Below are 72,089 nucleotides of genomic sequence, written 5' to 3' on the forward strand. Positions count from 1 at the left end.
AGTTAAGAATACGGTTAAAAATGGGAGTACATAGTGAGTTATTACTCATAAGAGATCCACTGATTTATGAGCAAAACATGTTAACTACTTTAACTTCTGACTGTAGTTAAGATGGGCTTTGAACTGACAGCATCAGCAGAAAATGTCATCATGAATATATTAATATAGACAGTAATATTGTATTCACTGTCTTTCAATATATACATACAACACATCCTGAGCTTAAGTAAAACATGTATCATGTATCTGGTGGTTTTGGAGTAATTATTGAAGGAAATATGCTCCTGCATGAATTATAATGTGCCCATAGAAAAGATAAAAACCTCTAAAGAAGCTTTGATCAAGTATGCATTGCCTCTTAGTATTGATCCTCTGATCACTTTGTAAAATGCATCATCAGTGTAGAAATGAATGTAATAAAATGAATGTCCTTGCCGCCATTTAACAGTGGAAATTTATAAGCCACTATTTAAACATTAAACAATTTGTGTTTTTTTTTTCTTTTTTTTTATTGTTGTTATTATCCATTATTGAGCTTACAAATGAGCCTTTACAGAAATAGAAATGTATACATTAATGATAATACATTTTATCAACTGAATGGGAGTTTTCTATTATAAAAAGGGTATTTTGGTTTGTTTGTCACTATTACTGTCAATGTGTATAATTAGTGGTAGATAGAAAACATGACAGTCTTTGGACAGAAAATGATTTTGGTATCATCCTTGTATTTCTTCCACGGGAATAAATAGGTAAATGTAGACAAACTTAGCTTCTTTTAACATGAGGGAGAAATAAGAATGATTTTTCTTTTAAGTCACAATAATGGAGCTGTTTCAACCCAACTCTTAAAAATGTACCTGACTGATACACTGTTTATTATATTGGACACTGCGGGTGGGCCTCAGTGGTAACAGTGTAGGTTCCTCCACTATAGTTTGATTTTAAAATGGTTAAAATTAAATTATCTGATTGATGAAGATTTTCTTTTAATGATTCTGTATATGAGGAAGCTGATTTGAAGATTTCACGCAACTTCAACATTTTGTTTTTGGTGTATTTCTTAAAAATGCTACCGTTAGATAATATAATAATAGGTGGTACGTTTGGCATGCATACTTTCAACTAGCCTATCACAACTTGTTTTATATCTCAATGTAATAATATCGACAGTATAAACCCTCATGTCATTATAGGATTGATGTTTCTAGAGTCACTGTGATACAAGTTTTACTGGTTTAACTTTGTTTTTAGAAGAAGAAGAAAAAAGCCTGGTCTGTGATATGTCTCTTTGTGTGGTGCGATATAAAAGCACTGCAGTACGTTTGTTTTCCTTTAATAAAGATCATTTAGGGCTGGTCTTTTTTTTTTTTTATTTGATAATGCTTCTCTATATACGACTGGGCAGAGTAATTAAGATAAAAGTAATATCTTTATAACATTTAGTCACACAGTCTGAGTCCTTCCCTTTGTCTTTAAAGGCACCATGGGCTATAATTGGAGACCAGTGCACATCGTCTCTCGGATGAGAGGGTAAATGAGGGATCCCTAGACTCCAGGATTACCCTATTATTGAGAAGACGTTCCACTAAGCCTCCACCACTGACACATATTCCTGTTCTATGGCCTATTCACTTTGAAATATGTCTTGTCAGGGAGGCTTACAGAAATCTACATAATCCTTTTTCATCACAATTAAAGATACCACTGAACAATAAAATTGCTTGCTCCCTGGTTTGTTTCATGTTGCTTTGAGTAGAAAAAAAGAAAAAAGAAAAGAAAATATTACAAAAAGCGGGTGAGGGAATTGCAGCTGGGTGCAGCAGTGGCTGGAAAAAAGGCTATAATGGACGGCAAAGGACAAGTTTACAGGCTGAAAATGTGTTGTGGCGTGAGCATTATGAATAATGCTTGAATGTTTGATGAAAAAACAGCGTAATAATCAAACCATCAGAAACGGATGAAAAATAAAATGAGGAATCTATTCAGTGAAGTCCAGCAGGCACACTCCTGGCTTACTTTCTTTTGAGAAAAACCCATTAAAATGTCATACTATTTAAATAAATGATCTGCCTTCCTGAAATAAACAAATCTAAACTAAATAGAGAGGGATTGAACAAAAAAAAAGATGTCATCAGCAGTGGTATTTGATCTTGATAAATTCCAAAGAATGTCAACATGACAACTATAATCCTTCATTTTATGTCCACATTGAATAAAAGAGGTATAATCTTTGGGGTGTGACAGATGACTCACATTTAGTCAGGTATTCACTTGGAGCCATTTGGATTCATGTCCGTCCAATTTATTACAAATTACAGTAATCAAGCCGATGTTGAGAAAACACAGTGAATTCATCATGTTCTGTCAAAGGTCTGCTCGCGTGCAGGAGATGAAGCACAACCTCTCTGAAACGGTCTGAAAGCTGGACACTTTGAGTCATGTATGGAAATGCTTTGAAATCTGCAAAGCGACGAGGCCTCAATTCACATCGGCTGTGGTAATCACAATAAATGATAGGAGGATACTCTTTGTACTTGTTTACAACTGATCATATCATGTCATATAGAACTGCTAAAAGCACATGAACAAATCCAGATACTTTATCACTATTGTCCTTTAAAACGGATCTATATTTAAAATCACGCAGGAAACTGAGTGTCGTTACACTTTCGTTTGTTTTATAGATTGTTTGTGTGGCATTTAGTTGAAGAGCAATAACATCTGGAATGTGACTAACGGGTGGTCAGATTGGGCCAGTGGTGGCCTCGTGGCTCGAGGAAGACTTGAGATCGGAAGCTCATAATGTCGCCAATTAAATACATCCTTATGTACAACAGAATAAATCAACAAACTGCAGAGCCTTTATAGTGAAAATGTTCATGTAGTAATAATAATAATATTGTAAATTAGTCACAGTTGCAGTGTTTTTAACCAATAAGACATTATATAACTGTATTTTTTCATGATCTGTACATTGTTTCATTCAGATTGTTGCAGTTTTATGCCGGCTAGATGTAAATACATTATAGAAAGAATAAATAAATGAATAAATATGGAACTCAGAGACTAAATGGTGGTTATGGGGTAAGTTTGCCTGTTTTTAAGAGCGTTTTAGTCCATTTGTAGAGACTTTTAAAGTGTGTCCTTACTTCCCGTGGGCAGCAGTGAAAACAGGTGATATCCAGGTTAGGTGGGATCTTTGAAAATACATCAGGCCTTTATTTGTAGTCGCTTAGTGTCTCTGAGGGGATGTAGTGGCCCGTTTATGGTGTGCTCTGGTATCCTTGCCTGCTGCAGGTCTGTCCTGCTCTCTTTTGGACGCCAGGATGGCCACAGTGCAGCCGGGGGTCCGGAGGCCCTCTGTGGCTCGCAGGGTTAAGTTCATCTGATCGTGAGCCTGCAGTTTACTGTAAATCTCCCTCTCTGCCAATGACAGAGACCATCTTCAACAGAGGGAGGTTGTGTCTGGATTGAGGAGAGAAAATCCATGTGCAGGTCTGGTTTTGACACACACCATGACAAGTCACAACACAAACAAGTAACAACTCAATGCTTTAAACTCACAGATGACGCTGCACTTTGAATCTGCAACAATGGAAAATAATATGATTTTTAATAGTTTAATCATGTGTAACCAAATGACCAGCAAATGGGAGTGTATATGCTTTTGTTGCATTACCATAAAGGTGATCTCTACTGAGATGTCATTTCAAAATGTTGCCTCACATGCAACTCCAGTTTCTTCATCCATTCACATGCCAAAACTCACTGAAATCTATAGAACACAATGTGTTTCACCTGGGGTTAAATAGTGTGATTTCTATCTCAACATTTTTATCCCCAAACTCTCGACCCACTTTTAGATCAGCCCATCAAGTGAGACGCACCAGTTTAGAATATTAACAGGATCCCAGTGTTTTAGAAGCATACAGCTGGTATATGAGGCTGTTTTCCAAATGAAATCCCCCATTGTTCAGTTCCTACTATATGTCTTTATGCTAAACTGAAAACCAAAACAATTTAAGCTTCAGGCGTCACCATGGGCGTGCAAATTGGTGCAAAATTAACTAACCTCACGAAAGCAGTGAACAAAAAAAACAACAACGAAAAAACACACCTGCACATGGTGAGAAAAGTCCATCTCACACTGGGAACAGAGATCAAACCACACGCATGTTTTTGGACTGTGGGAGGAAACCTGAGTACTCAGAGAAAACATGTCAGCACAGGAAGAACATGAAGACTTGAAACGCTGATATTAATATTCTATACGCAGTACATCGTATTAATGAGAATCACGAGAATGTGTCACAAAGGTATGAGTTAGCATCGACAAATAAATTAACCAGTTTGAAAGATTTTCCACATATTTTGTGCCTATAAACACATTCTTCAATAAGTGGAGAGCCTACTACTACGCTTTATACGGTTCTGATGAACATAATAAAGTAAATACTACAACTCCATCAGGTGAGGTGAAGTATTAAGGCGAACTACAAAAAATATGTAAATAAAATACACAAGTAAAAAGTAAACAGCAGAAAATGTTTCATCTCTCAAAGATAGTGTGAAAAATATGCTTGCAGCCACAATGTGGAACATGGCATGAAAATGACAGCGATGTGACTGTTGAGAGGTAATAAAACCATGGCTGGGTGAGGTTTTCAATCCAATCCCAAAACACCAAACTCCTGGAACCTCCTCACGTCCTCGCCGAGGCAGTGCAGAGACCGGCTGTAAATACCACGTAATGACCATCTTCAAACATTTTACTGCAGCCTCAGTCGTCTTATGATTTGGCAGTAACCTTCAAACACACTGGATGTACAAAGAGATTACAGCTGTATTTCAGGTGCATGCAGGTTATTGCTTGCTACGGAGCTCTGTATTGGCGAGGAAGATTAATGGCTATTAGACTTTGAGGGGAACTTTTGAAAATCAATTCAATCGGGCTGATTCTTAAACAGAATGGTCTGAATTATTATTATTCTTGATATCATTATCTTTCTTCTTGCTGTAATGCCTCATATGTAGCTGCCATGTGTCTTCATGTTGGGCCATTATAATGTACAACGCCTGATCCCAAAAGGTTGGAACATTGGGTTTTGTGTAAATGAAACAGAATGTAATGCTTTGCAAAACTCATGAACACTAAATTCATTCCATAGAAAATGTTAACTCATTTCAAATATGAGGGCAGTGAAATGCTGGGAGAGGACCATGTTCACCATCACGTGCAGCTCCCGCTCTTCTTTTAACTCTAAATCTCTGAACAGGGAGAAAACCAGCTGCAGTTTTATGAGAAGAACGTTTTCCTCTTCTTGGTCTGATAGACGCCAGATCGTTTGTTTCTGCAAACATTTTCTATTCGAGGACTGCAGGAAGAACAGTTCAGCACCCGCATTCTTCTTCTTCTTCTTCTTCTTCTTCTTCTTCTTCTTCTTCTTCTTTTGAGTTTAATGGCAGTTTGCATTCCCGCCATCTGCTGGTTTTATCTATCTACATTGTTTCCTGCCACTCTCTTAGACTCTGATGACTGTTTCCCTTCAGCAGCTTTTTCATCCCTGATGACTGTTTCTCTTCTTCTTCTTCATTTGGGTTCAACGGCAATTAGCCTCCGTGAAGTTGCACGACCGGCATCTGGTGGTTCCAGCTAGTCTATACCATTCCCACCGTTCAAAGAAAGAAAGAAAGAAAGAAAGAAAGAAAGAAAGAAAGAAAGAAAGAAAGAATGAAGGAAAGAAAGAAAGAAAGAAAGAAAGAAAGAAAGAAACAGTTTGTTTCTATGGGCCCGTTTACACAACAAGTGAAACAGAAAACTTTGATTGCATATCGGGTGTCTGTTTAAATGACAATAGTGTTTGGAACCACTGGGAAAAACAACTTTTTGAAAACACTTTGAATCCATCTATGTGTACGTTGCTACTGTGCATGCGCATCACGGCGATGCTAAACAGTTCCTCTGCACATGCTCAGTAGTTGGACAATAACAACCATGTTTCCTCCAGAGTGTCATGACTCCCAGTCCATTATCTCTGGGACTTGGTAGTTTTATAGTTGACAGTAATAACAGCACAACTTGGTCGTCTGTCCATACAAATGTATGGACTCCCATTGTTAATGTTTAAAACAAATTGTTCTCTGCGTGTGTCATTTTATTAAAAAAATGTAATAAAAAAGCATAAAAAAACAGAACCCTCTAGTAGCGCTACATCAAAGGTAAATCGTGTTCAAATCGTTAGCGTGTAAACATAAAACCTTTCTGAAACAAAAATGCAAAAAACATTTATTTTCGCTTGAAGCGCCAGGAAGGGTGTTGCTCTGAAACCTCAGTGTACTTGAGGTCGACAGTTTTGTGGACAACTCGTACACAAAACTGCAAACCTGGACAACACGCCCACGACTATTATTTTTCAGCATTACTGATTTGAAGGATTGGATTTCTAAGTACAGCCGCTGTTCACAGAGAGGTATTTAACTGTTAACACACATAATGAGCGGACATCCTGCTGAACGTGGACAACAGACTGATGAGTTCAGGTGCATCACGGAAGCGCGCCCTCTGATACATTAACGAGCTGCAGGGCTCATACAGTAGTGACGTCACTTAATAAACATGATTAAAATATGACTGATACAACCATTAGCGAGCTGGAACGTGCACGTTTTGGGTGGGGGGGTGTCATGTGTGCAAAGATAATTCTTCGCAAGAATAAAAAGCCATATGATATCATACTAAATATATATGGACATATACTATTCTTTCTATACTATTCCCTCATACAGTACAGTATGTAAACATATATGAAATATCAATTAGAAATAATATGTAAAACTACTTTGGACAGGATTTATTTTCTCAAAGGAATTCTTAAATCTCATCTGGGGACGAGTTGTCCTACAATCGTACTTTTGCGCATTGATGCTGAGGCACTAATGCAACACCACACCATCAGAGACGCAGGCTTTGAACTGGCAACCTGGATGGTCTCTTTACCCTTCAGTCAGATTCATACATGGTTTTCAAACAGAATTTCACATTTTGATCCATCTGACCACAGAACAGTTTTCCATTTGACCTCAGACCATTTTAAATTGGGTCGTGTTCACATATGGCTTCTTCTTTGCGTGAGACAGCTTTAATGGAGTTAAACAGTCTTTTTTTTTTAAGTGTTTTTGAGCCCAAGTAGTTTTATACTGTATATGTGTAGAATCATTGCGAGGCATATTGCAAAGCCCAAAGATCACCGACATCCATCCAGCTTTGACCTTCATCCTTGTCCCTTGTTCACAGACATTTCTCCTGATTCTGTAAATCCTTAGAGGACATCATACACTGTCCATGGTTTGATTTACACATTTCTTTTGTTTCAGAAATACCCCCACAACCTTTAGTTTGACTGAGGTTTGACCACATGATAGAGGCTGTGCCTTGATGAAATCATTCATGTTACTGGCCTGTTGCAAATGAACTGTTTCTGCACTTTAATAAACAAAGTGCTGATTACTTTCACAACTTTTTAGTGATAAAATTCTGTTAGAGAAATTTAGTTTTGTCTCATAAATAATCATGTGTAATTTGTGTGTCTGTGTTCAAGGATGACCTGTGTCAGCACTTGGAACCTCTGGGCCACTTTCTGTAACCTTCAATGTCCACGGTGCAGGAAGCACATGGAGCTTTCTCAAAACACGCAGCCTTTAAGAAGGCGCCGTCTGACTTCATAGTTAGATAAACTCACGGACAATCATGCAATGATGATACTGTGACTTTGTCTCTTCTTATAAGAATAATGTAATTAAATTGTCTTAAACATTTTAAATTGCTCTCAGGCTGATTCCTGTGCATTTGGTCTCCCTCAGTTTTTTTTTTACTTGTAAATTCTCCGGACTTATTCCAACTTTTTAAAGATGTTTTGCAGCAATCAATGTCTAATGTTCAACATCACAATTACTGTTTATGTTCTATTAAGAATATACAATTAGGTTTATGACATTTTCAAATCTCTGTATTCTGCTTTATCTTATATATTAACACAGTATCCCAACATTTTGAAAACAATGTGAAAAGCAACAATATGGGCCATTTGCACAACCTGCAAAAAGAAAAAAGAAATCCCACTATAGGCAGTGAGCATTACAATGCCCCAATTTGTTTTTGGCTAATTTTCAACAAAAAAGAAAAGACATAAAAGAAGGAATGTCCACCACGGTTGATAGTGACTCCTAGCATATTATGCTTTTGTTTGCATTCTACTTGCGAGATTTCATTACAGGTTTGAATGGGCATGTCTGGTTGCTGGATTGTATTGCACTCTATTGAAAGTGCAGTCCGTGTAGGAGCTGGTGTGTCTTCTCCACGTGTGTGACAGCGGTGAGTGTGTGTAGAAGTCCTTGCTCTTAGACTCTGCAGACACTGACGGCAAAACATGACATTTAACACCGGCACTCTCCTGTTTTCCCGTGATCTCCGATGAAAATTTCTAAAACCCTGGCAGTGTCAACCTCGTTTATTCACAACCGGCCCGCACCGCTGCCTTCTATTCCACCAGTTTGTAACCTCTGCAAAGAACTGGTAGCAGTAAAGTTAACAAGTAAGACACAGTCCGCAGTATCCTGGAGGATTATTTGAAGTACAGTGCAGCGAGGAGGGCACGGGGAGAAGGGCAAACATAATCTTGCTCAGAATGCCCAAAAGCCTGAGTTTTACATCTGTTGCTTCTTTCATCTCTTGTATCCGTGTTCTCCAAGTTCTTACCTGCAGTACGAGGTCGGCTGGTGTCATGACAGGAGCACCAGATGCAAGCGGCCTTCTCTGTTACCACTCTATGCTCCTTCACCTTCCACGTGGCTCAGTATGGCGCCCTGCACAGTCCCATTATACCTTTGCTCTTTGGTTTGTTGGTGAGTCTTTGTCATGTCAGACTCCAACATAAAGGAATATTTGGCACATCATCACAGATTCAGTGCTGATATTTGTTGTGAGTTATTCTCTCTGTGGGCGTCACTGCCTTATCAGATGATGTTTTTTGGTTTGTTTTTCTTTAGCCTTGAGCCTTAAAAAGAAATTACAAAAATATAACAAGCTTGCTCAAACTAATGTTATGTTGTTTGGCGACATCCTCCCACTTTTGGTTTCATGTCAACCTGCGACACTGACAAATCAGTGCCAGAGGGAATATTACACCTCCATCCTATGACGTGACTCATCAGCTGTGATAGATGAACTCTGAGATACTCTTCTGCAAAATACGCGGGTGGAAAAATACCAACAGTGCTCAGGTTTTCAAGGGTTGCATAGAGCCGGTTTAACGCTGCATCGTTCAGTAACAGCTTTAAATAGAATCAGCCCAGCCGAATGACAGAAGTTGATTTCAATCAACCCCTTAGGCCCCGTTTATATGTCTGTTTATATGACAGTTGTGGGCGGAGCCACAGAAAACACAACTTTTGAAAACGGCTCCTGAGGAAGAACTTTTCAAAAACACTTGGTGGATACATCAGGGCCAGAGCAAAGCCGCATTTGCCTCAGGGTGAGTTTGTGGAAACATAATAAAGCTTTCAGACATCGTGCGAGAACAAAAAGTAAAACTGGGTTTTACCAATATTAGTCTGATCAAACCTGCCGTGGGATCGATGAGATTTCAGGTGTTTTTTTGCAGGATTTCCCAATAAAGCAAAGAGTTAAAGCAAGTTAAGGTGGGATTGTAGATGCTAAGAAAACCAATTAAAACAGGACTCAAAATGTGGACACTTTTCTGTACCAGGTGAAATTGTTAAAATGTTATAATGCTAAAACTAAACATTAAACTAAACTAAATATGCCTTAAACTAAAGATATATATTTAAAAGTTAGTATGTTGAAAACAGTGGTGGGCCGTGCATTTCAGACCCAGGCCTTCACTAGTACTGGTCTGAGTTAATCCACCCCTCAATAACTTTTTTATGGATACTAAAACCATGTTACCATGCATAAAAAAGAGGTTGCTTTTCCCGAAAGTTCTGGGGGTCGAGCAGGGAGACAAAAGTCAGCTTTTTGTGGTCTTGAAAATAATATAATAGTGAATAATATAATCCTGAATCCTGCCATGGAGTTTGTAGTGAGCGCTAGTAAAGTGTAGTGCTGCGGTGCGTTCAATGACCTCTTGGAAAAGTCTGTCTTGAAAATTGTTTTGACAATAAATCTGCAACCAAATGTCTTTATCTTCTCCTTTAGTCATTGTAGGTTGACAAAACCCTATTAAACAAATACGACTATGATTTTGTTCGTGCAGCTGCTGCAGATGCAGCCAGCTCGCTCTGGAGAGTGAACTCTCTGACCGTCCAATCAGAGGGCTCGCTCTGGAGAGTGAACTCTCTGACCATCCAATCAGAGGGCTCGCTCTGGAGAGTGAACTCTCTGACCGTCCAATCAGAGGGCTCGCTCTGGAGAGTGAACTCTCTGACCATCCAATCAGAGGGCTCGCTCTGGAGAGTGAACTCTCTGACCGTCCAATCAGAGGGCTTGACTACACTGACGTCATGCTTGACGTTCTAGAAGACCCAGTCTTGTCAATATCAAAATCTGATTGGTTGAAGCCGACACTAGTTTTACACTGCAGACGCCTGCAGGTTGAATCTGAAGGCCTCAGGCAGATCAACATCAGTCTGAGATTCAGATCTTTTCTTAGGCCTGCAGAAAAGACCTTGAAGGCCCTGAAGGTCTACCACTGATTGAAAATCTACTGAAGTTGTCTTTATTTCAAAGTTAATATGCTGTAATTTCAATGGTTCAGTCCATTTTGTATGTATCTGGACACTGATTATTGTTTGGCCCACTCAATGTTACCATATGCATACCAGTATAGAACACAGAATGTGTCTGTTGATTCAATCTAGTTATTCATAATTAATCTACAAATCCTAGGAAGGTGTAGACATGTTTTTCTTCCATGGAGGAGAATATCTGCTCTCCACATTAATGTAAAATGTGACTACTGCGCATACAGTATATAAGCAGTTACTTTACATGACAAAGCCCTCATCACTTACTCCTCAATCCAACCTCCCTGGTATGAAATCTCCAAACTGAACAAAGTTTGAAGTTGAGGTATTCCTGCCTGCAATCTGCAGCCCTCAGGTCTTACAAATTGCAGTTCTTGTTTTGTTGTCGACAGTGTAATCCTCGAAAGTAAAGCTAATTATCTTCAGAAGCATGTCTTCCAAATACCAATTTGTAACTGTCTGTGCAGCTGGGTGGTGTCTAGAAGGGATACAGCAGATTTCAGGGGGGTAATCTCCCTCTGCACTGTATTCTCAATGGCTGCTGGTGGCTTTGGTTCAGAGATGATGTGAAACTGAAGAGAGAGAGAGAGAGAGAGAGAGAGAGAGAGAGAGAGAGAGAAACATGCGAGACAGTATTTTATTTATCTGCCAGGCAAAGAGAGATTGTCAGAACAGGTGTCAAAGTGTCAGAGCTGCTGTCAAGCCCAAAGTGAGTCATGATTCGCAGGCATTGAAATTAAAGTCGAGTTGCAAGTCTGATTACATTTGACGCATTGAGTATGAAGTCCTCTAATTTCTGACTGGGTGCTATGTGTAACATTTCCACAGCAGTAAATCATTATCACACTGGTGTTGACAGAAGGCAGAACGATGTCAGGGATCACCACTAGAGCCCTCTCACAACCTCTACACTGACTGCAGAACACACGCTTACCCAGTCCTGTGGATTTATGTGTTTGCCTGTGCAAAAAAAAAAAAAAAAAATACCAGAGTTTTACACTTAAATTAGCACAATGAAGAACTGAATAAAACAGATCCGTTCCCCTCAGCATCAACTCCCCAGCTCTGCTTCATTTATTGCGTTCACAGTGTTCATTTGTGCTGGTGGGCTGAATATTATTTCGAATCATATGAAACTGTATGTAAAATGTAAGCTTATTAGGTTTGTTTAAATTAATTTACATCACATATCATTACAATATTATGATCTTATCATTAGCTGGACCAGGCTAGCTCATTGAAGAAAAAAGATTATATTGGACGTCTAGTTATAATTGTCCCTATACGGTCATTGTGAAACCTTTGCACCAGCAGTGATTGAGGCTGATGTCAAATTGCAAGTATTTGAGCTGCTATGATGGAGATATAAGTCCTATGTATTCATCTATACGATGTTTTTTTTTCTGAGGACAAATTAACTCTTGGTTTGTCCATATGTTTTTGTCTCCTTGGACAAAATGCCGCTGAACCCTAAGTGTTGGTGTGGTGGTGTGTGAGCACCAGTGATGTTTGAATGTGTGTGTGAACGTGTCTCATTTAAACTGGGTAGAAAGTGAAGAGGCATTAAAGTGCAATCACCATTTGACACACTATGTAACACTTTTTCAATATGATATGAATATTTAACTTGAGAGATACAACAAAGATCCAGATCCTCTGAAGTGTGAAAACTGATTGACTGCTGCAGCGAGAAAAGCTCTTACTGGTGCTAAAGCAGGGACAAACTCAACGCATGATGGAAAGCAAACTATAAACCTTACTGGACGCCTTCAAGAAATCACAGGGGATCATGAAGGAGTAAGAAATGTGTTTGCTGTTGTGTTGCTACTTGTTTCTGATATAGTCGTAGTGATTTTGGCATTTTTGACAAAACAGTTACAGAATGAAGTCCTCGGTCACACTAACTCTTGATTGTTGATGATTTCAAATTATGCTTGATTCGTGCCTCAATAACATGCCGCTGCTTGTTTTGCATATGTGTTTTTCCCCAAAACGTCTCTATTTTAAAATTAAAACTACGACTGGTATAAAAACGTGCACTCAATACATGTTTGAACAACCAGATATTTAATTGATTTTATGGCCAACATTGCTACCGCATCTGTGCTGCCCACAATATTGTGATATACATGACATGATTTTTATCATATCAGCCAAATCACACAATCGGGTGTTGACTCTTCTTGTGTGTAAACAGTCCAACAAGCCGAACACCTCGATAATCATTGTCTGTTCGACACACAAACCTCTGAGCTAATCAAACCCAACCAATGTGACTTCTGACCTTGATAAAGGGACGCAGGACCCCTAAGGTCTCATAAGCTTTGTGTTGACGGGTCAGGGAGAGAGTTAGCTTAGCATATAATTAATGTTTAACCCTCTGGGGCCTGAAGCATTTTGTGCCGTTTTTCACTACAATTGATTTTTCCTTTATATCTCAGATATAAAATTCTTAAACCTTGCCTTTTTTGGTGTCATTTTGTTCAGGACAACCTCATAAATGCATTTCTGAAGTATTTTCATCACTTTGGCATACTGTATTAAAACAGTGGATCTAAAAACACCATAAAATTACAAATTCGGGTGGTAAAAACATAGATTTATTGACTATAAAATTCACAGACATGGTTAACGAATCATTTTGTTTACTTGTAAAGTAAATCTAAACTATAATTAACTAAAATGTATCAAAACAGGACTGAAAAAACAATTATATACAGATATTTACAGTGAAATAGAAGCACTGCCTCAGGCGTTTTTGTAAAACTATTTGCAAAAGGTCACACATATAATGTCAGGTGAAGACAAATTATTTGTGCCACTCAAAAAAACAGACTCTGTCCAACACAACACAGAGGGACACATCACACATGGCATTTCCATGAAGTGTTTTTACTTTTCTTGTGTTCCTGCAGGCAATTTTTACATTTTAGCCTTTGGCTGTTGTGGTGGAGCTGGAATGATGGGGACAGGGGTGGGGGACACGTCTCCTGGTCTGGGGGACACCTGTCTCCTCTCTAACAAAAATAAGCTGAGGTGTTCAATATTGCCATCAGAATCACTCTCAAACTCAATGTCAGACTCGATGCTCTTCTACTTCAAAAAAAAAAAAAAAGTCGGAGCGCCTGATTGACGTTCATAAGGCGCGTCATTGTTTTGATAGAAAAAAAAAAAGAGTTCACTTGAAACTAAAAAACACTCTAATCTCACTCACTACACACTCACTACACACTAACTACACACTAACTACACACTCACTACATGGTCAAATCATGATAATAGTCGCTTTTTCTCTGATATAAATCTCACCTCACTCTCGCTGTCTCCGTCTCTCTGTTTACTTTTTCACGGGTGAACTAAACAAAATGACACCTCCCACTATGGAAACTTTTGATTGGACATGGGCTCTTCTTCTCAACCAATGAGTGAAAGGTATACTGGCACATTACAAGTGTTGTTTTTTTTTGCTGCTCCGTTACTTTCACTTTCACTCCTGACCGCTCTTCTGCACCTGACGCGCACTAAAATGTCGCGGAAAAACACGGACACAGTTTTCCTCATATCTCCGCTTTTACTTGGGCTATCAACATCATTTAAAAACGAGCTTGTAGTTTTATATCTGCACTTTCGACACGGATTGAAACACTGGACCAGATGACGCTGTGCTGTGACGCTACTGCCTTTTCAAACGGTCATGTGATTTTGACGCTGCAGAGCGTCAATCGGCCCCAGAGGGTTAATAACCCCTGGTTGTTTGTCAACACTTTTTCCCACTGTCTTTTTTCCATGCCTTATAATCTTCAGAGTGCCTGCAGGCACAGCATTCTCTGATAACATCTTAAGCCTCTTGTTCCAATACCCTGGCCTGGCAGTAACAACACTGGCCAGTCACTCATTTACAAGCAAAGATAAATGCACAGTCCTTAATCTGTCTCCAGCTCGGGCTCCGGCAGCACAACACAGGCCAGGCCCACGCCTTTAACTCCTCCTCAGGCTTAGCTGCTCCATCAGCCCGAGCTGCTGCCACGGAGGCCGCCTTCACTCTTCACCTCTATCACCTGCCACACAGGTACCGGCTGATAAGCTCCAACACGGCTCTCCCAGTAATTAGGATGAATTTAAAGAGACACGAGAACAGCTTTTGTGCAAACCCATTATTTTATCAACACAGAAGCCTGTCTGTGAAGCGTGCAACACTTTCCGTGTGCTAGAAAAACCATCTGAAGAGAGATCGGAACGATTTTGTCACACCCAAAAGGAAGCTTGAACTATTATTTGCTCATTATGATCAGGAAATGAGTTGACATCTGGTCACTTGGTAAGAAATTACTAAAATTGGGGCCGTTCTATTTTCAGTGACGCCATCGTGGCTTTGGACTTAACTTCAAAATTTTGAAACATGTGAGCATCCGCTCACATTTTTTCTTTCTATCTTTAAATTCCAAAAGCACGAACCAAAAGTCACTAAGAAACGATTCAGTTTGTATTGAAACCTGTTTCTGTTTAGCCTCAGTCTCTCTTTTGTGAATCCAATACCAGCCCACGTTAGGTGCTAAGGGTAAGAGACCTATCAAACTGATATTTTGCCACGGGTATTCTAAAAGATGTTTTCTCTTCATTTGAAGGCTGACAGCAGTGACAGACGAGAAACATGGGGGAGACTGCAAACGTGATGACACGAGGCACGAGTCTGAACAAACGGGGGAAAGGCATGGCAAATATCTTAAACCCACCAGTCCACACACAGATAAGGTACAAAATAATGTGCGAGGAACATGTGAATGAGGTCTTTTCTTACATGCAACATGCAGTTTGTCCCGAAGAGAACAAAGCTATTTGAGTTCTTTTTAGTACCTCCTACAACCAAGCCTTTCACTGTTGAGTTTTCATTATCCAGAACATGATTTTATGCACCAAAAAAGAAGCATCATTACTTGCAGTTTTTAAGACATAAACTAGTGAAAGGGTGATGGAGGATGATTGGCGAAGTAGCGATGGTTGTGTTATTGTTTCTACATAGCATCTACCACGATTTGGTCCAACAAACAAGCTCAGTAGTTTTGGTGCTTATGTCTCACCAATGTGTGACTGCATGACTGTGATGATGTGTTTAATATAGGCACCGTCAACATGCTGCTCTCTTGTAAATGTTAGTTGATAAGTCTCTCAGCAGAGGGTAAATAACAAAACCCATCTGAAAAATGGGATTGACAGGAGAATTGAACATGCTTATGTGCCACCATATTCTGCTGTAAAACAATAACAATAAAGTGAAACTATAAAAGGTTATAGTAATAGAAGTTTCACTCTCAATCAAAAAAACAGGAAATATGTGAAACTTAATCAAATTAGCTAACTGTGTTATCATTTCACAGTAAGTAACTGCTCTAAAAATATTATATTAACGTCAAATAAGTTTGACATTGTTATATAAAACTAATTTGTTCACGTGTTTACATGATAATATAGTTGTTTTCAGCTTTAAGTATATTTTAAAAACTTCAATTTTCAAAACAATCACTGCTCACCACTGTAATGATTTGCCCTCTGTCTAATGGGTCAAACGACTGACATCCTTCAAAATTCTAAATTGTTAAAAAAAAAAATGCTTCCTGGCTCAGAAATTCTCAGGTTACAAAAGTACTTTTTGGCATTAATCATACTTCGCTCTCAGCGGTATGAACGTTGGGCTAATATGCTTATCTGAAATTGTGCCTCCTTCGTTTTGTTGTATCAAACAGGTTTGCGCCTCTTGTTGGCTGCCTGTGTTTGGTTTCTCTGAGGATTTTTAATATTTCTGTTGCACTCACTCCTGAGCCCAGGCAATTTAAACCGCCAGGCGAGCACAACAAAACCACTGTCAGTGCCATATAATTATTGGGGGGCGAAGAAAGAAATAATTAAATGTGAGTCAGTTACACAAGCTCATTAAAGCTTATGCTATCCACTCTATTTTCCTTTTGGTTTGAATGAGACAAAAGGAGAACAATATCCCATTAAAGGCTGTTTCCACATCCTATTCATTTGAATTGGTAGTGAAGTGTCGGTGTTTTTCTGTGGATTAAAGTCTGATAGCACTCACAGGAAGAATGATTCCACCCCGTTTGAAGACTTGTGAATACACACAAGGCAAGACAGACAGCGAGAGGCGGCGGAGAACAGACAGAAAGAGAGAGGGACGGAGAGAAGAGATGAGTGGGAAACATAATGGAAGAGCGCTTCTAATGCACTGTCTGCAGAGGGTGAATTAGGAGGCAAATTGTGTGATTATTGTGTGATGTGCTGGTGGTAGTGGCGGCGATGGTGGGATCTTGCCAGCCCCAGGATGCAGATAGAAACCACCAGGGGTACAGGAGGGGAGCAGGCAATTGTGATTTATGGGTAGCAGCAGGCTGATAAGGCGGCTCCCTTCATTTAATGCCTTATCGGCCGCGTTAAAGAAAGGCCACAATTTGCAGCATTCTTAAAAGCCCCAGATGTGACTAATCTCTGCAACCTTCCAGACAATCTGTCTCAGGAAGAAAAAAAAAAACTATAGATCACTCACTTGTCTTGTCCTGATCTCAGCCGCTTCTCTTTTTAGTGTCGCCACAGGAAAACAGAGGAAGAAAATGTGGCTTAAAGAGGGACAAAGTAGTGACAATAGAACACTGAAATAACAAGGCCAAAGACATTTAAAATGAACGACAAAGAATGTGACGGATGAACAACAATTATCAATGCTAAAAGAAATGAAGTTCATCATTTTCCTGACATCAAACAAGTTCCAGGTACGTTACTCAAAATAAAATAGTTTCTTCCCATGATGATCTGTTTCAAGTGGATTAATTTCACAGTAGGTTTATTATTGTTGAATAAAAGACATTTATTCACTTGTAGTTTGCTCGTATTGTTCCTGGTGAAACATTAGAGAGACCAAGTGAAGCAAAGTACTTCGTGAGCAGTAAATGTTTAAAGAATTAAAAAAAGACCCTTGGGTCGACTTAATGTGACAAAGAATGGGTATTTTACTCATAAATGAAGAAAGAAAGACTTTGAATTTCCACGAGGATCTTGCCGCTGTGTTTAGAGGGAAAAATAAACCTAACTTTTGTTCGGATTTTTCAAAATATTGATTACATTTTTTGTGTTTTTGTGCAGAAACTTGATAATTAATCAACGTCCTTCTTAACTGCTGCCACTTAAAATGATCTCATCATTTGGTCTAATAATAATTAATATTATTCATTGATTGCATACTTTTATAGGCATTCTTTAAATGTCTGTAACAGAGACATTTCAGCTGATGATGCTTTATTAGTTACTTCCAGTTTTTTGTTGTGATTTATCAGCTAAATGGAGCAACAGGGATCTCCATATGTGCAATAGATTAAAGTTGGTGAATGGATTGTTTGTCACATGGTGTCAGCTCGGTCCAGCCCCCATAACTCGAATCAGGATGAATGAATAGAAACTGAGTGAAAGAGAAAGAAAGTAAATCACAAGTAGTCACAAATATGTTTGTTTGTTTAAGGTAAACCAAGATGTTGTCTAAAAAAAGTGACGGTTTGTGAACAAAGCGAACATTGTGTTCCATTGAAAGTCCTGTAAGATCATCCCTGTAGACTCCAAGGGTCAGAAATTCTCATCTCTTTTAGGTATAATGAAATGTCATTTGGACACAGAGGTCTCGTGAGGTCATTTTGGCAGTGAGAGGAAACAGGCTCTTTCTGTTTCCGCATGATAACGTGGTTTTCAATATCGCATGTCCTCCACTACAACACCATGGCAACTTCCATCCAATGAAGAGCAAGTTTGAGAAATAGATACTCGCCTGCCGGTGTTGAAAGTGAACTTCACCATTTCTGCAAAGGAGAACTCAAGTCGACTGCACATTTTATCAGTCAGTCAAATGAAGCGTCTCATAACTGTAATGTGCTCTGTACATGTGTATATTTTCTTCAGAAGCAACTAACATTATTAGCCATTAGTGCATTAAACCACCGTCCAGCAGGGCCACAGCAAGTAACATATCTATCCAGACTTGTTTACTAATCAACCACCTGCCTTAAATCATACAGGTTCTGCTGTTTTGAAGGTATCAGGCATCAAAAGGTGAGCAGCAAATCTTCACGTGTCAGTTTTTCTTGCACATCCCCCTTCATCCACCCACCTTCTGTACACGCTTCATCTAAGTTTGGTCTGTGGACAGCTTGAGCCTATTCCAGATATAATTAAACACAAAGGCAGAGTGGCTCCTGGGCAGTTAGTTGATTTTTACAAAGAGATGCACACACTCATGTGCTGGGAACTACGGACAACTTCACATCACTAATTAAGTTAAGGGAGACAGACAAATCTACAAACCAGGAGTGAAGCCAGGTCTTCTCCGTGCTAACCGCTACACCAACATGCTGCATTAGCGATTTGGGGGTCAATTACATAAACACATGATGTGTGGAGACTGTGGTTCATCCAGCCAGCAAAACCTCTCCCATTTCTCGAAAAAGGTTCTGATGGCTCATGCTGATGGATTTATGCTCAGTGCTGTTAGTAGTGAGGTGGTATCACTGACACCAATACGATGTAGAGTCTTTGTACAAAAGCCTCATTTGTGAGAGTAGCCCTGAACTTATGAGCTTACTTTTTGGAATAAGTGATAATCCTATTTCTTTTTGTGTCTGTGTGTCTTTTTTGAAGTTAGTAAAATGCTATAGAGTATCAGTGAATAATAAAGTATAATCAATATTTCTGAATCTACAAAATGTCATGCAATGCATTTTTGCAGGAATTGTGTGAAGAGTTATTGAGTCAATATCACAAACAAAACCCCAATATGATTAAAAGTACAAATGTATTTGGCATCAGTCTTAAAGTGACAAGGTTTATTTAATGGTGTAAATTTTCTTTCCATATTTTAAAGAAAATATTCTTTCAAATAAAAGAGGCAGCAGCAATAGTGTCTGAGAGTTATTGAGAAGTTTAAAGCACAAATTGTAACATGACTGTATCACAGTCAGCCTTCATCCGACGTGATGATCCAGTGTGTGTGAAGCATTCATACAGCTGCATCAGCATCACTCATCACACCTGGAAAACCATCAGGAAAGACAAAGAAGCTGAATAATACAATCATTGTTAACTCTCATGAAAAACTGCCATTGATCTAAAATTATAATGTATCTATGTGTAATATATTAATGTTTTATTATTAGGTATCAGAAGTATTGATATTTTAATATTAATTGCCAGCAGTGGCCAGCAACTCAAATCCTTCAATTCAAGGCCGAGAGCATTTTTTAGGATGGAAAGACGGCTGCGCTCTGACGCAGTCTTGCAGTAGCTACAATATGGCCCTGAGCAAAGTTTTTAAATCGCTATGCTTGAAATTATTCTTATTCTTTATCTGAGGTGTAACAAGTCCTTCATTTTGACAGGTGCTCCACATCAGTGTTAGTTTGTCAAAGCAACTGCTAAGACGTTACATCACAACAAAATTGTGAAAGACTTTAAAAGAAAGAACGATATGGTGAAAGTAAATTAGTGTGAATTGTAATTCGATCAGTTGAGACCCCATAAGTGAAACATGTTTCCGCCTTGTACAGACGGTTAGGGTCTCTGTCTGATGTGACATGATGGCTAAAGGCTCCAACAGCCTGATTTTAATAATCCTAGAGGTTTCCAGCTGGCCACACTGCGTGACACAACTCCAACAAAGTCTGGGCCTCGACGTGGAGTTTGCTGTGTGGAGATTGCGCAATGAAAACGGCAGCTGACAATCAGTCAACATGTTCACACAAGAATATGCGATTGTGCAACAATAACACACCCTAAACATAAAGTTGTAGCTCTCTGTTGTGACATTTATGTGTTTGGAGACAAATCCCCCAAAAAGGAGGAGGAGAATATTTTTGTGTTCATGGCTCAGAAAGAGAAGTCAAGCTGGGATTCAAATTTCCTAAAAAGAGCGTGAAATAAATACTTGTTAGCATCGACTAGTATTTTCTAGCATCTACTCGCATTTTGCGTTGGCATTGATTTGACAACAAAACACTCTCCATATAAACGTGACAAACAGGTCACAGATCACAGGAGCCATGATTACCACAGAATTCTGACTGAATTGTATCGCAGGTTGTCTTTGGGTGCAAGAACCTGCATGACAATGGCCGTCCTGGAACTGGTCTCACAGAGCCAAGTAGGACCACTGATTTTGAACCGACTAAAGATATCACCACGATACCATCCTTCCTTTACAGTCGGTTGGGGCTTGAGGGCAGGTGAAGTGGTGCACATACAGTTTAAGTCCTAAACAACATAACACTATGAGCTCAGACACCTGGATTTACTGTTTCAGGGCCACGTCAGGACGCCAAACAATTACAATTTTTCAACCACGCAACATTTCATGCTGAAGTATATCCCAGATATAGGTGCAAACATTTAACTAATAATGTTTTCTGTACCGTTTGGATGCAGCCAAACCAGATCAGACTCCCGTGATTCAGCCTGAACTCCTCTCTTCAGTCCAGATGAAGGAGGCAAATTCTGTCCACATCTCCAAACCAAACTACTGAACCTTGATTCTCCACAGAAGAAATGTTTTATTTGGTCTCTCATTAATGTAAAAATGTGCAAAGGGAGACACAAACTTGATCGAAGTCAGCACATGTAGACGCTCGTGTGAAACACACACACACACACACACACACACACACACACACACACACACACACACACACACACACACACACACACACACACACACACACACACACACACACACACACACACACACACACACACACAGCTCCAGCACTATGTCAGGCATCTCTGTACTGTTCTACCAATAAAATGGAAACTTGACACAGCCAGGGCCGCTGATCAATACTAATCACAGAAATAATTACTCACCAGAGCTTAGGTATACCATTGATTTTTAAGGCAGTTGTTTGCATTACTGTCATATCTGATCTTAATAATCTTAAAGGGCTGTTTTTTTCCCCTTGAAGTTTGAGGTCTTCAGTCACGTTGGGGAGAATGTATGAATGTCATCCAAGGTCTAAACACTGCATAGCGACGTATTAAGCAGCACTACAGTAACTTTCATGAACAGGACTGTGTTGTGAACATCAGCTGGGCAAAACTGAATATACACAAGAGAACAGGCAACAACCGATTAACTGAAACAACATTTTACATTAAAAAAATTAATAATACAGTAACTGGACGATCAAGGGCAAAAGGGGTTTGTGCTTGTTTTTACCATTTCACTTCATTGCTAATCAGACTGCAATCCACCATCAAGATCATTCCTCTGCTGTTTATAGTTATACGTAGAAGGCAAGTGAAGCGGTGTTCATCTCAGGGCCAATCATCTGCAACGCTGGCATCATCTGGTAATCCCCCCCGCGCCATCGCTCCAGTATGAGTGGTTCCAATCCTCCGAATCTGTGCAATATTGGGCCTTTAAAGTGCTCCTCTTTCTTTAAATTAAGGGCATATATTTATTTTGTTGTATGCCTCGCTGTGTTCTACAAGTGTAATTAGTCTGGGATACTCAGCAGTTCATTTTAACCCCCCCCCCCCCCCATTCTTAAGTATTCATGAAAGCCAGTGATCTGACAAATGGAATTTTTCAGCACGGTAGCATCTTGCATCTCAGACCTCATTCCTGCAGATAATCCTGTTTAAATATCCGGCCTGGTTTACACAGCCCAGGTAGAGGTAAGATCTGCATTTCAACACTTGCATACTTATGCATGTGTGCGCCACCCCTGCACAAACCTACAGAAAATATAAACCCCAGATGGTGCATGTGGCTGTGATTTGGTGATGAGAATGGAGCAGAAGCGGCTGGTTCTTTTGCAGTATTTTGTGTTGCGTTCAGGGCTCAGCGGTCACCTGACCTCCGCTGCTTTATGTAATGTCTGATGTGTAACAGTAGCTGCCTGCCACGCTTTTTTGCTGCAGCCTTCGACTTCACTTGGTCGGCCCATTCTCAGACCGCTGGGCTAATTCATCACGAGCTCCTGGCTCACACCAAGGTCACGGTTATAATGAGGGGGGAAATGTGGGGGTCAACGCGATAAAAAAAGCAAACTGGATCATGGCAGCGATGTGCATGTGTGTGTGTGTGTGGGTGGGTGTGTGGGTGGGTGGGTGGGTGGATGAGGAGGGGTGCAGACATGAACACCTGACTGTTTTACCCTCCAACCTCTGCCACTTAACCTGACCCGCAGTCCCTGTTGCTGCTGTTGTGCCGGCAGCTTGCGTATTGTTTACTCTCCTCTCTTTGTTGTCACGGTCCATTGGGGAACATCCTACAAGTGAGCTGGCATTTGACAGGGGGTTAGTATGATGTGGGAGGAGGAGGAGGAGGAGGAGGAGGAGGAGGAGGAGGAGGAGGAGGAGGAGGAGGAGGTGTGTTGGGAGTCACCTATTTCCTCAGGAGGCAGGGCCTTTTGGTCTGTCGGCCTCTGTGTGTTTATGTGTGCTGTCCCCTGCTCCCCACTCCTCTCTCCTTCCCCTCCCTTCCTCCCTCCCTCCCTCTGTCTCCCTGTGTTTCCCCACCGCTCCAGCCCGCCTGCACGCCCCCTGACAGACAGACAGATGCTATCTGCCGTGCATCTCCAGCTCTGGGCCTCTATCACTCTCCACAAACAGCCCCATTGCTTGCACACAGGCTGCAAATTTTCGTCTGCCTCTCTCCCTTTAGATAAGGGGCCAATATCAGTGACAGAACATATTTTATGTATGAAATGTAGCTCACAACAAGCAGTCAAGCATTAGGTTTGTTTAAATAGATGATGCTTATCACTATTCTTTCAACACGGAATTTTTGACATTGTTCTCAGTTTTTTTTTTTAACCACACGTACGTAATTCTTCTTTTTCGAGAGAAATGCTATCGAGCCCCACAATTGGCTTTTAAAGAGGCTCCTGTCCAGGGAGGGTGAATTCATTGCTATTTTAATTATAGCTGCTCGCTGTAGCAGGACAGACCTGTGTGTATGTGTGTGTATGTGTGTGTATGTGTGTGTATGTGTGTGTATGTGTGTGTATGTGTGTGTATGTGTGTGTGGGAGAAATATTTTCTTGCCCGAGCACAGTTGTAAGTTCTTCCTTACTAAAACCGATCCACCGCCAACACTGGGCGGATTATTTGCCAGGGATTTCTTCTTGTCAGAGAAGCGACACTTTCCCCCTACTGTTGGCTGTTGTTAGCATCAGATATTGGATGATTTCCATTTAGTGCTTAGGTTATGCTTGTCAGTTTGTGCCCAGCATTTTTGTAATGATGGAAATAAGATCTCACATATGCCATGAGTCTAGCTGACATAATAGTTTGGTTTGTGCTCCAGTGTGTATGAGTGAGTCTGTGTGTTTGTGTGTGTGTGTGTGTGTGTGTGTGTGTGTGTGTGTGTGTGTGTGTGTGTGTGTGTGTGTGTGTGTGTGTGTGTGTGTGTGTGTGTGTGTGTGTGTGTGTGTGTGTGTGTGTGTGAGCAGCAGCAACATAATGATTTCATATTTAACGTCTATGCTGGACCAGTTTTAAAATACAGTGTCATGGTCTATCCTGATCTGAGCAGTAGGTAAAATTAATTGGACTTATAATAAAGATGTTTATTGGATGAATATGTTTGTGATGATACAATGAAATACATAAAATAAATACATTTAAAAAAATATTTTTTTATTCATGTGTTGACTGTACTCTACTCCTTTTAATTGTTTCTCCATTAGATGTTTCACTAAATTCAGTCTTTGAATAAAAAAACACATTTCAACGTCTCAAATTCGCAAAATTTAGCAGAGGAGCACAACCTTATACCCTCACACTTATCACTAACATGATATACATGTGCATTTCAAAGATGTGGTTTTGTGTGGACATTTCACCCTCCTTTTTGTGAGAACAAGCCCTGCCCATGTATGGTCCTATTGAGCTGTGCCTCCCAACGCTGAGGGAAAAAAGAGGAGTCTCACCCCCCACGGCACACACATAGCAGAGGGGTGGAGGGGGGCGGGCATGCAGGTCATTACCATAACAAGCTGGCGTGTTTCTGAAGATACACTTGTTCAGAATAGACAGGGGCAAGAGGAGAGAAAGGGGGGGGGGGGGCAGCAGGTCGGGGTGGCAGCACAGGCCCAATTTATTTCAATAACAACAGCCCGACACAAGGCCTATCTAGTTGGACTTTGAATGAAACACTTGGGCTCTGATGGAGCGATAAGACACAGATGCTAAAAAGAGGCGGCCTGTTGACCCTCATTTTTTGACTCAGTGGAGGAGGAAGGAGATAAATTAGAAAAGAAAAATCACGAGCTGATGAAGATACTTCAAGTTGTTAACTATATTTTAAAAAAATAATATTAACTTAAGACATCATGATGAAAAATAAAGGAAGATAAACAAACAAAGACAAACTCCCTCTGCATGATGAATTGTTAATTACAAAGCGATCATTTTCACATGAATGGCTGGGTGTTTACTGTGGGGCCACTGATCTCTCCCTGGGGAAAACAATGTCAAGTGCTTCACACATAAACAGATGTGCCTCCCCCTTTAGTCCTCACCACTTCTCCCTTAAACACAGGTAATCCACGGGGTTAACTCGGCAGCTAAAACTCGGCTCAGACTAGGGGAAAAAATAAATAAAATAAAAAGAGCTTTTCTGTTTGTACAGATAGAGCGGCGCACTTAGATTTAGGAGAGAGATGTCCTAAATCTCAGCTTGATTTCCTATGTTAACCGTGAGCTTAGCCGAGGCTGGGCCGGATGCAGGAGAGGAGCCTGTTGAGAGTTAGTGGAGTAGTTGTAAATATGTGGTAACACTTTCAGTGGTAATCCTCCTGCACAAAGAATTGCCAGAGATTATGGACCGGTTGTCTGACAGAGAGAATCCTCCGGCACAATCAAATTCCTATGGCTGCTGAGATTTGTCGAGGGCACACAATGCCGCGCTCGGCTCGGCTCGCCGGTAATGTGAGGGCACGCCGTTCCCTAGGTGGAGAGCCTAAGACGCAAATATAGCATGAAGTGCATATTAAGTAAACAGAGGGCTGGCTAAACATATAGCATGACTGCGCTAGCAGGAGGATGCTGGGATTTCCTTCCATCCTTTTTTCTTTTTTCTGCAGGAATGAAGAGATACACTTCACCAGGACAGCCTGACCTGTGCCCATCCTCTCCTGTTGATCCCGGCCGACCCCTCTCCGAGGAGACGTTGAGAACCAGGAGCCTCCTCTTTCCTTCTCCTCCTCCTCCTCTTCCTCCTGGCGTCACACAATCGCCCTCGCTGACACATTTTGAGTGGGGTTTAAGGAAGTGAAGTGAAGAGAGTGTGCGAGGGAGCGAGAAACCCCACTGCAGCCCTGCGAGCCCCGAGGATGAATGGGAGATAGAAGCCGTTTCATTTCAGAAATCGGCCTCTGCACTTGGCTGAACCTACAATAAAAAAAGTTGATAATTGAGAAGTGAAAGAGTCGGATCAATATGAATGTGAAATAAAAAAAATAGACAAAAGAGAGAGAGAGAAAAAAATGGAGGCTTGGGCTTATGTTTAATGCAGTTTAACTGATATTTAATATTTTCTGCTTTCTCTCTCTTCTTCTCCTTTTGTCCACATTAAAATACTTCAAAAAGAATTCTAATAAAGTGGAAATTAAAAGGAGCGTAGATTGGGGTTGGAAAGAGAGGCCTCTAATCCCGCTATCTCTTAATAATTCAAAGTCTCTTTTATTTTCTGAATAAAAAGCGGAATTAATCTGGCACTGTGAAGCTGTCCTCTCTTCTCACTGTTTAAATAAATCCCCCGTTCGTACATTAGACGCGAGGAGGCCGGCTCTGGCTCCTCGCCAAGCTCTGTGTCAATTCCCTCCTGCCTCCTTCCCTTTTTCTCTCCCAGCCCCTCTTTATTCCCTTTCTTTTGCTTTCTGCCAGGGAGGGACCTGGGAGAGAAGCCGTGCCACCAGAGAGCTGCTATCTCCAGAACCTGCTCAGCACACAGGCCCTATCACAGGCAGCTAAGACCACTTAGCTCAGGCCGCCAAAAGGCACCCTTATGAAACTTTACCCAGATATTAGGGCACTGTGAAGGCAAATGATATATTACAAAGGCATTGTGTAAAAAAGGGAAGAGAAGGAGGGGAGGGGAGGGGAGGGGTGTCCATTTATAGTATTTATATAAGGCTGGCCCAGCTGTCAGAAGGAGCACTGCTACTATTCTGGCCTTTAACAGAAATAGCGAGGTGGGCATTTTCATCATGCACCCGTCCTTTTAATTAATAATTTTCATAGCGCCCATTAATATAGTAGAGGAGTGAATTCTAACAATAAAATTGATCACCGTGTGCTTTGTTTCATTTCAGTCTTGCTCGCTGTTTCTGAACAAGAGACAGTTTCAACAATCCAACAATGAGTCCACTCCACAAATGGACGGATAAGTCGCTCCAGCTTTTGGCTGAGACAAAAGGCGCGCCTTTGAAAAAGTGACACCGTGAAATAAAAGGAGCTTAGGCTCCGAGAGGCGAAGACAAGAGGCGGGCGGGTAGAGGAATAGGGGTTGATGGGAGTGGGCCCCCGGCGTGAGGAGTGTGTGGGGGCCCACGGGCTCCTCGATTAGCGCTTGCCCACACTATCTGCCCGTCTTCGGAAACCTCTCGCCAGCAGCAGCAGGTCTCTCCACCGCCTCCCTCGCCACTACTCCTCCTCCTCCTCTTCCTTCTCTGCTGCATTCGGGAACTCCTCCCTGTCCTCCTCCTCATCCTCCTTCTCCTCCAGCAGTGCCTCAGGGCAGGAAGCTGATACGGTCAACTACGCTGGCGACTCTCGGCGTCCCAACGATGCAACTGCGAAAAGCTGTCCTCACTCTGATAGACGACGCCTTTTGTGGCACTCCAGAAATCTGAGATCCTCAGCCCGATCCCACCCCCTTCCACCCCTGGATCAGTCTTTCCACACACCCTCTGTGGATGGAGATTTACAGCACCCCCCCCCCCCCCCCCCCCCCCCCCCCCCACACACACACACACACACACACACACACACACACACACACACACACACACACACACACACACACACACACACACTTTGCCTTCCTTCCCTCATCAGCTCAGGCTCAAGTTGGCCTGCACTTGCAAATGAACTGTGACAACTTTCCGATCATGAAAGTCAAATAAAAGAGTCTCACAAGTCTTGTTTTTGTTTTGGAGATTCACTGTGATGAGAATGAGGGAGAAAAAGGAGCCGCTGTCACCCACTTGTGCTGCAAAAAAATATCAGTATCTCCTCAAGGTGAAGCCTTGGACTTGTGCTCCCCTATAACCAATACACACATCTAATTTCATGTGTTGATTTTTGTGAGGCTGTTGGAAATGAGATTGACATGCCCGGTCTAGGGCCAAGTCTTTCTTTAAAAAAAAGAGAGAGAGAGAGATAGAAGGAGAAAGAGAGAGACAGAGAGAGAGAACCCACCTTCAATTCTTTTTTTCACTGCTATATTGCTCCTCACAGAAATATCAACTTTATGTTATCAAATGATAAAAAAAAATATCAAGAGAAGTAGGAAATAGAGGAGGCCCAGAGGAGAAGTGTAAAGGTGCGTCTTGAGTTCCCTGAAGGCAACAAAAAGTCATTTCAGTGAGGTGTGCGCTATTTTTATTTATATACCTCCTGCGCTCTGTTTCTTCATACATACTGTTTGTGGGGGGCTATCATTATACCAGACAGAAAGGTGGGGGGGTTAAAACCATTTGCATTAGCATCACTGTCTGACTCCAGGCGCTAAGCAATGATACTTTATTCCGTACCATTCAGAGGGGCCATTATCAGTCTACCCCCTCTGTCCCCTCTTCCAGCAGGGAGCCTCACACACACACACACACACACACACACACACACACACACACACACACACACACACACACACACACACACACACACACACACACACACACACACACAATTACACATTGCACCATGCGCGCTATTCCCATCCGACCGCTATCGCAGGATCTCGGCACAGACGCTTGGCACAGAGGTACAGGATGGGTTAGGATGGCGGGAGTGGTGGATGGGGGTTGCGTTGGGGGGTTGGGGGGGATTTCCGGAGGGGGGGTCCTGGCATGTAATTGTCCTGGTGAGCACTCAATAGCACCTTAAACCAAGCAGGCAATCTACAAAGCTGTGCAGTGAAGGAGGGAAAGGCCCTGTGGCTACGGGGACCCTAATAGGAACTTCTTTCTCACAGAGATAAATGGAGAAAGTTCCCTTTTATTTATCGGTAGCTGCTGTTTGGGACTGGGGCTATCAAAGCGCAGCAGTGCTATTTATCCCTCCAAAAAGGATTCGTCCGACACAGAGCTGAGGGCGAAAAGAGGGAAAGGGAAGGCTAAGGAGGGGGGCGACCACTGGAAATTGGCAGAAACAGAAGGTCAAACTGTTTATCTTTTTATTCCCATGTCTCTCCCTCTCCTTCATTCTTCCTGCAACTGTCCTCTCTCCGTTTACCTGTTGTGGCGAGATACATAGCCGAGGTAATAAAACTCCTCTGCCTCCCGCTATAGTCTGGAAAGTACATTCATATATGTCAGCAGGAATACATGATCACACTGGCACTGGCTGGTCCAATATAATACTGTCAAGGTGAGCAGATAATTACTTTGATGTTCGCTTCAAATGATGGAAGTTATATGGAGACTCAAACAGGAGGGAAGCTAAAATGCTAAAGCTAATTGCGCCACACTGACAGTCAGTTTAACCCGCTAATCATATGTCAGCTTATCGAAACATGCACGAGCAGGAAATGGGCCCTCAAGTCAGTCAATTCATTAGAACAACAGTCGCGCAGTCCTCGAGTGCTTGTCCCCTCTGTGTACCGAGCGACTCAGGAAGAAAAGCAGCCGCTCAGCCACGGATGATTGAGCATTGTTCAACAAACCTCTGTCAGCAGTCATGACCCTGCATATGTATGCTGCACGAGAGAGAGGCGACAGCTGTGGAATCAGTGTTGCTGCAAAGTATCACCGCCGCGCTGGTTTTCCCAACTTAGATCAAGATAGTTAATTAGTCAGACGACAGCATGCCAATGGGTATGTGACAAAGTGCTATATTTAGCTTTTAGCACCTTTCAGTTTGTTGTTTCGGTTTAACAGCCTGCAGCTAAACTGTTTTCCTTGAATTGTCCAGCTCTCATGTGGCAGTGGGCTGACACTTAAAGTGGGAGAATGAGGTTTGCCAGCAGGTAGTCCAAAACCAGCAGTGAATTTTCTGCTAAATATCAAACTAAACAGACTTTGAGTCTAGCTTCCCAATGCAAGAGAACACTTGCTTAGTACACCGAGAAAAGAAGGTACACTGGCTCCATTTCTATGGCTGCATGATCACTATGCTTTGCTATGGTGATGTCTTTTCCATGTCTTCCAAAGACAATCTCTTCCCACAGAATCTTACAGTTTATATATCTGAATATCCACTGTTAGCCCTTCAAAGCCGATCCTCTCTACTTGACTAGTTCTAGTGTCATTGAGCTGAAAATAAGTCTGGAGTATTAAAGGGATATATTGCCTTTTCAGGCCAGCAGTGTTAGCACCTCCCCTTTATGTATTTTGCTTTTTAAGGTAAGTTTCACAAATAAATTTTTTGAAAAAAAAAATCAAAAAACGAATTTATTTGGAGTGAAAAAAAATTATTTTAGGAAAAATTGATTTGATATGAACACTTCCAAGATTTTAGATAACTTTCTTTAGCATGCTAACCTAACCAAAACATTTTCTTTCTCCTAATCTTAACCTTAAAAATACAAACAAAATATTTAGAGTTGCAACAGCTTGTAGGACGGCAGCTGTTTCCATTTCCAGATTTGATCCCCCAGTACTCATAACAGATAATGAGATAATGAGGCTTTATTTCTGTAGCCTCCAAATTAACAACTATATATCATTGGCATTCACACACAGTAAGAATTATCATGACAATGACAGTCACTTCTGCTTAAGATGTTTCAAAATAACATCAACACCATTGTGTTTGGCCAGTTTGACATCATATTAGATGGTAAGAGTTGTGCAGAAAAAACAACTGCAAGTGTCAAACAGACGGCCCATGCATCTCATCAGTCAGAACTAGAAGTGCAAAATTTTTTTATTTCTTTTTTATTTATTATTTTATGAAACCACACACATATAAGCAGAGGACAACTATACAGAGACGGAGCCTGAGCATTTTCAAAAACACATATTTTCATTGACTCCGAGCTCCGTTGTGTAAATGGACAACAAAAACACAACAAATGTTTTGTATTTTCCTTGTTGTGGAAATGGGCACAACAATTTTCAATTGTGGAGTAATACTAAAGAATGAATGTATGACCTTTTTTATGGAAATCCTTAAATTTTTGCTTAACACAATGAGTGATAAACATTAATTCTCAAACTCAGGTACTTGTCAGTAACCGCCATTTATCAGGACTCATAAAAATACAAAAAATGACAAGTGAATGTATTTATTGACATATTTGATATCTCAGAAATTATGTGGGAAAGAAAGTTTGTCAACTAACAATATAAATTGTAAATAGCAAACTACTTGCCATCGTAAACAATTATTTCACATCTAATACACTTTACATGTTTTCTTGCGTGGCTAAAGCAATAAGTGCCGCGTCACAATAAAATTCTGAGGTTTTTAGGTATGGATGGGGGCTATATATTAAAACAGCTAAATCCACATGAACGTTTCTTTCACAGGCTATCCGAACTATGACACCGTAAGGAGGAAGCTTCACGACGGCGATCGATCATCAGTCTCCAGCCGAACCCTGGAGGTGGTGTCATCACTCCTCATTTACCTCAGTCTCATCTAGAAGCAGGTGTATGGGCAGAAGGAGCTCAATGGACGGCTGTCTTTGAAGCCGAGTGCAGTTTAGGAGGTGAAGGAGGACTGGGCAAACGGCACACTGGTGATGAATGACTTCACTGATCCATTACTGTCTATTTTAGTCCAGTAATCCAAGTGGGAATGCCCACATCAAAGCCTGGCTCTTTCCTAAGAGGAATTCCCCTCGTACTTGGACATGCAAATGAGCAGGGGCCTCCTCCAGGCCCCCACACCTGATTGAGGCGTGCGACGCCATTGCCAAAGACGTGCCATGGGAATTACATACCAAGGGATGGCATCCAATTGGACCAAACTCTCCCGAAGCAATTTGCTTTGGCATTATTCACTGGCATAGTCAGGCATGGCAGCACTTCCTTTATTTCACGGCCATGCCGCAAGATTTCTGGCTGGACCTCGCTTGGAAGCCATAATATGGCTGAGAAAGGAGGAAAAGAGGGATTTGGTTTTTACAAAAGAATAGAACATGGATCTGTGTCAGCGTCTCGTGCTCATTCAGGTTCGGGGGATGTTTTCACTTGTTGACTGAGCTTATGATGAGATGTTCATGATTCCCTTCCTGCTCCTGATCCTATTTCAACAAAGACAATTTGTCGCCGCTCCGAGCTGGCGCTGCCAAACAAGTTTTCACTTTGCTGAGAACAATAGGGACACACACACATGATCAGCTAAAGCTAGTGCTACAATGCTAATTCGATTGTTGGAGTCGGTGTTGAAGAAGCGGGTACAGCACCAAAGTGATACTCAGGATTCTGCAGGGTACAAATTCAGATAATATTGATGAGTGACTGATTGAAATCAATGGGTCATTGTCAGATTTAGCAATCAAATTGCTTAACATAAACATTTGGAACAATAAAGACTTGAATTAATCGGTGAAATCAAAGCTTGTTGTATTACATGTCTTAAACCAGAAGCATGAGAGTTGGTATATCATGTCGGGGGTGGGGGGGTTTCCAGAGTATGAATAAATGCAGATATCAGCTACCAGAGTCGGAAAATATTAGAAACTGGAAAAAACTCCAATACTGTGCTACATGAAAGGATGGTTTAAAAAAAACTTGTATGAGACCAGCTCCTCAAACCTTTACTGAGTGTTACTGTCCCAGAGAGCAAAGGTGCATGTGTGATTTCCTGCTGCATTCAAGACTGGGTGGGGAAAAAAAAGAAAGAAAGAAAGAAAGAGGAAGTTCACCTAGCTCCCTGGACACCCCAAAAGTGGCGAGGGAAGATGGGAAGAATAAAGGATATTTCAGCGAAGTGTGAATTTATGTACATGCAGATGAGAAGTGAAGAAGAAAAGGGGTCAGTGGCTGCAGTGGGCTGTCGTTCAGGAGGACAAACCTGGCCGAGGGAGCCGGGGCGCACGTTTAATTCCTGCTCTGTGATGCGTTCAGGAGCCAGGGCGGCAGGCTGGTCGCCTGGATCACGGCGCCTCTCTACGACGGGGGTCACAGAGCGGAGATTTTCCTTCCCTTGTAGATAATGAGATAGCAACGGCGGCAGAATCCTGCCGACCCCTTTCTTTTCCCCCTTACAGGGCTGTGATCCGCGGCCCCCGACACCTCTGTGACTTCACGCTTTAGCCCGTCTGGGCCTCGCGCCTGCACACGTGCCCCCGCCGTAATTAATTTGTCTTAATTGCCCCTGCTGCTCTGGTCGTTGTCCCAACATTATTTCTGCGCTCTCTGCTGGGTTTCAAATGATCTCTGTGATCAGTCTGTAGGGGAGGGGGGGCCGAGGAAGAACAGCCAGCCTTTTGTGTCCCGAACAAAGTGCAGAAAACAAGCACAACGTGGGCTTTTGTGTCGTCGTCACAGAAATAGTGTTTAGCACTTTTGGAAAAGAAAGAGGAACATCGTCACGTTTGATACGCTGAACCACGAGACCGCTCGCAATTATATTCATCACAGGAAGGAGAGAAGAAAAATGCTCATTCATTTCATGTTCATTAGATTTAGTAGTTTTTTTTCTAAATGTGTCAAGCTATTAATCGTTAGTAAAAATGTTCTACTATAAACTGGGGGCATCTTGAGAGACACAATTATGCATCTATTTTTTAGCTTTGTAACTTGTGTTTCTTCAAATTAAATAGCTTAAAGTCCAATTCACTTTAGATCTACAGTGTATTTAATTGTGTAACAGCAATACTTGAAATTGACACTTGAGGAGCTTTAATCTATACAAAATGTTGCTTTTTGACACTGTTGGCAAGAAAAGATTGAAAAAAAAGAAGAAAATAGACTTTTAATCCTATTTTTGGTTTGGAACGCCTGTAAAATGTCCATATAATTTTATTCAGAAAAGGTTGTTTCAGAGTATGTAAATAGTGGACTTTGCAAAGTTCAGTCATAAAGTGCTATAGACAGCATCGCAACACTTACATTTATTTTGCCTTAAAATTGATTAAGGTATCATCTCCCTATAGATTAAATCCTAATTTAATTTGGTTGTCAATAGGTCTGTGTCTATGTGTGAATGGGCTCAGTTTACAGCAGGAGTTTTCAGTGGTGGGCTGGACACCGGAGGCTCTCCAGGGCAGGCTCATGCCTTTTCCTGGAGGGACTTCGTTGAGTTAAGTACATTTTTCATGAACTCTTATTAATCTAAAAACCTTTGTCAATGCAACTCATACAGTCACATTTAGTTCATCTGGATAATAATAAGAAAAGAAGAAATAAAAGAAGACTACCTTTACCTATATATTTTACATTATGAAATAACTATGGAAGACCTCCAATTAAAACAATGTCTGTGTTCATGATCTGTGATTTTCACAGAATATAATTATAGTAAGATTTGAAAAAACATTTCTTAAAGGTTTTGCTTCAATTGGAATATACTTATTTATACTGTTATGTGATTAATTATTCTGTCACACATGTTCATTAAAACAAGTCCTGTGGCATTTAACTGAACACTATATATTGAGATTTAATATTATTATGTAATCTATGTGTGCATTATGAGCAAAATGTACAGAATAGTGTAAATCCAAATTAAATGAATACGTTGGATAAAGCAGAATTATTCTACTTAGTTTCATGTTTTTTGTTTTCTGTATTGAATGGATATTTTAACCTGTATAGAATGGTTTAGTGGCTTTGAATAAAATAATGTTTTTCATAAAAACTCTAAATGCAAAGAAGAAAGCAAATAAAAAATATCCACACATGCTGAAGAACTTGCCATTTAAGTGAGATATGTTTTTATACACAAGCGAGGAGCTGTCCTCCTCAATATGTAATGATATTGTTTATTTTGAGAGCAAAATTAATTCATGTGTTTAGTTTATAGAAATCAACTGTAATCTATGGAGTAACTAGTTGACAATTCAGTGAAAACTGTTGTGGCTCATTCAGTTGTTTTCCTTCAGAGGTTGAATGAAATCCATCCCAAAACAATTGAAATTCTCAGAGTCTGTGTTGTAATTCCAGCTTGAAACGAGTGATTTGGATTATGAATATTTAGTTCTTCTGTTCTCAGGCCAACCTGTGCACCTTGTAACTTGGCAAAATGCCACTTTTCCCTTCTTCCACTCGGCCTCCCCGGTCAGAAAAGCCCCTGTCTGGCAGATTTGTGCCTTTCTTGTGCTCCTTTCTTCGAGCAGAGAATGCAGCTGAAAGGCAGGGCAGGCTTCCTGGCTGCCCCGGGACCAGTCCAAATTGTAATCCTATTCCTCTGTTTATCAAAAAGAGGGAGAGAGCAGAGAGAGGGAGGCATTGAGCTGACAGCTTGATTGTGATGCTCCTGTCTGATAACTCGGCTAACCTTATCCATCTATTTCACCTCAACCTTGCAGCCATGTCCCCAACCCCCTTCCACCTGCTTCATCCTCCATCCTGTGAGAGCCACACACACACACACACACACACACACACACACACACACACACACACACACACACACACACACACACACACACACACACACACACACACACACACACACACACACACACACACACACACACACACACACACACACACACAATCAGAAGCTTACCTTCCTCACACTCATACTCTCTCTCTCCGACTCTCTTTTTCTCTATCCCGTTCTCATAACACACACACACACACACACACACACACACACACACACACACACACACACACACACACACACACACACACACACACACACACACACACACACACACACACACGCACACACACAAATAATCACTGCACACCTCTGACCCCTTTATCGAGTGTCGGTGTTAATCCTCATCTCTCTGCTCAATGCAGAGCACAATCACAGAGACCCGCAGGACCTGCAGTTAGCGCGCTGGTTAAGTAGCCCACGGTGAAGAAGTCAGTGATAAAGGTGGCACAAAGGGTCAGTAGCTGCTAGGAGCTCGGGACCCGGGTCTGCGACTGGCCGTGGCCTTGAGACAGGACAAAGAGGCCGAGGAGGCTGAGGACTCACCAGAGCTGGTGAAGCGAGCTGAGAGGAAGTGGAGGACAAAGGGAGTGTGTGTGTGTGTGTGTGTGTGTGTGTGTGCGTGCGTGCGTGCGTGCGTGCGTGTGTGTGTGTGTGCCATCGAGGGTTAGGCTAAATGAAACGGGATAAGACCGGAACGTGGACAATCTTGAAAAGCGGTTATTTAGACTCCGCCAGAGCAGTGGATCTGAAACTGTTTCTGTACCTCTTCAGGGATTATACTTCCACCTTTCTTGTATTATATAAAATCTACAATGAGCCTTTGTGCCATTAATCAGTGCCTGCTTATTGAAGAACAACCTTGGGACATTCAGCCTAGTACTTTATACTGTTATAAAGCAAACTGGCATTTCTTTTTTTTTTCAACACCACTTTTATCTGTAACTGAGCTCAATTTAAGCAATGCATCAGTTGTTGAGCATAAATTACTCAAACACTCTTTACACCTTTACCTGTCAGTGTAGATTGAAGTTGCACTAGAATATTGTTTAATAATGACACAAGTGTCTCAGAGAAAGTCACCTTATCTTCAATACGTGAGCTTCAACCTCAGTGATCATCACGATCTTTCAACTTTCAAAGTTTAAAAGAATTTAGCATTCGATCCAATAGAGAGCAAAGCAAAAATAAACATACTGACCAAAAAAGAGAAAGAGAGGTATTTCAACAATAACTACTATGGCACTAATGTTGATACTGAGAGGTTTTATTGCTGCAGGGCTTGTCTTAAACACTTCCTGTTTCTCTTCACACACTTTTACCATTTGTTATATACTTATAATCTCAACCCTGCCCCCTACTACTTTGATCCTTTTGTACGTAAAGGGACAGAAATACAAATAATACAAAATAGAACACATGCTGAGGGACGGCTCTGTTTGTATCTCCATGAAGATCATAAAGTTTGACTGCAGCCAAAGTCCCGGAGGGAGGAAGCACCAAAAAGTATCTTCCTGGACTAAAACACGACTCTTACGAACTGCCTCTCATGCTACATCTTGTCTTGAATTTCTGTTCACAAAACAAAAACCATAATGATTCTAAGGAGGACATTGTTGCAAGAAGGACTGTTGTTGTGACCTTCTTCTGGACTCCGGCTGCAGTTTCTCCCTGAAGGATCAGGAGTTTAAGATCAGCAAAGCAAACTGAGGCCTTGTTTACACGACAACGTTTTCCAGTGAAAAAGGAAAACCTTCATGGCATTCTGGGGGGTCTGTTTACGTGACAATAGTGCTTGGAGTCACTGAACACGCAATTTTTGGAAAATGGCACCCGATGTGGAACTTTGCAAAAACATTGAGACTCCATCGTTGTTCGAACAAGTTTCTGAACACACTCCAGCTCCATCTCTGTGTAAACCCCTGAAACGCTGCTACTGTGCACGGGTACAAAGACTGTCGTAAGTAGTTCTTCTGCACATGCTCAGTAGATGGACAATAACAACGTTTTCCTCCAGAGTGTCACGACTCCATGTTCTCCTGGGACCTTATAGTAGTTTTCTAGTTGACAGTCACACCATAACATCAATCTAACTTGGTTTGTCTGTCCATACGACTGCTCATGTATTCACCATTGTTACTGGCTATAGCATATTATTCTCTGCACACGTGTGTCGTTTCATTACACAAACAAACAAGAGCAAACACTAGTGGCTCGACATGACAACTGCATGATCTTAAACGTAAAAACTCAGCAGAATGAAAATGTAAATATTATACGTTTTCAATTAAAATGTTGTGTAAACAGGGCCTAAATATACTAGTTGAAGTTTAGTTTGCACTGTTGTGTTTTCTGCAGGAGGGACTGCCAAACTGGGTAATCGCATGAATATTTATCATCTGTATGTTATTTAATTGGTGTTGTCTGTTTTGGTTTGGGTTTTATCGTTATTTTCTACTTCAGTTTTTAGTAAACTAGATAAATGCTTTGGAGGAATTCATTTAGAGAGTTAAAGTCAGATTTATTCCAAAATTATTATCGCTTGAACTTTGTAGTCAAATCAAGCCAATTAGTGACAAGCATTTTTGTCTGTCAGCTGTCATGCTGATATTATGTCGATACGTTGGGAAAGATCAGCCCACTGAAGAAAAAGAAAACTAACTCATTGTTTTAAACATGCAATCTTCTACACAAGAAGACTATTAAAAGGTTTCCATCCAGCACTGTGATGCAGAACTTAACCAGCATGTGCATTAGTCAGTCTGGCAGCCGCCGCCTGTCAGCTAACTTAACAAATGTTTTGTAATTAATACCATCTAATTACTGTATAATGAAAAATTACATGCTTCCACTTAAATGTGAGTTTTCCCAGGATTTTTGCGTTGATGGACTGTGGAGTGTTGATAAGTAACATATTTAAATTGGAGCCATTTGCGGGTTTTATGTTAACATCCAGCCGCTGTGATTCAGCAAATCAATCAAGCGCGAGCACAGGTAGCTTTAATGACACTCTGCCGTGTTCAGAAAACATTCATCTTCTCTGCTTGTTCCACCGCAGCCATCTCGCAGGATCGTCCTTGGGACACCCATGTGACACACGGCGGCGGCGGCGGCGACGACGGCCACACACACATACACACACGGACGCGCACACAAACACACACACTTTAGACAGCTTGGCTGTCAGAGATAAATGATGCCTGACACTATGGCCTGGAGAAATGGGCTGACTGAGCAGCAGTGCGATGAAGATACTTCTCACAAAGGTTCCCTGAGCCAAACAAGTAGTGTCCCCGGGAACCCTGGACGCCAACTCCTGTTGCTTGAGGGCCACGTGTCAGTCAAAACATCCTCCAAACAACCACTCGGAAAGATGACGAACTTTATCACCCAGACACAAACTTGTAGATTGACAACTTAATGCCATGACGTGTTCAAAGACTGACAGGGAAAGAAAAAAACAAACTGCCGCATTCATTCAACCCCAAATCAGGAAGTGAACATTTACTGATTAACATACACCTCGGCTATTCATGAACATATTTTTACTTTCCCTTTTTTTTTATTAGATTTAATTGTTGGTGCTGGATGCTTTTGATTCATGCGTTGACAAAGACTAATGTGAGTTCACGACGCTACAGACGACTTTAAATGCAATGTCGGTCTTTTGTGCCCAGAGACAATAGAAAGCGTAGCTCGGGGGGCTTCTGGGTGTTGTGGGAGCCCCAGATGCAGGCAGGAAGGAAAAGGCTGCGCATGGTGATCGGAGACTTCCCGTCCCCTTCAGGAGCGGTGGGATCAGTCAGTCAGAAGGCCCCTCCGAGGGCCCCGGGGTCAGGGGTCACGCCAGTCAGACAAGACACAACAGAGCAGCCAATTGTATTGAGAGAGAAAAAACACACACACACATGCAGAAAAAATTTTTTCAATGAGGATGGTGAAAGAAAGAAAGAAAGAAAGAAAGAAAGAAAGAAAGAAAGAAAGAAAGAAAGAAAGAAAGAGAGAGAATCACTGTAAAATTGCTTGGGGTGCAGCTCTTCTAAAAATATCTATACGGAGACGTGAGGATGAAAAAAGAAGAGGGAAAAAATGAGAGAGTGTGAGAAAGAATAAGGAAACAGGCCTTTTACAACTTTGAAGAGAAAGAGTCTGTGGAGCGAACGAGAGAAAATATTTACTGAGGGAATTAGTTCAGGATCATTGTGTGCGTGCAGGGCTTTAGTTCCCTGGCTCCATTTCAAGGCCCAAGTGGCTCAACTGGAGCTCCCTCCAGGGCAGGCCTAATTATCACAGGGCTAGGGCCATTAAAATGCTTAACTAACCTCGTTTCTCCAAAACGCACAGATTAACGCCAGCCTCCAGCAAAGTGTCGGGAATAACCCTGCTGCCTAATACCCTCTTTGATTTTTTTCCCCCCCCTTCCTCTTCTTCTCCAGTGAGGAGAGGCGAGGAGGAGGACTGGTGTGGATTGTGGATTGTAGTTGTGGAAGGATGAAAAGACTCTAAGCTGAGGTCCAATCAGGCTTTGGGAGTGCTGCGTAGTCTACAGGCAGCGTTTCTACGAAGTGCAGGTCAAACAGCAGACTGTGTACCTGAGGCCAAGTGTAAATATCCTCCAACAATTAAAAAAGGAAAACTCTACATATCTATATTAGTCAGTGGCCACAGGGAAGCACAGAGCAGAGCTACGTTCAACTGCATTTGTTCAGTAGGAAGAATTAAAGACAATGAGAAGGTGAATAAATGCTACACTCCAGACAATACAACGGGTATTCCGAGCAACTGATTTTTGATAACTAAACAAAATATAAAGGCTCTGTTTACACCAAAACGTTTTCATGGAAAAACGCAAGGCTTTCATTTTGAAAGTGGTTTCATTCCAAAAACAAACAACAGCTGCCGCTAGCAGCCCTGCATGAAAACATTGTTTTCTGTGTTTCTCACGTCATCCTTCGATGTCCACTCTTATTATCAGTGTGAAGCAGAATTCACCAAGCACTGGACTGTTCACCTACTAATAGAGCTCGGTTTAGACAGTCGTGATTGGGTTAGTTTTACCCTACTGATGATGTGCAAAAGTAATCCTTTATGTGCGATATACATCATTTTCAAAATATTGTCATCTATATACAAGACTTATCTGAAATCAAAAACAAGTAAACACAAGACATTTCAGAAATGAAAATGCAAAAACTTTGCGTTTTCACTTGCAACATTGCCATGTAAACGAGGCCGAAACTTGTGGATGAGTTACGTTTTCATGCTGAGAAAATACATCTTAACTGTTTCCAACTTCTAACTTCCGAGTGGGAATTTGGGAATTTTTTAGAAAGCTCCAAGAATCACTCAACAAAACCGTGTTTGATCTTCAAATGTGAACCTCCCAGGTCTCTGAGACCTACAGGCTCAGGTCAGACAGGGAACCACAGTCTTTAAACTAAACACTGTGTGAATTAAATAAACTATCAACAGAATGGAAGTTACATCTCAATTCAGGTTTGTAACCCTTCTTTTCTCTTATGCTTATAATAGCTTCTTTTTAAATTCACATTCTATTCACCTATTTAGTTATCGTTGCATTTTGTTTTGGCTTGTTTATCAACTGTTTTCTTTTCTTTTAAATCACAAAGTCAATCTTACAGAGTTGATAATTGTATGTAATTGAAGCTGCCTTGACTCTTATTGTGCATCGAGACAAGCAAAAAATAAAACGCCATACCGTGTTGGCCTGGCCTATTTGCTACACAGCAGTAATGCCATTTCAACAGGAGTTTAATGAAAGGCCCACCATGCTTTAGTTTATGTGTGAAGGCTTTTATGAGCGATATCAAGACCAGGCGAATTAACGTCTCATCTGTTTGTTGTCAAGTGGATGCTCCCAAAACATTCTGATGATGATGCTGATGATATTATTATTGTTAGAATAATTCTTATTATAATAATTATAATTTTTTTGAGTAGTAGTAGTAGCATCAAAGTGTAACAAATGTTTTATAACCTAATATTATGATCATTTTTATTCCAAACAAACTAATCAATGTCATGATGCTAAATTATCTTCCAGTTATCGTATTTATTAAAATGACATATTTCTCTAGTGCACTACTGCTCAGGAGTGTATAGGATGTGAAAACAGGATGTCTAAACTGTTTATAGAAATCCAGTGCCACATATATCCCATTTAAAAACACTATAAACATTAACAATGGCGAGCACGCAGACAATCGTATGGACAGTTGGATTGTTATTCCAGGTGACTCCCAACTATGAAGCCACCAAGTCGCAGGAGAATATTAACTGAGTCATGACACTGGAGGCAAACATTGTTGTTATTGTCCATCTATCAACCATCCATCCATCGACCACGTATTTACTACTGTGTTTCCGACGTCCACACCGAGACAGGGCCTGAGCATTTCCATGAAGAGTTTTTACCTGTTTACATGACAACTGAGTTTTCAGTGGCTCCGACACCCAAGACATGAGGCTCGCTTGAAAATGTTGCGGTGTAAACAGGCCCTGCAAATTGAGAACACTCCAGAGTGTGTAAGACACTGGAACTCTGGTGCTGGACACGACATGACAACAGTTTTAGCAAACTCTCGCTGGTAGAAAACTGAATAGTAGGCTTCAGTACAAAATGAAATGTTTTTCAACACAAAATGATTAAAAAAGAAAAAAAGTACTAGTACAGAGAAGGTCATAAATGATGAATACGAGGCATAAAAAGAACTGCTTTGATTTGATGCAAATACTGTATAATGAACATCATTGAGTCAAACCCTAGTAACATACAGACGCAAGCCTTTTCTCAGCTTGTGCCCACCTGTGCTTCTTTCATTGAAATGTTTGAGAGCCCAGAGAGATCTACTTTCAGTTAACCTTCCATCTGGAGTATTGAGAATTACAAACATTCTGTGTGCATTTTCAAGCTTCCAAAGCCCTCCTCCCTTTATTTAAAAAGAGACCCGGTCAAAGCACATCTTAAGAACAGAGAAATGACAATATGAACACAACAATAAAACAACAAGAGCATTCTGTCACAGAGCGGGACTGAACAGAGCCAACATCCAATTAAAAGATACATATTTGATGTCCCAAGTGACTGCCTAAGAAAATGAGAAAGAAAACCCGTTTCCCAGTGCTTGGAAGCTGACATGAATTCCAGGTGGTAAGAAAAAACCCGGACGACTCCGGGAGAGGAGTCTGCAGCTTCTTTACAAGAGGACATCTGTTAATTGTAGAGATGTTGTGAAGAGTTCAGCTGAGATGACCACATCATGAACACTGCCGGACATTAATGAGGCACTAAACCGTAACTATACCCGCAAAAAGGCCGTAAACCTGATTTAGTGCCAGCATCCATTTGAGTTGAGCAACTGGGTGAAAAGTGAGGACAATTCAGGGATACATTTTTCTTAAATTAATATTATATTAAATTAATATTTTGTATTAGAAATTCAAATGAACACAAAGTACTGAGGCTTAGCATCCACCTTTTATGCTGTGATAAATAATTATCTCACTTTTGAACCAAATTTGAGACCAAATTGGAACCACATATGTTCATTAGAGACATGTAATTAACATTTTTACATGCAGTATCTGGTTGATAGAATATTGTTAAATTAGTCAGCAGTTCTAGCCAAAATGTTTTGCAAATGAGTTGTCTTCTGTCATCTTCTTTCTAAATATTTAAATATTATTTAGCGACTGAATGGGAGTCAGGAAGGAAAGTGAGAATCATCGTGACATGGTTGTTGGTGCCACAGGGATTTTCACTCACGACCAACTGTAGAGTTTACACAGACGCTCTGAAAAACAAAAGATCCAGAGCAGCAGTTCTCTTGTTGATTCCAGAGGTCAGAGACGACAACAATAACTCAAATAACCAGTGGTTACAAGTAAAATGTGTTGAAGATCCTCTGACACCTTGTTTTCAGTGGTTCTGCCATTTTCATGGAGACGGACATTTTTTTCACAATTTTGCTGTGAAACACAAAACTTTTCTGATACGAACATGCAAAAATGAAACATTTTCACTTGAAATGTTGTCTTGTAAATAGTTTCTCATTGAAGCACCATAACCCACCTGTGTATTATTGCCGACCAGGTCCTGTGTTTAAGACCACAGTGCAACATCTTCCAATGGAAGGTAACACAAAGCTTATATCATCTTAGTTTTTTTTTATGGTGATCAATTCTTGGAATCAAAAGTCAACCACAGTAACCATATTCTAGTCCTAAAGGAATTGTTTAAATTTCAGCCCTGTTTACACGACGACAAAAACAAGTGTTTTTCTGTTTTTCAAATTTCTTGACTTTTGGGTGGTCAAGTTTGTAGTATCATTGTCCATACTGGTAATTTCAGGTGTATGTGCAATACTTTCTTCACTTTTGCGGGTCTGTTTACATGATGGTCGGATCCACTGCATCCGTGTTTTTATACCGGCTCCCAAGGTGGAACGTTTCTTTCACAGTTGCGATTCCCCCCTGGCTGTGAAGGCTATGAAGGCTGTTACTGTGCATCTCTCCCTCCTCCCTTCCATTGTTAATAGTTCCTTCTGCTCATGCGTCAGTAAAAAAACATGGCAGCCCCCAGAGTGGTAGTATGACTCGCAGCCCGTATTCTTGTTTTATCGTCTATATCTGTAGCTTTAGACTCACCCCTGACACGTCATCAGTCCATATGGATTTCGGGTTCTCTCCATTCTGTTCGTTAATAGCGTATTGTTCTTTGCACAGAAGTTTGTGTGGTTTCAGTACAATATCAAGCAACAGCGCCCTCCCGTGGCCTGGCATGCTAACTCGTTGTCAGTGTGTCCACTGCTGCACTTTAAATACTTTTTGTGCAACGGACAAGGTGTCACTTGAAACGTTGTCGTGTAAATAGAGCCTTAGTGTCAGAAGAGATTCACATCATGGATGTTCTGTCAACAAAATGTGCACGTCAATATTGATGCTGGCCATTAGAAAGATTTACCTAAATGTTATCATTGTTGTTGTTTTTTTATTTGATCAGTAAATTGAATTTATTGTGAATTACAGTATGCGTTACATCAAACTGATACAGCCTTAATTTGACCGTAATAGTCGTCGTCAAATGGCATAGTTTGAACCTTTGAAGTGGATCATATCATTAACTGGTGCAGCCTCCTCACACTTTGTGTCAGCTTGTGAATTCAGTTTGTTTTTGTCAGATTACACAGAGGCATTTGATGAAAAGAGGAGTCAGTGGTGCCACTAACCCCGGGCTGATGCGACGCGATGCTAAAACACCAGATGGCTCGTGTTCAAGACTTTCCTGCTGACTTTGATCAAATTGCTTCAGCTCAGTGAAATAAAGTAGTACTGACACCAGGGTACGAGACATGTTCATGTTTTCTCCGGTCGAAAGCAGCATGACAACACTGGAGGAGGCATCGAGAGCCCTAAAGGTGTGGTAATTATCCACTTGTTTTTGTTGACCTGTAGGAATCCCCTTCCCCCTAAACTCCTCAGTGAGCCATTAAAAAAGCGCAGCTAATGCAGGTTTCCGTGTGTAAGAACCAACAACTGTGTTCAGTGCACAATCTTCAGAACGCAGCGCATGTATTGAACAAGGTCATTTGTATGCAGCACACCGTATAATGAATATAATTAATCTTGGCAATAAGACCCCACGCCTATACAGATGCCGATCATGTTTTAGCACTGCTCGAAATGAATTTGTTGTGCTACCCACTTTGTCTTTCAGGCATTGAGGAGACATGAATGAAGAGTCTGATAGCAGGATCACGGTCTTTGTTCAGCATAACACGAGGATTCACTGGTTCATTGAAACAACTGTCTAAAAATCTGCGCAATACGCCATGATTATTTAGCAAAAAGCGTTTTTTGCTTTTTTCTTCTTCTCCTTATCCTTTAAATAAACAGGGTTCCTTGATCTTAAGGAAATCAAATTAAACTTAAATCCAGTGTGGATGACTGGAACGATGTGGTTTATCCTCACATCCTGATTCAAGCACAACATATGCGTGAAGTGTTAACCCATTGCCCTCTTTTCTACAGTCTTATCTGTTTGTCTTTGTTTTTCACATATACGCATATTTTCCTATTCATTAGCATTTGTTGTTCTATTGAGATACCTGACTATTATGCATGTCATCTGTGGCACAAACACTTCGACAGTGCTTGCCATTTCCTGCTCTGAATGCCTTATAGTCTCTGACAAAAGATACATATAGGTCCTGTTTTGCCAACTTGCAGGGGCTCCGTTCAAGAAGTACTTTACTGGAAAAAAATTTTAAGCTTTCATTTTCAATTATATCACACTATTCATCCTTCGATCAAGGTGTCATTTGTATAAACTCTGTCTTGTGTGCAACAACAGCTGGCGCCTCTCTTCAGGGAACAACTGCACTGTTGTGACTGTGCTGTAGTCAGACAACCACTGATGTCATTGGGAAGCAGATGCAAAGTGCTCTGGAGTTTTTATTTCATCCGGCCTTCTGTCGCTGGGTACGATGCCATTAGCTCAGAGAGTAATACTCAACTATGACTGTTTATTTGTGTTTGTAGGCATGCACTCCAATTACAGAGAGTCCATATTAAGTTCTCGTGATGATGAATGATCTGGTTAGCAGCTTCAGGTTCAGTCTGAACCAGATGGGTTAGCACAAATCATGAATAAGTGCCAACACTCTGTTTCTCCACAGAGTAGTACACACAAGTTAAAAACCTCATTAAAACCAATTCAAATGACCGGAAACAAAATTTAAATTTTTAGATTAGAATGTAGCCATTATTAAAAGAACCCTGCTATATCAGCTGGCCAGTGTGTAGCACATTACTGCAGCTGCTGCAGTCATTCAGTTATATATAAAGAAACATAAAGTCTAAAACTTTGCCAGAATAGTCCATTCATAAGACATGATAAACCTACTTATGACCCTTCATATTATCTTTGGATCAACATGAAATCAGTGTCTCTGTGTCTAAAACACCTTGCTCTTCACACCCCAACTGCCAGCCTGATATAAATTGAAATAAAGTCTAAAACAGCATTAACTTCCCTGAATATCACAAGTTATCACATGAAGTGTTTAAGGTTGCCACCTCCTCCTGATTTCCTGGAACCAGGGCACTTCAGTCTGCCTATTATAATTTGAGAATTTGTTGCTCCACCTGCTTTTCCAATGATGATCATGTTTTGTTGACTCTAGTTAGAAAGGACTCCCGGATTATCTGCTGGATGGGGTAGAACTGTTCATCTACCATTGCTCGCATCACTGTTAGTAGTATGGGCTCGCCGATTACTGTAAAGTCACTGTGTGGGTATATTGTTGACATTTGAGATAATACCTTTTGACTTTAGATATTAGTGTGTTCAACTGACACGTCCCATCATGTGAGAATTTTAAGAAGTTGATTGTGCCAAGAGTTGTGTGTCTGGATGGCAACATGCGCCCCACTTGCTGTTCTTCGAACCCCCTTTCACGACGCTCATGACGTTTCCAAGTTGCATGAGGAAGCAGCTGAAGCCAGGCTCCCTGGTTCTGGTCCACAGCCCAGCCTGAGTCACTGTCGCCTCCACCACAGTGCTCATAGGCATTGGATGACTTTCAAATAACACCTACAAATCAAAGCTAAAGCAAAAAAAAAAAAAAGCAAAGTGCAGGCTTTGTATTTACAAATGCACACGAAATAAATGGGTTACGTGTGCACAGGGTGTCCCATTGTGCAATTGGAAACGTTTATATTGCATTATACTAACAATTATGATATTGGTATACATCTTGAGTCACATTAATTCAGTTGGTGAGAGGTTTATTATAAAGCATCTAAAGCTCTAGTACTGTACTCTCTATTTCTGCCATTTTGTCAGTTTCATGGCCTCAAAGCTTCTTTGTGCCTCTTGCCAAAAGCGCTGCATGCTAATGGCTACTGCTTGGATCCAAAGAAAAACACGACTCGACTTGCTTGAATTAAAGAGGCATGAGCATCGCTAATTATTGTAGTCATTCCACCAGTAATCCTTTTAGCAATTTTTGTTGCTTCGGAAAAAGGGAGAAAAATGTGGCAATAAATAAATAAATAGAGCAAATAAATAGACTGATTTGAATGCAGCGTCAGGGGAGATGTAGTGCAAAGGCGCGATAATAGCTAAGCTAGCTTATAACATCTTTGTTTTCACTGAGCACTGTGCTGCGGGTCTCTGGGGCAACGAGAGGATTTTTTTTGGCAAATCTGCACTTCTTCTCAAGGTCCGCACTTTGCACAGCACTCAAGGAGGCTTCTGGATGCTATCAGTCAATCAGGATCCACTTACGCTCTGGCGGTGCACGAGGTGGAGGAGGCTACTCACATTCAACCACTTCTCTCCCCGACAGACAGACGTTTGTGTATTTGACACTTGGGGAAGGCTGAAAGAAAAAACAAAGAGGCCCAATAGTAGTCTTTTTAGGGAGATTAGTTCCACATTTCAGGGCCTTGAATAGAGTGTTGCATCCTGGATATTATTGGGCGCTGCATCCAAACAGGGCTTGCTGCTAAGACGCTGAGCATTTATTGTGATTTCTTACATCCACAGTGAATTTATTGTTGTTTCCTCAGAATTCCATTCTGCCTCCGTTTTGACACAAATAAATGACTTTGGGACCTTGAAGGTTTAATTTGAAATAGCACATGTCTTGCAGTTTGAGACGACGGAGTGAAACAATTGCTTTTCAGCTGGTAACCAGACTGGAGGTGACATGGCGGAGGAGAAGCAAGGTGTAATATTTATCTCCCTGCCCTTGGAGATGTGGTACGCACATCCAATTCATCCACGTCTCCATCAGAGAAGAATGAAACCGTGGCCACAAAAAAAAAAAAACAGTCCTTTTCATTAGACCAACATGGGTCATTTATCTTGTCGGGTTCGCTCCGTCACATGTCATCGATTATGAGAGTTTTCTTGAAACAGTGGAACACCGGAGTTCAGGTTTCAAGTAGGAAGGTGTAACACAACAAGTCATCATTCAAAGCACAGAGAGGACAGCTGCGATTATTCTCCCCATGCAGCAAGAAATACCTCGGAGATGAAAAAGACGTCAATAGAGGAGCGGAAGGAACAGGCGAACACACAGTGGGCAAACTGCAGCAAATTATGACCGACTGAGTTGCTCGTGTTTAATCTGAAACGCTATCTTTCATTGAAACACGCCTCCTCCTCCCCCTCCAATCTGACACCGCTGTTATTTTAAAACAGTTCTTGTTAGGATCCTGCTCCAGGTTCTACACATACACAGCTGACAGAAGGTTTCCCATTTGGCACAGATCAACACAACCTGAGAGGCTGAACTCATGATTGAATGTGTCACGATCCACTGTCCTTCCTGTTGATCATTCTGCGCCTCTGATATAACGGCTGACCTCCGTCACCACCTCTTTGCACCGACACCACCTGGACGATCCAACGCATCCACATGCAGAATCTGACAGACCCAGGAACAGCTATTCCATCTCAGGCAACGAAGGTTTGGTAGACCCCCACCACCGCACCACAACACCACCGCACAACAACACCACAACACCACCGCACCACAACACCACCGCACCACAACACCACAACACCGCCGCACCACAACACCACCGCACCACAACACCACCGCTCCACAACACCACCGCACAACAACACCACAACACCACCGCACCACAACACCACCTCACCACAACACCACCGCACAACAACACCACCGCACCACAACACCACCGCACCACAACACCACCGCACCACAACACCACAACACCACCGCACCACAACACCACCGCTCCACAACACCACCGCACAACAACACCACCGCTCCACAACACCACCGCACCACAACACCACCGCTCCACAACACCACCGCACAACAACACCACAACACCACCGCACCACAACACCACCGCACCACAACACCACCGCACCACAACACCACCGCACCACAACACCACAACACCACCGCACCACAACACCACCGCACCACAACACCACCGCACCACAACACCACAACACCACCGCACCACATCACCACCGCACCACAACACCACAACACCACCGCACCACAACACCACCGCACCACAACACCACCGCACCACAACACCACCGCACCACAACACCACCGCACCACAACACCACAACACCACCGCACCACAACACCACCGCACCACAACACCACCGCACCACAACACCACAACACCACCGCACCACAACACCACCGCACCACAACATCACCACACCACAACACCACAACATCACCGCACCACAACACCACCACACCACAACACCACCGCACCACAACATCACAACATTACCGCACCACAACACCACAACATCACCACACCACAACATCACCACACCACAACACCACAACACCACCGCACCACAACATCACAACATTACCGCACCACAACACCACCGCACCACAACATCACAACATCACCACACCACAACACCACAACATTACCACACCACAACACCACAACATCACCGCACCACAACACCACCACACCACAACACCACCGCACCACAACACCACTGGACCACAACACCACTGGACCACAACACTACTGGAACACAACACCACCGCACCACAACACCACTGAACCACGACACCACTTGACCACAACAGTCTGTATGCTCTCTGACTGGAACAGCACAGCTTACATGTTTAGCACACTCGTAAATGAAAAGGAATCTAATCATCATCATCGTCATCATCATCATCATCATCATCATCATCATCATCATCATCATCATCATCATCATAATACTTAGTGTTAATACGTCTTAATAAGTAATACACTTAAAAGTAAAGTTAAATCCAGTGGCAGACTAAAACAAGATACACCAGCACCATACATCAGTGTATTATTTAGTCAGAGTATGTATAATCAGATTTGAACAAATAATGTCTTGAAATTAAACAGGTGTTTGGTGCAAAATGTTTGTGTGTTTTAGTTGATGAGAGACTGTCATGAGGAAGAATATGTCTGCAACACAGTGGTGTAGTCATATAGTATTATCAGAAGGTTATTTTATTTAGTCACTAAGTCGTGTCTAATGTCTCTGTATCATAGTTAATACATCCAAACCTCACACACTGAATATTGTCTGGGCTTCCACACATCCTCCTCCATTCATTAAATACTTCTCCACTAAAAAGATTTCTCATTTTCCAGAAGAGTCAACTCTGTTTAAAAGTTTAAACTTTTTCCAGTTTCATCCATGAATACTCTATAAATGTGCATATTTATGTATAAATTCAGTAATAATAAAAAGGACCTACCAGACACATTTCACAACTTCTTCATCTTGTCATTAAGAGTTTCACTGTAACCCATCAAGGAACCAAAAAGACTTTGAGTTTCCATTCTGTTGCACCTCCAAACGTCAACTTTATATCATATTTTGATTAGATCATAATTCTGGATCTCTCTGCAGAAATCACTTTAAAAGCTTCCCTCTTTGACTGTCTTTAAAGCTAAAATATTTAAGTACCTCCTGTCCAAATGATCCCACTGATTCTGTGTTAATATGTTATGGATTTATTCGCTCCTTTCTTTCTGTTTCCCTGCTTGTTGTTCCTTCACCCATTTTTATTTTTATTTCCATTATCCAATACTTACTGATGGGGAGGATTTCATAGGTTACCAGGCTTCTTTCCTCTCTTGAAAAGTTTGGTTTTATTTTATTGTAATTCTATAGAATATTCTTATTTCTGAGCTAAAAAAAAAACAAAAAAATCATTTGTTTTTAAAATTATTCTAGACATTGGTAGATTATTGATTACCGGTAAATAATATTAAAAGTTCAAAACTTTAAAATCCTGAAGTCCTCTTAATGCTCAATCCAGCAGGATTTGAATATATCTCCTCCAAATTATTAAGTGGCTCAACATTGTGAACGTCCACATTGCTGACAACTATATTCACCTCTGATGTGATCAAAACAGGCAGCAAAGCTACGTAATAACTCATGTAATCTTCTATAGGTGCATATCATGTGCTCACAGTTGCTAAATTAGATTGACAAATCTTTATGCATTTTTTTCATTACTACTTTTGCATTTTTTTCATTACTACTTTTGCATGTGATCATTTTAACAATAATATTTTACCATTTCCAACACGATCACCTGTGGTTTGACGGACGCTGAACACTTTTACTCACTTTCTATATAGGCTAAGGCTGTTTTTCTACTTCAAAATGTCAATGACAATATAAAAAGTGTTGTTGTGGTTTTTGTATGTTTTTTTCATGGGTGAGTTTTACCTTGGATTACTTGATGGCATTCAGTGTTTCTGACCCCATATACTGTTTTTACCACATGTGTATGTCCATTTCTCTGTGCAGCTGAATGAAGGTTTGAGTATCATGGCCAGGCAGGATTGGCATTCAACCTTGTGGCTTTCAACATCGCCTGCTGATTCTCTGGATGTTTTCATGATGGTATATATTGCATATAATAAAATGGTCCACAAGTTAATTGATGCTCATTGCTTTAAATAGCACTATCTCTCCATGGCACACTTTATATCCAGTCTGTTGACCGTTAACCTTTATAGAGTTTGTTATTTTTCTTACAAAACCTTTCAAATCTTTTGTTAAGATTTCACAAACATTTTTTTTAAATATCTCACTCACCTCCAATGCAGATTGAACATTTATGTTCGCATACAATTGTAAATTGACCTGTTTGAACATTAGGGATATTAATTTGGCACTGTTGTCACATATATACTGTACTGTATATCATTGCCCCCATCTTATTTCCATTTTACACAGCGTCATTGCCATGGACTAGTGGATTTAGCACTTATTTTCTGAAATATCATGTTAAAAACATACTAAAATTAGTGTTAAATCTCTCGCAAGCAAACCAACAATGCTTTATTCTTTTCTTTTTTTCTTAAATGAGCAACATAGGATTTTTACTGCACTTCCAGATCATCATCAGAACCTACATTATGCACCCGGCTGTCTAAAAAGCCTTAGAAAAATTCACATTAGAGAGGGATGGCGAAAGTGAAAATGCTCAGCTGTCCATCTCAGCCTGTTCAGTATTCAGCCCATGAAATGGTTTAAACCTCATCCCCCATCCATCTATCTACGAAAAGATATGAGATAACTTTTTTTTTCTTCTCAACAGATGATATTAAGTGCCTCCTATTATCTCAGTAGGTCTGTATCATATTAGAATCTGCAATCGCAGGTCAGAAAGTATACCGCGCTCTTGTCTCGGCCGGTGCTGCAGAATTACTTTCCGGCACACAATGGCTGAATGGGTAAAGGCTTTGTCATTTAAACTGCATAAAGAGGCCAGAAATTGATTTTTATTGTAGATCTTCATATCTAATAAAGCTCTGAGGATCTCCTTTCTTCATTGTCTGAATGGCCAGTGAATGCTTTCAATCTACCTCTCTGTTTCATGCATAAAAGTGGGAGCTGGAATGATAGGAGGAGAATGAGAAGGGAGGGGTGCTGCCGTGCAAGTGAAAAGCATCCTTTCTCTTTTTCTCCTCTCCTTGGAAACTAGACCTGGGGAGGATGGGAGAGGTGAAGGAGCTGGGGGTAATTGAAAAGTGAAATGTTTTTTTCCTCTTCCTCTTTAGAAAGAATGTGTCTTTTTCAAAGGGAAAACATAACCAGGATTGGCTCCTGCTAAAGAAATCCCCGTTAGGAGCATCCATAGCACAGAAACTCTACAAAGATATCAATCCTCTTTCATTGGAGGTCAGCCTATTTTCTCATTACCACGGTTTCAATGCACAATACTACACGCACAGTTGTTGTGTGGAAAGTCTGGCTAATTCTCATGAATGCCAGCCTCTTTTCTACTTCAGTCTGTACCATATAACATGAAAAACACTTCAAACTTGAAAAGCCTTTTAAAAATGCAAAGAAAAACCTCATTACATGCAGAAAGTGTAGAAAAATACCACAGAGAAGAGGATGCTTTGGTCACGGGATCATCACCAGAGAGTCTGAACTCCTATTTAGCATTTACAGTACAAACGGATAGTGAACATAATAAAGTTTTAAACAGACACAGGGGTAATTTCAAGTGTGTCAGCACGCAGGTAGTTTCCATCTGATAGGAGATTGTTTACCTTGGCTATATGGCCCTGACGCCACCTCTTAAAAAGTCAAGACTGAAAATCTAAATCATCATCATGCCACTATCTGCTAGAAAGACGTCGACACAGAGAAGTGGTGAAATGCAAACCTGGTTCTGCTACAAATGCAGCATCAGTGAGCATTGTTCTTCCATTTCTCAACAGGTACAAACATTCAAAATGCCTTCTTATCAGGCAGATTCTATCTGTGAACTGAAGTTAAAGTCATTTACATGGACCAGCCAGAACATTGTGACCGTAACTTACCAGGGAAGTAAATAACACCGAGTAATGAGTCAGAAGCAGGAGAGAATGATGAGCAAGAAACATGTGAGCAACTCTGACAAGAGCCAAAGTGTAATGACGAGTCAACAGGGTCAGAGCATCTCCAAAACTGAAGCTCTGATGGGGTGTTTGCAGCCTGCAGTGGTCACGAGCAGTCAAAAGTGGTGCAAGAAAGGAAAAGAGGTGAAGCAATGACAAGGTCATAGACAGCCCTGGGTCAAGGAAGCACATGAGGAGAAGCCTGGACCGCGTAGTGTGATTCAGCAGAGGAGCTTAAACTCCTGATTGAAATATGGCAGAATTTGTTTTATGGGCTGCAGATTCACAGAACAGTCAAGTTGCTACCCAATGGCTCCGACAATGTGCCTGTGAGCATCAGAACTGGACCATCAAACCGTGGGACAAAGTGGCCTGGGAAGACAACTCGCGCTTTCTTTTGCATCATGTGGACTGTGAAAGATTAAGATCCAGGACGAAGATACAGGAAGAAGGCTGTGAGGACTTTGGATAATGTTCTCGTGGGAAACTTCAAATCCAACATCCATGTTGGTGCTACTTTGACACGTACCACCTATTCCTGACCATTTGTGTAGACCGTGTCCACAGTAGACCTTGTCCACAGTAGACCGTGTCCACAGTAGACCATGTCCACAGTAGACCGTGTCCACAGTAGACCGTGTCCACAGTAGACCGTGTCCACAGTATATCGTGTCCACAGTAGACCATATCCACAGTAGACCGTGTCCACAGTAGACCATATCCACAGTAGACCGTGTCCACAGTAGACCTTGTCCACAGTAGACCTTGTCCACAGTAGACCGTGTCCACAGTATATCGTGTCCACAGTAGACCATATCCACAGTAGACCGTGTCCACAGTAGACCGTGTCCACAGTAGACCTTGTCCACAGTAGACCTTGTCCACAGTAGACCGTGTCCACAGTATATCGTGTCCACAGTAGACCATATCCACAGTAGACCGTGTCCACAGTAGACCATATCCACAGTAGACCGTGTCCACAGTAGACCATATCCACAGTAGAACGTGTCCACAGTAGACCATATCCACAGTAGACCGTGTCCACAGTAGACCGTGTCCACAGTAGACCTTGTCCACAGTAGACTGTGTCCACAGTAGACCGTGTCCAAAGTAGACCATATCCACAGTAGACCGTGTCCACAGTAGACCGTGTCCACAGTAGACCTTGTCCACAGTAGACTGTGTCCACAGTAGACCATATCCACAGTAGACCGTGTCCACAGTAGACCATATCCACAGTAGACCGTGTCCACAGTAGACCATATCCACAGTAGAACGTGTCCACAGTAGACCATATCCACAGTAGACCATATCCACAGTAGACCGTGTCCACAGTAGACCATATCCACAGTAGACCGTGTCCACAGTAGACCATATCCACAGTAGACCGTGTCCACAGTAGACCATATCCACAGTAGAACGTGTCCACAGTAGACCATATCCACAGTAGACCGTGTCCACAGTAGACCGTGTCCACAGTAGACCGTGTCCAAAGTAGACCTTGTCCACAGTAGACCTTGTCCACAGTAGACCATATCCACAGTAGACCGTGTCCACAGTAGACCTTGTCCACAGTAGACCGTGTCCACAGTAGACCGTGTCCACAGTAGACCATATCCACAGTAGACCGTGTCCACAGTAGACCATATCCACAGTAGACTGTGTCCACAGTAGACCTTGTCCACAGTAGACTGTGTCCACAGTAGACATGTCCACAGTAGACCGTGTCCACAGTAGACCTTGTCCACAGTAGACTGTGTCCACAGTAGACATGTCCACAGTAGACCATGTCCACATTGGGCCCTTTCAGCCCTCATGTTTGTGTCACACAGCTCGCTGTCAAGATGCTCCTCAATGGTTTAGGACTGTTTCTCACACCAAATAGGAAGCTTCTCATCAAATGACAAGGCTCATCAATATAAATGAGTGTGTGTTGAACAATGGACTGCTGAGGTTTAGCAATCTGAACCTATTCTCATCTATCCTGCATGTGTTTTATTATAGCAGATTGACAATGTTACACTGAGAACATATGATAAAAGTTACTCTGGCCCCTTTAGTCATTACAGTATTTCACAGTGAAATGCAAATGAAATGGAATTAGTTCAGTATTTGTCAAGGTGGCTTTCAAACATTAATATTACAGTATGTCCAGTTATCTTGTGAGAAATTAGTCTGAAAATGTCGTTTTTTGTTGTACTAATGTCAGTTAGTATAGTTATATCAAATACAACTGTGTAGGTTGATTTTATAAGCTACAAAAGTGACTCATGTGTAAGTATTTGATGACATCTGGACATAATACTAATACAAGGAGAAACGGGAGGCTTCAGGCGTGGTGGCTCAAAGAGGTAAGTGATTCAATACTTGGCAGCAGAAGGATGGGGTCTACGGACGGTCATGCACAGGACCTTCAGCCTGCATAAATCCCTCTCAATTAAAAAGCCGAGCTGAAGAAAAAGCATGCCCGAGTAGAGGAGTTGCATGAAGGAGTGAACTGAATGTAAATAGGATATAGGTTGGCATACCAGAGAGGCCTCTGCGCACATGAGCAGCTAGAGCACACAATAGACAGCATATAATCCCACTTTAAAAAAAGATTAGGACAAAGTGAAAAATATAAATGAAACAGGAGTTTTCTCTTACATCTGAAGACATTTCAATACCCAGTCATGTCACTGACCTGATACTAACTGTAAATAGCTGAAAAAGTCTGGTCCCTTCAGTTTTAGTTTATTTTTATTTCTCACTTTTCACATTTTCTATGTTATAGATGCTGGACTGGGATTTACAGTCTCAACCAGCCGTGTCAAACTCCTATTAGTTCGGGGCCAACATACACACAGATGTGATCTTAGCAGGGCCGGAGCAGAATGATAGCAGAGGGGGATATTTAGATTGACCGAGTTTATTTCTTGGTCCGAGTGCAGTGTCGTCGGGCTGGACTGACAGCTAGAAAGTCTACGCGTCAGGAAAACATGATGCTTCCCTTTGTTAGCGAAGCTTTAGATGTAGAAGGAACAGTCAGAGTAAAAAGAGCAGCTTGTTTACAATTCAGTGTGAAGGCATGCTTTCAGTGTAACGTGTATGGAACTTTTTTATCAAATGTATGATGAACAACTAGTGTGAGCTAAACTTTGATGGTTTGTTATGGTGGCCCAGAAGGATCAGCACAACAGCAAAAGCCAATAGAAGTGAGCTTGGTGATTGTGTTTAAAGTAATTTAAGTGTTTTGACAAGTCAGCAATATTGTTATGTATCTGCTCTGTCGTCCATCGTTTGGTTATTGTGTCCATTAGAAAATATTACAAATAAAGCCTGTTCATCCAACTGCGGCACACTTCCACTGTGGGTTAACTTCTGTTGTGGCTTTTGCTGTTGTGTTGACCCTTCTGAGCCACCGTACCTCCAACAGTCACTTTTGTTGAAAACCTGCCGGTGATGTCTTCATTTCAACAATTTTTAAAATAATTTAACCCTCATTTAACCCCCCCATTCTGTTCCGCCGGCCACAAATTTGACACCACCGGAGAAATGTCACAACCTTTTTGGCTGCATTTCTGCTGTATCTTTTATGATGTTAGTATATTTGTGATGGCGAGCGTGTAGCAATCAAACGGCAGTCTTTCATTTGAGTTTAACTGCATGAAATCAAGGCAGAAAGTGTAATTGCTCCAAAAAGCACACAAGCATTAGTTGTGTCGCACAAAAAAAAAAACAACAACAACAAAAAAACGTATTTCCTATTCGTCTCGATTCAGCAACTTGTTAAACAAAACGTGCTCCTGTTGCTTGTGCGGTAAAGCAGATTAACTTTGGCTGCTCATGGCGTCGCGCTGCGGAGTGCTGTTCGCATTTGGCCAATCAGACAACATGTGACATGTTTCATGACTTCAGGTCAGTTCTAAGATGACCTGTGAAACTATCCACTGTGCTTGTGATTCATCTAATGGGAGAAGTAATATGCTCTGATCTCAATGCGATTTCAAAGAAAAGTGAAAAGTAGCACTTGAACCCCCTCCACACCCTCACAGTTCATTTTAGCAAACAAATCAGTCTCCGCCTGAACGTTCAAACTGAAGGTTATGCAAATGAGCACCTCACCTAACTGACACAGACCATGAGCTCCACCCTTGTTTTGGTTTTTTTCTTCTCCTTTTAGGTGATGGTAAATATGTAAACAAAATTTGTTTTCATGCATCTGAATATGATTAATTATCACAGAGTAATCCAGCTGCACTTGTAAAGACTTTTCAGAAGAGATTAGGGATTTCAAAGTGACAACCATGATAGATGGGAGCATTCTGTAAGTCGCAGATTAAAGGTCACAGCGATGAAGTGAAAAACTCGCGAGGCATCGTTTAAGTTGCGGCAGATGCAATCAAAGAAAATAAAGACGAGCGCCTCAAACAGGCAGCATGATTATGGAAATGGATATCTGAGCACAACCAAACATATGGCAGTGCCTAATGCCATAGAACACTAGGGGCTGGGTTTAATCAAACTTTACCAATTAAAAACACAAATGATATGCAAACATCTGAAAGTCTGAAGAGAAAATGAGGAGGATTGTTATTAATGATAGGGAATGAATCTGTCTCCAATTCTGTGAATGTTTCCTCCACCAAGCTCCTTCCCACTGATAAGGCAGATCCTCATCATTCAATAGTTTCTTCTTCTTCTTCTTTTTTTTTTTTTTTTACAATTGATGCTTAAATAAACAGGCTAATTTGCAGGGAACTAATGAAAATGTCATAAAATATGAATATGAACTGCACTATTAATTCTTAACATACTACAAACGCATCATCACCTCACTTCGTGGGCCCATTTTGTTCACAAAAATACTTAAATAATGTGATGTCTACGACTATCACAATACTGCAACAGTATTTACAGTATCCTGCAAACATATATCGCCAACACCAATGTTGCTTTCATACATGCTCAGTGGTTCCACACTGTTTTTGCCAGAGGCTATTTTAGCCATTTCAATTCAATCTAGATCACTTGGAAACGGGTTATTTGACGCACGCTTTTATACTCTGAAGGACTTTTTTTTTTTAACTACGAACTGGCTTGTTTGACACATTTCAACCAGCAAACATTGGATCTGACAGGGTTTTATTAAAGGTGACATCTTTGAACACAATCACAAAATAAATAATTCTACAGATAATTAAAAAAAAAACCTGAACATTAACAGATACAACATTCAACTATGTGGAGAAGTATATGCACTGTTGCTGTCAGGAGAGCTGAGCATTTTTACATTTGAACTGTTTTTTTATAACCAACGTGGCCTGAAAGCGCCAGTGCAGGTAGTTTATGGAATTTCAGACGTACAGGACCTGAACACTGTTTGTTGTTCACTACATTGTAACGCATGGTAGTCATAGATATTTGACATGAACTGTCATAGTATATGACATAGTAGTAAATAGTAGTATAGTAGTACAGAGTAGTATAATAGTATGTGGATTCTACAGTGGGAGAGACTTTCAGTGAATGTGCAGGTGCTACACCGCAAATCCACCAGAATACACAGAAAATTGAAGCACACAGAGCATTACGGAATATAATGAAATTAAAATGTGGGATTCAATTAGTGCATTATTGATTTTTTTTTTTTCAATTACATTATTTATTCACACAATATCATTAAAAGTAACTAAATGGTGGCCCTGGACCTACAATTGTTCCTCAAGGACAATTAAGGAGACCCCAGGCAGAATAGCTCCTGCAATAAGTCAGAAGCTAATGGGGCTCTCAATAAAATGAAATGAAATTCAATGAATCTAGACATATTGTGTGACGTGTCTCTGTGGTTAGATTTAACATTCAAGATCTAAATTTACTACATAGATCACTTGTAGCATTGATCATGAGTTAAATCCATACATTTTCTTGAAGAATGATCGGAACTGTGAATCTCTTTGCAGTGACAGTTGTGTTCAAATCATCCGTTTTTGGCCACTAAAGGGTTGCCGACAGGTTAGGATCTTGAAAACCATGAGAGTTCTTTGTGCATCAACTTATTTTGGTGCCACGAATCACTTCCACTCATTAAGATCGAAAAAATGACGGGTAATGTAGAACATATCCATTGATCAGTAATGTGGTGACGTCAAACAGAAGAAGCAAACTGCAGAAATATTAGCAGACTTATTCATACCATCAAGACTACTCCACCATATGAATATAATAATACATTAACCTTATTTCTGCATTAGCTGTTGTTGCAGTGCCGAGGAAGCAGCTAGCAGGCTTGTGCACAGTTGAGTCGGAGTTAGAATAGTTTTCTGTCTCAGATGTCCAGAACTCTCTCTCTCTCTGTCTCTGTCTCTCTCTCTCTCTCTCTCTCTCTCTCTCTGTCTCTGTCTCTCTCTCTCTCTCTCTCTCTCTGTCTCTCACCCTCTCTCTCTGTCTCTCACCCTCTCTCTCTGTCTCTCACCCTCTCTCTCTCTCTGTCTCTCTCTGTCTCTCACCCTCTCTCTCTCTCTCTCTCTCTCTGTCTCTCACCCTCTCTCTCTGTCTCTCACCCTCTCTCTCTCTCTGCTGCACATTAGTTGAACTCACCCACTGACCGAGTGTGGTTGGAGGAAACATCAGAGTTAATGACTGTAAAATTCCCCGATGAGGATTTATGTAAAGCTCAAGGCTGCTTTTACACATATTTGAAAAAAAAAAGAAAAGAGTTTCGACCTTGCATTTACACATAAACGCAGCTAGGACTCACGGCAAACGAGGACTCCTGAAAGCTCCGGCCACACAGGAGATCTGGAAAAAGCCTGTCTCTGGTTGCATCTAAAGGTGGGTAGGCGGATATTTACGTCACAATTCGTGACGTGGTGTTTATTTTCCAGGATTCTGATTGGCTATCATGGCTTCATGTTTCTTGCTACACTGCCCCCTACAGGTTTGGCTCTGAACCAGGTGTGTCTGCGGGTCCGTGCCAATGAAGAATTTTGTGGAAACGTAGAGGGGGAAATATCCATTTTTGTAAAAACCAAGGTACGTGTAAACATGGCCTGAGACTTCCTAAAGCCTGAATGGTGCATTTGGCCTAATACCTTATTTTTGCCTGCACAAATACACAACCAATCATTTAAAACGGAGTCCATATTGGTTCTTCTTAAGCCAAACTGTTGCTTCTGACAGTGTTTCAGCGTGGAGTCATGGGTATTTGTGAGGAATTTGGATGCCTTAATGACATGCGACTTGATTCAGGTGTCTGCCTCCATATCTCCACTGATGTCAGTATTGCTCCAGCAGCAGCATTGCACACACACACCGAGTACACACCGAGTACACACCAGTATCGAACTCAATCATCCTCTCCCTGAATAAACAGTGTTGTTATTCCATCAGCTGGTACAGTCTGCACACAAACCGAATCCATTTAGACCCCTGCAATACTTCCACTCCAAAATACTGACTTACAGTATATAGCACTGCAGTTACTTTATGGTCACACGGGTTAAGTGAATGGAGGTATATATGGCTGCAAAATGCATTAGCGTGCGATCACATCTTGCAGCATATTTATAGGGGGACTTTTCCTGCACATTTATGAAGCAGACATCTCAGTTCGCTCTACATTCAGCTCTGTTTTCTTTTTTTTAAGTTCGTCAGGAAGATGGTCCGGTTTTCCGTTTTGAATGGCACCAAAGCAGCCAGTAATGCACAGTATCGAAGAAAAACCTGCAGAGTTGTTTTCTACAAATTTGTGAAGAAACTGCAAATTTCCAGTTCATCTGCAAAGTAAACAGGGGTGGTTTGATGAAGACAGTTTACTTTTCTGTACCTGTAGAAAAAAGCTATTCTGGGTTTTGCACATATTGGAGTCGCTGGTTAAAATTCTTTTGCTCATTTAAAAAACAAAACAAGCTGCTGTTTTCAATACATTTTCTAAACGTTTGATTTTGCACATATATGGAGTATATTATTCAAACGTTTGCACATTTTTACGAGCAAAATAGTTTTCTGCACTTTAATAGTGGAGTTTTTGCATTATCATGACCCGACTGTCATTTGCTGCATGTATGTAACAGAATGGTCCATTTTTACATGTATGTGATGCAAATCATAGGTTTCAACACATTATTCATTCATAGGATTTAGCTTTTTGCAGTTAATTAAAACGACCATTTTCTGCACACTCTCAAATAGATGGTGCAGTTTGTACATTTCTTGACAAACCAGACGAATTGAATTATTTTCACAGTTCTGAACAAAATGGTTGCCATTTGTCCACACTGAAGACCTCGTTGTGTGATATGTGTGCACATTTTGAAAAGATGAAACAAATTCTTTGAATGTTTACAAAACACACACTTGAGTTTTGATGCTTCTAAAGTTTACGGATTGAAGCGAACCAGTTCTGACATATCTTGCACTGAACATAAAGCAGAAAGCTCAAGATTCTGCACAGAAAAGGCTTTCTCCTTTTCTGCTCATGAATATTAAATGTGATGCTCTTTTCATTCACCACGACTCTTGTTTTCAAGTTGCTATTCTACCACTTTATTTACCCTGAGCGACTTACTGTAATCTGTTTGAGGATCGCCACAAAAATCTGAATATTTTCACTTTAAGCTGCCTCAGTCCAGGCAAAGGTGAACCTGCCACTTGTCCATTATAGACATGACACGGATCCCCCCACCCCAAACACCACCGCCCTCGTCTCAGTCCCGCAGGAGAAGGTAGGGATGTGGGGTGTGGAGCAGGGAGGGGGCTTTGAGAGGATTCTTTATGCAGCTCTGTGTATTGCTTTCATGTTGTCCAGCCGGTAACTAAGTTGGCTTTGCCCGGGGCGATGGCTAATTCACACCCTCAGATCACGAGCATGAAATGAGAGAGCAGGGAGCGCTAAAGCCCCGGGGTTAATGATAGCTCCATGGCACCACACACACACACACACACACACACACACACACACACACACACACACACACACCCACACACACACACACACGTCCTCTCTCCATATAAATCTGGTCAAATGGTTTCATTTTAGATGATCCCCAGAATCTCCTGCACACTGAGCCGAGGAGGAAAAGCAGAACATGTCCGACCTGTGATGGTGCAGCTTGATTTTTTTAAGGAAAGCCGGGCGGCTCACGTCGTCTGCCTTTGTTTCCCGAAAGCTTTGCCACCGTGGCTGTTTGTCGTTACACTCAGTTTGTCGTGAGCAAAGTTTTTTTTTTTTTCCTCTTCTTCTTTCTTGGTGTCGTCCTGATGCAGGCCCTGCTAATGGGCCACACACGAGCCCGCTTTGTCACCACGGGAGCTGTTTTTTCCTACAGACATCAGCAAAATGAAGAAATAAATATTTAAAAGAAGAATGCAGCTGTGAAGGACTTAAAAAAAAAAAAGGATTCACTCCTCAGTCCAACAAGCTAGTGGATGAAGACCCCCCCACCCACCCACACACACACACACACACACACACACACACACACACACACACACAAACACCCCCTCTAAAAAAAATTTAATAAATAAAAAACACCCCTCTTTAAAGTTATTTCAAATTTCCCAGCATGGCTTTGAGAAATCTGTTTGTTTGAGGGCAGCATTAGATGTGACCAGCGTTTTATTGTGACATAAAACCGCATTTCTTCCCTGGCAGATTAAAAATAAAATCGGTTAATAAGAAAAGCTGTCAGCAGCAGAAAATGGCTGACATAATCCGTTTATCCTCCAAGCAATAAAGATATTGGTCCTTGGGAGTCTATCTTTCCTCTTATGTTATTTCGCCCAAAACATTATCTTCTATGCATTCAGATGGATTAAGAAGTCATACGGGAGATAGAAAGAAAATGACAGATACAAAAAAAGACATATATAAATATATATTTATATAATATCCCCTTTATTCGGCATCACACAGCGAGGGGATGGTAGGCTACACTTCTGATCCTGTGTTAAGTTAATGACTGAAAAGAGAACGAGGGGAAGAGGAGACGGTAACAGTGCGATGGAGGGAGGATTGCAGGAACTCGAGGGGTCACCAGAGCAGAGAGGTGAAGCAGAGAGAGAGAGAGAGAGAGAGAGAATGGAGGGTAAGTATCTCGACCCCAGCAGGTTGACATGCAGATATATCTGGAGCTGGAATGTATCACAAGGCTGCAGCGAGTGGACGCAGGAGCACGGGGGCCTGCGGGGGATCAGGGAGTCGCTGAGAGCCTCGTGGGCTGATCCGGCCCCGAACCCCACGTGGCACAAGCCGAATGGGAGAGTTCAGGATCTTTTGGGGGGGGGTTTGATGTCCAATTCATGTTGAGAGCTACTTCTTATCTTTTGCGTCACACGTGGGGGTTTTAACTGAGGATGTGACAGAACAAGATGGACGCTGCCATCATCATCCTGCGTGAGGCAAATCAGCTTGTTGGGTATTTTTTGTTTATGTTTCTTTTGATGGTGGAATCGCTGCGAGCCGCTACTGCCCCCCCCCCCCCCCCCCCCCCCCCCCCGACATTGACTGACAGATAAAGGCACGAGCGGAGCAAACGCTGTGGTCAAAGATGTGAAGGCCGGTCATGAAATGCTGATTTGGATCTGTGTGAGAGGCGGTGGGGGCCATGCCTGGGAGTTAGGGGGGACGGGGGAGACGGGGGAGACGGGGGGGGGCGCCTCTGAGTGGCGAGTCGACGTGTGCCGCAGTGTGCGGCTCTGAACTCCGGGCTCTGTTCTGTTTAATCATGTCGGTTTGGCCGGTAATGAAATTTGATTATGCCTCTGATGGCGGCGGCGGCGGGCACCAGGAGGGAGGTGTGGGTGGCGATGGAGGTGCTGGGGTGAAAAATTAATATCTTCCGAGATTATGCATGAAACCCCGGTGTGTAATTTTCCTCTCTCTCCTTGTCCGCCGCCAAATTGTTAGTAGTTCATCATTAGCGTGGAACTTTTGCATTTCCATTCGTCTTTTCTGTGCTGGGCTTTGCCATGTGATTAATGGAGGCCTTGATTCATTAGTTTATCATCAGTGTGGTTTTAACTGATCACTACAGATCCATCATGCACTCCGTGGGGCCCCACACTGTAGATAAACACTCTGCGTGCTCAGAGAGGCTATCTACAGATCTATTTCTGTTGGCTCGTCAGGAGAAAAGAGGATTGGAGGGTGGGGGTTGAGCAACGCATAACTCACAATACGAGCAGCCCACCACACTCAATGAGCAGCTATTGTACGCCGGTGCCTGAGAACACCCAGGTATTAAAAGTGCCATCACACTCATTTGTTACAACAACAAAAAAAAAGGAGAAGCGAAACACAACATCATCACTCCGCCCCTCCAAAAATATGCAGGCACAGAAAAAGGAGGGCATATAATTAAGTAGTCGTGATCCGCAGAGGGAAAGTTCCACTTGCAGGGCTTCATAATAATAATTGTCAGTGAGTAGAACAGTAGAAGAATGGGGGACATCGGCTTAGGAAGTGTAGAGCTATTTGGCTATTTGCTGCTGACTAATGAAGAACTGCATGTCTGAAGTCAACTCAACTCCCGGAGTGAGGCTGAACCACGACAAACTTTGCTGAACAAATCTGTTCCTGTGTTTTTGCAGCTAGACGAGCAACTATTACTTTAATATTCTGAGTACAGCGTTGACATCATGTGACCCAAGAAATCAGCAGTTACTCTTTTGACAGACGTTCAAATGATGGAAGAACGTCATATTCTTATTTTTTACTAAACGCATATTACTACATAATGCATACGTTGTATTATAATTTAAATTTACAAAGTCAGAAATGGTGAGACTCATTGTTTAAAGGAAAATTTCGACACATACAAAAAAAACCCATTTTTGCAAATTGAAGGAACCCAGCTGATTTATTTCCTCCTCTCAGTTGCGTGGCAGCAGTGTTGTGATCATTCTTCACCTTTTCTTTCCAGAGAAGAAGTCAATGACACACAAACTCCAACCAGTTACAAGTTGAATGAAGAAAAAAAAAAAAGTCTTTTCAATTAGTCAATAAAGGACTTTAAAGGTGTGATATTTGATTTTGTTACATTTTTAACCAGATTTGTAGTTTGACATTTACATTTACATTATTTTTAAGAATATTCATCAGCAGTGAGGTTAAATATGTGAAGTCAGCTGGACTATTTTTCAATGTGCTCACATTTTGTGATATCTAAAACTTTGAAGATGAATGAAAAATTATCAAATGTTTATTTTAACATGGAATTCCCCAAATAGTTAAGTTGTATTTCTTTCAAGGACTTAATTCAGTCAATGTCTATTGGGCTTCTCCCTCCGACATGGATCATTAGAGCAACTCAGTGCAACTTGCACTGTAGACTGTCGTCTTTTTTTTATTCATGTTTGATTCCTGCTGCAATCGGTATTGAAACCCAGATTGCTCAAGGTCAAGACTGAACCTCCGATAAAAGATAACCAAACTCTCAGATCACAACAACAGTTTGTTTCTCATCAAAGTCAGGACAACTTAAATAATGGAAACTGAAGGTTACGGACTCTCGTCCTGTGTATCCTGTTGACTAAATAAAGCAATATTGCAGTAATCGTATGCTAACCTTTGGACTTGTATTGACAAACGTATGTGTGAGATTCACCACATAAACAAAGAATTATCTAAAGATCCATTTGGAAAACCCAAAGGGGTGACACTTGGACACTACTCATGATGAAGGAGCGTTGAATTTAGTCCTGAATCATGACTGTGTGACATGTTGCTTAAATAGCTTCAACAGCTGCACCAAACTTTTCTTCATCTGGTCGGCAAAAGTGACTCTTCTGACTGGAACATCGAGAAAAGAAAACGTGAACAGGTTTAGTGAATCACCTGCCAAACTCAATGTTTGATCAAAGTCAAATATATCACATCAACTTAGTTCTACCAGTTATGCCGCAATGAATTATTAAGCTGGTTGTTCCAACACTTTCGACCTCAAGCTTGCCACCCGTATGATATCACCAGAACCAGTCTGTTGTTGTTCTATTGTAATATTCATTGTTGTTGCTCACTTGTTTAAAGCAGGTATTCATGAAATACTCATTCTGATTCATGGTGACATGCTTTAAGAACAAGCAACTTTCTGTTTCTACCTGTGTAGCAAATCCAGCTGGAGCTCTGCCGTCTTGCTGCTGAGCATTGTGTTTTTAGTCAATTGAAAACATTTATGACTGTTTGCCCCAAAATGACACACATGGCAGTTTTGATGATAAGTTCACAGAAACGGACTGCATATTTGTGTTGACAAACAGCTTTATCTCCCCACACTGGTGTTTTACACTGTGCCAATGCAGATGTGCTCACACTGGTAGCGGCGCCAGCCTCACTTTCTTCTTCTGTGCAGGAAATGGCAGAAGATAGATTACAACAGTGGCACCTAGAGGTCAAAGAGATAATCACTCTGATTTGTCATTGATAAAAGGCGTCGGTACTCAAACATAGGTGGGAATCATGAAGGGACATGGAGGTCTGGACTCATCTTTTCTTGGATGAACAGATAATTGTCATCTTGCAATATATCCAGTCTGGACCCCCTGAAACCTGCTCATTAGAAGATTTCCTGTTTATTAGACTAGTAGATCTCTCCCCCTTCAACACAGGAAATGTACCCTGGTTGCATGTTGATGTCAGATGTTGAAAGAGGCTTGTGGACAGATCTCACAATTCTCATCACACAGACTGTCCATGTGGTGTTATTTTTCTGGTTTATCTCACTATATCACAACACAAATGGGATCACAATATCTTTTTGATGTTACACAGAGTATTGACAGATTCTTCCCTGTGCACAGCCCCATATATTCCAGTCAAAACATAAAAGAATAAGTACAATATTTAGCACATTAAGTTATGTAACATTGTAAACTGACAGTCTGTAGTTACAATGGGTAGTAAAATAACTAATACTTGTTCGGTGTTAAGAAGAACTTCAACTTAAACCAACTGGCTTGAGCACCTTATATGAATTAAAGCTGAGAGGAATTCAGGTCTCTATCTATAAAGAGCCTAATTTGTATGATTTCCGTGATGCTGAAGGATTTATCTGCTCCAAAGCCTTATCTGGAACTGCATAAATACATCAAAACATAAAGTTATTCAGTTATTAGACATGTTTTCCGAAAACTGTATTCTGAGGAACTGTTAAGAGCTCGAATGAATAACAGCAGAGATCAAAAAAATAAGTGAATAAACAAAAAGCCAAAGAAAGTATGGCTGCGTGAAAACTTCCTCAGAATAAAAGGTGTGTTTTGGATCACATGCAGTTCAGTTAAATTGCCATTTTATTGTTGTTTTTTTTTCCTTTTTTTTTTCAATCGGGGCAATCGTATACCCGTAAGACCGGACACAAAAGGACCATGCTTTACATAAAAGGATGGGCCTATTCAGTGAACAGAGATTTCAACATTACTAATAAAAACATCAGTCACATTCAGCTTGTGCCAAGTTCAGCTTCGCTGGGAGGGACAAAAGATGAACCTTCCCTGAGCAATAATCGGGGCAAAAGAGAAATTAATTTGTAACACTGTGATAGAGTTTACAGAAGAAGAAATTAAATAACTGCACATAGATACTACCTTTCAAAAGATCGAATTAAAGAGACACAACAAAAGCACATAAGGGCTTCAATTACCTGAAACCTCAACTCAAAAGTCAGGATAAATACAGTGAACGTGGGAGATCTATTGGGCAACACAGAGAGACCTTGGGTACTTTGTCTGGAAAAGGCGACCAAATGAATGCACAGCTTTGAATTAAGGAGTTCATCTGCTTTAAGTCCACTTTCTCTTCCTCTCTCTTTTATCTCAGCTCGCTGTGAAAAGGATTTAATTGATTTTAGCAGCCAAATTTCCCACTGAATGTCTTCACTGGATAAACACATAATAATGATGTGCCCTCACCTTATTTATTGCTGACCCCGTGAAAAGATGCTACCTCTGAGGAGCGTGTGTTGACAAGTTGGCGAGGTTAAACACAGGAGAGGTCACGTGTGGATGTGAGGGTGAATCGCCGGGCCGTCCTCTCTCTCTCTCTCTCTCTCTCTCGCTCTCTCTCGCTCTCTCTCTCTCGGCTAAACGTCGGAGGGGGATGTTAGAGCTGCACTCCGTCTGAAAACATGAGCGAGGGGAGGAAAGCTCGATGGGAAATTCAAATATCTCCAGTTGTGACAATGTCAGCGCGGTGCCGCATTAACTGACAGCCACTGATAACTGAGGGTCTGGAGTCCAGAGCAAATCCACCCGCCGTTGGTTCAGCGTGGCCTGGCAGCCCGTATCAGCCCGGGCTGGAACAGACGCACACTCAAGAGCATCAGAAACTTAATAAGCACTTGGTCCCACTTAACACTTAAGTGCTAGGAGATATGCTTTTAATAACTGCTAGTCCAGGTAGTCGGGAGTTTAAGCTATAAAAATGTCATTTTACGTCTGTAATCCCGTCTATTAGTCAGAGGTTTTAGGGGTCTGGTTGTTCGAGGGAACACTGCCGCACAAAGCCAGCAGTGTAGAAACTTAGTGTACACATGTTCAGCATGAAGGGATATGTAGCAGGGAGCCTCGGAGACAGCAGTGAGCTGTTTCTATTCCTGTCATGCAGTACTGTACTGTAGTGTGTGTTTATTTACAACATTTCTGAGGGAAAAATGAGAAACTCACAGTGAAACCAAAATTAGGCAGCTAAAAGCTTAAAGGTGATGAATAAATAGCAGGGGGGTGTCAAACTCATTTTAGATGAGCCCACTGTGATCTTGAGGGGGTGGAACAGTAAAATGAGAGAATAATAAACTGCAAACAATGACAACTCCAATTGATTTGGTGCAAAGAAATATTATGGAAACTTCCATATTTAGTTAAAAAAAAATTCACAGTCCAAAACAAGTTTCAGGAATTCATACTGAAAATTTTTGGAGGTAAATAAAGGGAAATGTCCACAAATTCATATCTTCTATTTCTGTTATTGTATTTTTGTTGCATTTAAAAATCAGATGTCACTTGAAATTGTGCTTCTCTTATTAATATGATAAAACATGTGATCTTTGATGGTGATATCTCCACGTAGCTGTCAGTGGTGTGTTTTGTCTGCTACAATTCTCAAAACAGTGAATATATTAGAAAAGACATGTTGTTCATATTGAATAATAAAAATACATTATTTTGTAAATTCACCATTTAATCCAGCAGGTTGAATTGGAGCCTCTGGCGGGCTGCTTGTGGCCCGCAGGCTGTATGTTTGACGCCCCTGGTTTGGGAGGTTACTCAAAGCTGCAATGATCAAAGTTTCATTTTCCCTTTAAAGTAGAAGAAATTCTGTGTTCGATTGAGCTTTGATATTTAATAGTTTTTGAGACATCTGGCTTGATGAAACGGCCCCTCTTAAAAGTGTCAACCACACCACCTGTAATATTTTTTTCCCCTTATAAAATGACATTAAAAATTTTAATATTCATGTTTGACTTCTGTTAAGGGGGTAAAGTCAGAACCTCATTTGTTGATGTAGCTGCTCTGTATAGACACTGACCATAACAATTAATATAGCGTGATTTTCATATTTACGGTATCATTTTGATTGACATTTCACTGGATTTATAAGTTTTGCTTATTTTAAATGTAAAAAAAATCCATTATAAAAATGTGATTGGTGATTGATAGTAAACTAGAAACAGTTATTTAAATCACTTATGTACACACCGTGTGTGTGTGTGTGTGTGTGTGTGTGTGTGTGTGTGTGTGTGTGTGTGTGTGTGTGTGTGTGTGTGTGCGTGCGTGCGTGCGTGTGTGTGTGCGCGTGTGTGTGTGTGTGTGTGTTAATATTGTAGCGATGAAGATATAGGCTCTGACACTGTGTCGTTGTTTATTTACTGCGGTGAAAACACATTGACGACGAGTTTATTTGTGGTTTTGTTCGTTAGCCTAGCGGATGCTGCAGTAAGCTATAAGCTAATCAAAATTAGCTTTGTGTAGCTAATCGTCACTTCTGGAAATACCCAGATGGGCATTAAACCATTTATTTAAAGTTCAGACAATAATTTTGTAAATAACAATAAAGCTACTGTTACAAATTAAATTTGAAAGTAGTACTTTTAGCAGCGGTTAATTTTACTTAGACTAGATACCGAAAATGTACATTCCCATTAGCATAGCTTCCTTCAAACAAAAGAAAAGCATTTAAAAATCTTTTTGTGTTTAGTGCAACATCGAGATGTGATTTTTATTTGTATTTTTTTTAATTATGTGTGCACATTTTTAATACAATCCTACAGTTTAATACGGTGAACTATAAAGATTTATGTTCATTTTTTGTTCTCCTACACACACAATTTGAATGTTAAAATATGTGCTGGTTGAAAAGATGGCAGGGACATTGTTCAAGACAAAACGGTTGTTTTCTCTCTGGTTTAAAAAGGGGAGAGGAGGACTGAAACGGCCTTTCTTTCAACCTACACATACACAAACAGTGACGCTCCCTTGCTGCCTCTCTCCTCTTCTCCAGCACGCCTCTAATGCGTCCTAATCCTGGCTGAAGACAGACGCGGGTTGTGTGTGTAAGAAATATCTCTTTGCTTTTTCTGCCTCAGTTCATTATTTTTCTTTCTTGTCACTTAGTGTGATAGGTTGGACAGAGGCGCACAGATGAGCACTGAAGACACAGTCACAAGGCCTTAATCTAGTCTTTAATGCGTGACTTCAGAGATGTCATTTATCTTGTGACTGCAGCAGGCGTCCACAAAACTTTATCTCTAATAATATATTGATGGATTAAAGGGGTCAGGCAGGAGACCAGGCAAGAAAAATTGCTTATTGACATCAAAATACAGTGCCCCAAAACCTGATAAACATAGGGACAGGAGAGTGGAAGTCAGAGAGAGAAGGAAAAAAGAGAGAGATGAGGGAGGGGGGGATTGAGTTGGGGTATTGTGAATGTTTGCACCCGGTAATTTCCTTCCTTCACAAGAGCCTCTGGTGGTCTGAGCCCTCGGCTTGATAAAAAAGCCCAGCCTCTTCTGCTCTCGAGCTAGGCACTGTGCGGTTTGCCGAAAGGAAAAAAGCCGGTGACTGCTAGGTCATTTCCACGTTTATCTTGACATAAACTCCCCCACCACCTCAGCACCCCCTCCCAGACACCCCCCCCCCCC

The sequence above is a fragment of the Blennius ocellaris genome (assembly GCF_963422515.1).
Source record: "Blennius ocellaris genome assembly, chromosome: 12".
Classification (NCBI taxonomy): Eukaryota; Metazoa; Chordata; class Actinopteri; order Blenniiformes; family Blenniidae; genus Blennius; species Blennius ocellaris.